This window comes from Microtus pennsylvanicus, chromosome 3 (genome assembly GCF_037038515.1).
Source record: "Microtus pennsylvanicus isolate mMicPen1 chromosome 3, mMicPen1.hap1, whole genome shotgun sequence".
In the NCBI taxonomy this organism is placed as follows: Eukaryota; Metazoa; Chordata; class Mammalia; order Rodentia; family Cricetidae; genus Microtus; species Microtus pennsylvanicus.
In genome coordinates this window covers 53,410,476-53,481,859 of record NC_134581.1, presented here as the reverse complement: position 1 = coordinate 53,481,859, position 71,384 = coordinate 53,410,476, and the positions used below count along the sequence as shown (strand labels likewise).

The 71,384-nt window shown below is 47.0% G+C and overlaps 1 protein-coding gene across 22 annotated transcripts; it reads right to left on the bottom strand.

Annotated features, from left to right (window-relative positions):
- Positions 1-16,138: 16,138 nt before the first annotated feature.
- Tpm1 (tropomyosin 1) lies at positions 16,139-43,738 on the bottom strand. Of its 22 annotated transcripts, none has more exons than XM_075965397.1 (10): positions 43,403-43,635; positions 42,420-42,545; positions 42,092-42,217; positions 30,163-30,296; positions 27,435-27,552; positions 26,276-26,346; positions 25,430-25,505; positions 24,911-24,973; positions 24,567-24,636; positions 16,782-16,984 (listed from the first exon to the last, which is right to left on the bottom strand). In XM_075965397.1, the coding sequence occupies exons 1-10, from the start codon at positions 43,514-43,516 to the stop codon at positions 16,902-16,904; spliced, it is 981 nt and encodes a 326-aa protein (XP_075821512.1). In that variant the 5' UTR covers positions 43,517-43,635; the 3' UTR covers positions 16,782-16,901. The 22 variants fall into 22 exon arrangements, with proteins under 22 accessions (XP_075821501.1, XP_075821511.1, XP_075821509.1 ...); XM_075965381.1 differs by lacking the exons at positions 16,782-16,984; positions 42,420-42,545 and adding exons at positions 21,421-21,612; positions 23,084-23,162 and having other exon boundaries at positions 43,403-43,738; XM_075965384.1 differs by lacking the exons at positions 16,782-16,984; positions 25,430-25,505; positions 42,420-42,545 and adding exons at positions 21,421-21,612; positions 23,084-23,162; positions 25,949-26,024 and having other exon boundaries at positions 43,403-43,631.
- Between the last annotated feature and the right edge of the window lie 27,646 nt (positions 43,739-71,384).

Sequence of the window (71,384 nt, the reverse complement as noted above, 5' to 3'; positions counted from 1 at the left end):
AAAGTGGAGAGAAACTGAAAGAAACACCTGACATTGACCTCTACATACACCTGTATATACATACACACACACATGTGAACACACATACCACACATACATACACACCACACACACACATAAACACACACACACACGTGAACACACATACCACACATACATACACACCACACACACACATACACACACATACACACACACATACACACACATACACACATACCACCCATACACACACCACACACACACATACACACACATACACACACACATACACACACATACACACATTCCACACATACACACACCACACACACACATACACACACATACCACACATACACACACACCACACACATGCACACACCACACACACACATACACACACATACACACATACCACACATACACACACCACACACACACATACACACATACCACACATACACACACACCACACACACATACACACACCACACACACACATACACCACACACACACACACACACACACACACACACATACACCACACACACACACTTAGTCATTCAGAATGAAGCCGGAAGCCTTGTATACTTCTCCTCTCTTGGGAAGTCTCAGACCTTCTTGCTCTGGGGACACTCCAAGTGAGAAAAAAGTCAGAGCTTTAGGGCTCGCTTCAGTGAGACCAACACAATCCCTCTGGTAAATCTGGGAAAATCCGGAATTCCAGAGAGCCACAGGGGGTCTCACTCATGGACTCCTGGACTCCCTCAGCTTCCTCCACTGAGGGGTAACATCCGACTTGAACATCCTTGTGGTGGCAACTAGAACCTGGTTCACTCTCTGTGAAGTCGCCCGGCAGCAAGTGTTTGCGGTGTGAGTTCTCACAGAGACCTGGAGACTAAGAAGACAGCAATCTATCGCGTCGGAGACGGGGGGGGGGGGGGGGGGGGGGGGGGGGGGGGGGGGGGAATGAGAGAATTCCCCTTCCGGGATCGCTGCTTCCCCCGACTCCCAACTCGGTGTCGCCCTCCCCCCTTACAGTATGGAAACCATTTAGTGGAAACAGATGATTTCCTAGGCCTGGTACTGGGATTACCTGGAGTAAATCACTTCCTCCACGACCCCTGGAGGAATCTGTCTGTTGCGCTGGTCATAATTCAAACATTCTGCCGCCACTGAGTTGAGACACGGGGATTAAGGACGGAGTGTGCCTGGGCCGATGGGATCGAGCCCCAAGAGTTATGAGCAGAGAACAGACCGGATGAAGAGGTACCTGCAGTGACATAATCCTCATCTCCAACAAGCCTGTCCCTGGGACTCAGAGAGAGTATTTTCTCACTTCTCTAAACCTAAAGAATGATCTAAACCACAAGTATAAAAATATCAAAAATAGTACTCGATTGCTGAGACTTCTGTTCACATGTAACTTTCTGGGAGTCTATCTTCTGAGTGAGAGTCTTAGTTATTTTGTAACAAAGACTGGGATGTGTCGTTCAGATACACCCAAATGTACAAACAACCTCTCTTGGGAGTCAAGCAAACTTGAAAAGAATTAAAGATTTTTTAAAAAGTAATGTAGGCAGGCAGTGATCACCCAGGCCTTTAATCCCAGCACTCGGGAGGCAGAGGCAGGCGGATCTCTGCGAGTTCAAGACCAGCCTGGTCTACAGAACAAGTTCCAGGATAGGCTCCAAAGTTACACAGAAGCCTTCTTTTGAAAAACAAAACAAAAACAAAGACAAAAAAGTTATGTGTCTGTGTGTGTGCCCGCATGACTTCATGTGGACCACATGTATGCAGGTGCCTACAGAAGCTGGCGTGGTCAGGGAGAGGACTCAGTCCCTGAGCTGGAGTTACAGGTGGTTGGGGGCTATAATCAGGTGCTGGGAACCGAACTCGGATCGTCTGAGAAAGCAACGTTCATTCTTAACCACTGAATTGTCTCTTTAGCCTACAGCCAACTTTACCTTTGGAACACCAGGTAGTAAATAGTTTTGGCTTTGTGAGTACTGAGGTGTCGGTGCTCACAGCTCTGTCTGCAAAGCTTTAGGGCAGCTAGAGCATTTAATAAAAATGAAGGCGTTGCCATAAAAATTAAAAAAAAATTTGTCTTTCTTCTTATTTTTACATACCAATTCAATGTTTCCTCTCTTCCCCTCCTCCTGCTTCCTCCCTCCTCCCAAACACTTTACTTTTAAAGGCTGAAACTAGCATAATTTTATATATCATAAATGATTATGGGGGGGGTTGAGACAGGGTTTATCTGTGTAACAGTCTTAGCTGTCCTGGAACTCGCTTTGTAGACCAGGCTGACCTCAAACTCATTAAGATCCACCTGCTTCTGCCTCCCAAGTGCTGGGATTAAAGGTGTGCACCACCACCACCTAGCATAAATGATTATTCTTACTGTGAATGCAGTCCCCCCCTCGTGCACACACATATATAGGCTGGAGGAAGACAATTGCTGTCTTTCTCTATGCTTCTTCTTAGTGCCTAGAGACAAGGTCTCACCGGAACAGGAAGCTGACTTTTCAGCTAGGCTAACTGTTCAGCAAACTCCCAGGATCCACCCATGGCTCTGTCCTACAGTGCTAGGGTTACAGGTACATGCAGCCATGCCTGGCCTTTTTTTACACAGGAGCTCTGGATTCAAACTCAGGTCCCAGCTGGGTGGAGGTAGTGCATGCCTTTAATCCCAGCACTCAGGAGGCAGCCAGAGGCAGGCAGATCTCTGTGAGTTCAAGGCCAGCCTGGTCTACAGAGCAAGTTCCAGGACAGCCAGAGATACACAGAGAAACTCTGTTTTGAAAAAAACCAAACCAAACCAAACCAAACCTCAGGTCCTCACCCACGCAGGCACAGCAGGCGCTCTTACCCATGGAACCATCTCTTCACCCCATGAACTATTATTCTCATTTGAGTCAATCTCCCCAACCCCCCCCCACACACTTTCCCACCCCCACAGCCCTTTAAACATTTCAAAGCCATTCTTTGCTTTTCGATTGTACAAAAATAGGTGACAGGCTGAATTATCCCGTAGGCCACAGTCTGTCAGGCTTTGGTTTAGATGGTTTCCTGAGGAAAGAGTATAAAAAGGTAACATTCAGTTTCTTATAAGTATAGCCTTTCCCTGGTAACACTGGCAAATTAATAAGACAGATAGGTAAGGCAAATGAAAGCCAAAGGAACAAATGATTAATAAAATCACCTCGAGATTGAGGGGAGCTAATGAGAGATAGTTCAGTGGACAAAGGTACCTGAGAGCCTTCTCCAGGACCAGTTTCAGCAAACTGTCCTCTAACCTCTAGATACATATTGGGCACATGCACACATGGGGGGGGGGAGGTGGGAGGGAGGAAGGGGGTGAGAGCATCAAATAAATATAATTTTAAAACTTTTTAAAAAGGAAAGTAAGGCCTGTTTGTGGTGATGCATGCCTTTAATCTCAGCACTTGGGAAGTAGAGGGAGGCAGATCTTGGTGAGTTCAAGGCTAACCTGGTCTACAAAGAGAGTTCCAGAACAGCCAGGACTATTAAACAGGGAGACCCTGTCTTGGGAAAAAAAGACTAAAGAAAAACTATATTTCTTCCTTTCTTTCCTTTCTCTTTCTCTCTCTTGCTTTTCTTTGTCTTTTCCCTCAAGACAGAGTTTCTCTGCATAGCTCTGGCTGTCCTGGAACTTACTCTGAAGACCAGGCCGGACTCAAACTCACAGAGATCTACCTGCCTCTGCTTCTTAAGTGCTGGGATAAAGGTGTGCACCACCGCTGCCCAGCTATTATTTGGTATGTCATAAACTATCACTAACTTCTTTTTTAGGTAGGGGACAATCCATTTGTAACAAACTGAACAGACTTCCACTGGTTCTGATTACACTTCAGGGATACATGAGTTCACAGATAACAAAATACCAGCTCCTGCCCTCAGAGAGGGGAAACTGTTATAATGAAACCGTCCTGTGGTAGCCAGCTTCCTTTTGCTATATGACAAAGAGATGAAGGTAATCACGTAAGTTATAAATAGCAAAGGTTCATTTGGGCTCAAAATTTTAGACATTTTCTGTCCTCGACTGGCTGTTCTTGTTCCTCTCAGGTCTGGGGTAAGGTAGTAACACCATGGTGGAAGCAGATGGCAGAATAAAATCTTAGCATCAGGAAGCAAAAGAAGGAACAAGAAGGAGCCTGGGTCTCAATGAGGGTATCTAGGCTCCATCCCCTAAACAGTCTACTATCTCTCAATGGTGCCACTCCAAGGACCACATCTGTAACATGCGCCTTTGGAGGACACGCAAGATCCAGATAGTGGCTGGCCCTTTTCATGTAATAATGGGATTCTCCAGTTCACTAAACAAGCCATTTCTGAAGGATGTACTAGGCACTGGGTTAGAAGGGCTGCATTCTAAGGTCATTGAATTCTAAACATTCTGAGGTAACTGGTGTCTAAAAGTTAGGTTAGCAAGCTCTCTATTACTTTGCTCTGATCTTATTTGCTAACACAGAAGCACAGACAGTATGGGTGAATGATCAGATGACCAAAGCATGGCTACAATCAGAGGAGGAAGCAAAAAGTCCCCCAGTACCGGGATTACATGTGTATATCGCCATGCCTAGCTTCGTTTGTTTATTTTTTTTTACGTGGGTTCTGGAGATCAAACTCAGGTCCTCATGCTTGAACGACAGGCACTTTCCTGAGTCACCCTCCTATCTCACCATCTGGTTTTCTTCTTTTTGCTCATTGCTTGAGACATTCTTTTCTGCCACTGTACTCGCTACAAAGCCATATAAAATAATTCGGCTGTGGGGTGGCGAATGGCTCTCTTGTTCCCTTTCATGTCAGCTGAACCTGAGGTCTGTTCCCCTGGCTCTCTGGAAATGGCAACACCCTGGTTTGCTTTCTGTTACTGCGACAGAACACTGACCCAAAGCAGTTTGCGGAGGAAATCATTTATTTGGCTTTCGTTTATTGGCCCCCATCAAGAGAATCCAGGGCAGGTGCTCAAAGAACGGAAGCAGGAACCATGGAGGAAGGCTGCTTCCTGGCTCACTTCCCACCGTCGGCTCAGTTTGCTTTCTTGTACAACCCATGACCACTTGCCCAGGGGTGGTATTGTGCACAGTGCACTGGGCCCTCCCACAGTCACCAGAAATCCAGCAAATTCCCCACAGACATGCCCTCAGGGCAAGCTGCTAGAGACCCTGCCTCAACCGAGGCTCTCCCTTCCCAGGTGACTTTAGTTTATCAAATCGACAGAAACAAATGAACCAGCACAGGCAGCGACCTCCACGTAGGCAGCCAAGGGTGTGCAGCATCGTCAGAACAGGCGAGAGGCTGCACACTTAGGCAGTTATTGTGTTAAGGTTTCTAAAGCTCCCACTCTCCATGCTCGGGCTCTTAGTCAAGAATGTAATTGAAGACCTAGGACAATAGAGTGTGAAAGGAAAGATGTCCCCTGGTGTCGAATAGCCTGGTCAGACAGACCAAAAAGGACAATGCAGACACTTGGCTTTAAGCCTTGTGCTAGCCAGAGGGGGTTGCTAGGTGGGGCATAGCAGAAATATTTTACAGGCAAAGAAAGCCACAGCTAGCTACGAAGCTTAAGGTCCTGCCTGAATACAACCTGCTCAGACTGAGAACAGCCTGTTTCCTCCTGCTAACAGCACTGTTTACAGGCTAAAGACATAAAGGTGGAAGCTGCAGCCAGACACGGAACCATCAGGAAGCTCAGGCAACCGAGGGGTTCAGCAAAGGAGCACAGGGTAGCATTATCTTCAGTCAGCATTCTAGTGCCTCAGGTAAACTCCTAGTATCTGGGTAAGCAGGAGAGCTGGGTTTTTCCAGTGTCATTACAAAGTTGCAAGGAAACCTAACTCTGAAGGCAAACCCCCATTATGCCCTGGGAGAGACACTGGAGCTAGGAACTGTCTTTTGGATGCTGCAGGGGGAGGTGGCTCTTTGGAGAGCTGCTGACAGTCCAGTCACTTGTGGGGGTCCCTCCTCTCCTGTAGTGGGCTGTCTGTGCTGTTCACTAACACTGGCCTTCAGCGGGGCAGAGAAGCCCTGTTTCCTCGTGAGTTTAGGGGGAAGATCAAAACTGGCTACAGGGCTGACGGGCCTCTGCCCTGACACAACCTGACGGGTGGCCTCGAAGCAATGAGCATCACTGGCGGCTGTGCAGGTGAGTAGGGACAAGGTGAGGAACAGCTTTTTCTCTGAGGCCCCGGCAGGATGATTTTAATGATTGCCGGGATGCAAACGTGATGATGTTTCTGTTACAGCCCGGAAAGCTATCCGTCATTGAGCTGGCTGTGTTTGGCATTTATTCAACCGTGTCCAGAATTTTATCCTACAGGTATTATTATTATATTATTATTATTATTCTCACCCATTTTGCAGGTGGGGAAATAACTAGGGAAGTCGCTTACTGAAGGCCCCACAGTGAGCGGCAGAGGCGACTCAAATTCTGGTCTTACATCAAGATCTTGTTTTTCGCTTAGTCTGTGCTGTCTTTTGGGGAGTATGGTTTGCATTTCCTTGTGGCTCCTTCCTCCCTCTGTCTCTATTTATTCTCTAGTAATAAGGGTCCTCCCTGCCCCCCCCCAAAGGCCCTTGTCTGAGCCCTGTATGGTTGTCTATCAGCTCTGGGTATAGACAAGAGATACAGGATAGAATGGGTGGATTCAGTGGACATATGACTTAAAAATCAAGTTGTGTTGGGCATGGAGCAGAGGAGACAAGGAGAGAAATGGAAAGAACGTACATGGGCGGCTATAGATCTTTTTAAAGAATTTGGTCATTTTTATAAAATTGGTTTTTTTCTCATTCTGCATTGAAAGTTCATGTATAGTGGATATGAACCCTTCTTTTCTTTCTCTTCTTTCTATCTCCCCCCCCCCCCCAGTACTGGGCTCAAAATTCAGGGCCTTGGGCAAGCCAGGCAAGAGCTCTGTCCACATTTCCAGTCTGCAGAACTACACTTCTCCGAGGCCTCTAGCCCAACAAGTTTGTATAAAGTGCTTTGTTTCTTTTGTAAGACCCAAAGCTTGGAAGTAAAAATTGTGTTGCTCAGTCGAGATTGGAGCAGGAATCATCATATAGTCAACAAAATTGCTTAATGCCATGTTGTGGCTGTGCCCACACTAAAAAGTAATAATGTTTCTCTTTCCTTTGTGTGTGCGTGCGCATGCATGCGTGAGTACCTGCAGCATGTGTGCACACAGATTCAGTACAGAGGCCTGTGTTGTTAGTTTCCGTGTGTGCACACAGATTCAGTACAGAGGCCTGTGTTGTTAGTTTCCGTGTGTGCACACAGACTCAGTACAGAGGCCTGTGTTGTTAGTTTCCATGTGTGCACACAGATTCAGTACAGAGGCCTGTGTTGTTAGTTTCCGTGTGTGCACACAGACTCAGTACAGAGGCCTGTGTTGTTAGTTTCCGTGTGTGCACACAGATTCAGTACAGTGGCCCGTGTTGTTAGTTTCCATGTGTGCACACAGATTCAGTACAGAGGCCTGTGTTGTTAGTTTCCGTGTGTGCACACAGACTCAGTACAGAGGCCTGTGTTGTTAGTTTCCATGTGTGCACACAGATTCAGTACAGAGGCCTGTGTTGTTAGTTTCCGTGTGTGCACACAGATTCAGTACAGAGGCCTGTGTTGTTAGTTTCTGTGTGTGTACACAGACTCAGTACAGAGGCCTGTGTTGTTAGTTTCCGTGTGTGCACACAGACTCAGTACAGAGGCCTGTGTTGTTAGTTTCCGTGTGTGCACACAGATTCAGTACAGAGGCCTGTGTTGTTAGTTTCCGTGTGTGCACACAGACTCAGTACAGAGGCCTGTGTTGTTAGTTTCCATGTGTGCACACAGATTCAGTACAGAGGCCTGTGTTGTTAGTTTCTGTGTGTGCACACAGATTCAGTACAGAGGCCTGTGTTGTTAGTTTCCGTGTGTGCACACAGATTCAGTACAGAGGCCTGTGTTGTTAGTTTCTGTGTGTGCACACAGATTCAGTACAGAGGCCTGTGTTGTTAGTTTCTGTGTGTGCACACAGACTCAGTACAGAGGCCTGTGTTGTTAGTTTCCGTGTGTGCACACAGATTCAGTACAGAGGCCTGTGTTGTTAGTTTCCGTGTGTGCACACAGATTCAGTACAGAGGCCTGTGTTGTTAGTTTCTGTGTGTGTACACAGACTCAGTACAGAGGCCTGTGTTGTTAGTTTCCGTGTGTGCACACAGACTCAGTACAGAGGCCTGTGTTGTTAGTTTCCGTGTGTGCACACTGATTCAGTACAGAGGCCTGTGTTGTTAGTTTCTGTGTGTGCACACAGACTCAGTACAGAGGTCCGCCATATGGCCTGTGTTGTTAGCGTCCTTGCTTTGGGCATGCTCCTTATTCCTTTTTCAAGGTTTGGGTTTGGGAATCTGAAGTTGGGTCCTCACAACTGTGTGGCAAAGGCTCTAACAGTGGAGCCACTTCCCAGCCTCACTTTTTCCTCTTTTTCTTTTCTTTTTTCATTTTTTTCACCTTTCACAAGTTAAATAATGTTTACATTACAAAGAATCTCCAATCAATCCTAGTTGAGAGCAAAACACAAAAAGCAAGCACAAGGAGGTAGAAGCAGGAGGGTGAAGAGTTCACACTCGTCTGTGGCTACAGAGCCAAGTCCGAAGGGTGGCTTATGCTAGGCAGAGGCACAGGCAGACCTTCAAGTCCAGCATCTGGGAGGGGAGGCAGGTAGGTCCCTGTGGTCTACATAGAGTTCCAGGGTGAGATGCAACCCCCCCCCCCTTACACACACACACAGACACAGACACACGGGTTGAGATTATAGACAGACATTTCTTCCTGTATAGATTTTTCTCAGTTGATTTATAATGCTTTGTAATGAAAATAAAAAGAACAAGAGAAAAAGAAAGAAAATCAGGGGACTATAATTAAATGATGGGTTTTGCTTTGAGTGCACATTTGGTTTATTTACCTGGCAACCCCGTGGCAAACAACTTTATATTTGCACTAGCAAATTGCTGCCTGAAATTTGCATATCTCCTTACATATGCAATACACATCTATTGCTGCTATTTAAATTGGAACTAATTCTTCAGGTTGAGGTCTTTTCCATCTAACATCAATTATCCGTGCACATCAGTAATCCTCCCCTCCCCCCCCTTGGGCAGGAATCAAAACTGAAAAAGTGAAGGGCAAACTCTTGCCCCAGCCCAGTGGCTCACACTAACACAGGAACGAAGTGCAGTTCTCTCTTGCACACTGACCTACTTCTCCTCTCTTGGGGAAGGGTGGAAAGTGGATGATCTGGAGACGCCCAAATCTGCTGACCTGTCAGGGAGGTGCTGGGCTTGGCTGAGGAAATACAAGCATAACAAGTGACTGAATTCTCTCCTATGAGACTCAGCGGTGGGCAGGGTGGTGGACCATTGGCAGCGTTCCCAGACACATGAATGCGAATGGACATTCTCAACCATTCACCTTTCCCTGGTTCCTTCCATAACTTCCTACGTATCAGAATCCTGACCTCACAGTCCCTAAAGATTTCAGGGTCTTATGTGTCCTAGGCTGGTCTTGAACTCCCTATACTGTAGACAGATTTTTTTTCTTTGGGCCACCAGTTCACAAATACCAATATGGAGACTTATTAATAATTATGAAAGCTTGGCCTTAGCTTAAGTTTGTTCCTAACTATTTCTTATAACAAATGAACCGATATCGATATTTTTAAGTCTATGTTCCTTGGTGTGGATCAATAACTCATCTCTTGGTACGGCCCATCCTGCTTCCCCTGTGCTGGCCGGTGACTCTGCATTTCCTTTTCCTAGAGACCTTTCTCTCTGCCCGGAATTCCCGCATATACTCACCTGCCTAGTTATTGACCATCCAGCTTTTTATTACACCAATCACAGCAACACGTCTTCACACAATGTACAAATATCACACAACACTACACAATTGAGGATGCTCTCGAACTCAGGATCTTCCTGTTTCTACCTCCAGGTGCTGTGATTACAGAAGGATGTCTCCCTATCTAGGTTATATGATGCCGAAGCTTGAACCCGGGGCTTTGCACATGCTAGCCTAACACTCTCGGAACTGATCCACATCCTCAGCCTCAAGTTTATGTAACTGTTATTTTTAAATTTCTTTTTACACTTGTTTATTTGTTTGCCTGCATGAATGTGTATGAGTGTGGTCATGTGGATGTCACGGCGCACAGGTGGAGTTCGGAGGACAACTTTCAGGAATTGGTTTTCTTCCACTGCTTGGCTCCAGGGATTAAACCCGTGTCCTTAGGCTTGGTAGCAAGTGCCTTGACCTCCTGAGCCGTCTCGCCTGGCCCCAAGTTTTCTTGTTTGTTATTTATGCTAGACTCTTTCCTTTAATAAGAGAATAAGAGAAGTCTTAAAGGTGTGGTAAGATCGCGTTAGAAAATGGTCAATGTCACAAAGCAAGAAATGCGAGGTGATTGAGAGGAAACTTTTAAGTGAGTCTGGTAGGGGAAAAAGGCCACAGAAATGACAAAGCAACAACAACAACAACAACAACATACCCCTGTGGACAGTGCAAATAGTAAAACTGCATTTATGAGCCGAAAATCTCTTACTTCTAAGGTTTGGGAAGCAAGGGTGAGTCCTGACCTGCCCATGGCCTGAGTACCATTGAGAAAATTATACAGCATGATCAAGAAAGCCCTTTTTACTGCTTTCAGGTGGGCAAACTCTTCCTGGAAGGGGGCATGCCTGCCTTTGATGTATGCCTATATCATTCCCTCTCAATTGCTGTGTAATCAGATCTCCCCGTGTGTGCATCATCATCATCAGTGGCTTCCTCTGTGTTACTTAGGCTCCCAGAGGGCAGAAGTCCATCTCAGACTTTTTCTGCATCGTCTGCATCGTCTGTTTTGTGGGGTAGGGTTTGAGACAGGGTTTCCCTGTGTAGCCCTGGCGGTCTTGGAACTTGCTCTGTAGATCAAGCTGACAAATCCACCCGAGTGGATCCTCCCGAGTGCTGGGATTAAAGGTGTGCACCACTCTCGTCCAGTCTGTTTCTGCATCATCTTATAACTTCCAGCCTAACATGATGCATGCCATTCTTTAAACGGGAACAAGACTGGATTCTTAGCTGTTTAGGTCAAATTATGAAGCTTCATTCCAATATATACTCACTGTCTAAAACAGACAACATTGGAGCCCTTTCTATGCCTATGTGAGCAGAACAAGAGATTAGAGTAACAAAGGTATGTGTGTGTGCGCACACACGTGCAAACACATGTGCACACATGGATGCCCTCTCTCACACTCCATCTTTACTTTTATGAGACAGGCTCTGCCACTGAACTTGGAGCTCACCGATTTAGCTAGACTGGCTGGTTAGCGAGCTCCGTGGATCCTGCATTCTCCTCCCTCGTGCTGGGATGACAGGCACACTCTACACCTTGCTCTTTACCTGGGTGCTGAGGACCCAGACTCAGGGCCTCAGGCTTGTGTGGCAAGCACCTCATCCACTGGCCGTCTCCCCTGCAGCTTCTTGACACTTATTATATTCCTGTTTCTGGTCAGCCTATCCTTGGGTTCTTTTGAATTTCGTGTGAAGGGGCTAGGCTGACAGCAGTGGGTGTTCTGGGAAGAAATGTCCATGTAACTCTCTGGAAAGGAACACAATGGTGGGCTTCATGCAGATCGTGCCAGTCATTAGCTAGATGTGGCTGACTTGGGGTTCTCAGGATGCAGGCCTTTTAGCTCCCAGTGGAGCCAGCCTGCTCCTCGGAACAAAACTCCTGCCTCCTGGGTACCGATTTCTGATTTCCACATCTGTGAAGGTCACTGGACTTTCAGCAACAGGCTGAAGTGATTCTTTTAAGCCCAGTATTGGGCTCACTTTGAGTAATGATGTCCTTAGTAACTCCTTAGCGGTTATTTTACTGTGAACTATAGTTTTCATAGAGGAAGTAAGCTTGGGATGAAGCTGGTGTGGGATGTGGTCAGCACATCAAAGCGAGGCTCCCTGGGAGGTGGAAGGGCTCTTATTACTCTATTGTAGGCACAAGGGACTTTAATCCTTGATCTAAGACTCTAAACAAGAATCCCACTGGGAGGGTAGCATCCCAAATCAACACCAAGTTGAAAATAAAGTGGAAGCCATCACCATGGGCTACTCTTCTGCCAAAAAAAGCAGCGGCACAGGAGGGGCGGGGTGTTTCTTACCTGTCATCAGCTTGCCTCTGGATCTAGGGGACCAGGGGATTCCGCATCCATCTTGCTTTACAGCTCCTGGAGGGTCAATGAGGGCTGAATGCTCCCGTGGATACCCTCTGCTGGGCCTACACTGTCTGAGTTCGTTTCCCTGTTGCTGTGATAAACACTGACCAAAAGCAACCTGGGTCCTCTCAGCTTGACTTGGCTTCCACACTTGAGCCATGGCCATCACTGAGGGAAGCCCAGGCAGGACCTCAAGGCTGAAACGTGGTTGGTCGAAACAGAAGCAGAGACCAAGGAGCTTCCAGGCTCACCATTCGGCTACTTCTGTGGCCCAGACACGCTGGCAACATCCACAGGTGGCTGGGCCATCCTACACTCAAGTGCCCCCAGCAGATATGCCCATAGGCCAGTATAATGGAGGAAATTCCTCAGCTGAGACTCTCGTTTCCCACGTGTGTCACCTTGGCAACAAGGCTTAGCTAGCCTACGCAGCGCTGAGAATTCTGCCTGCCTGCACTTAGCAGCTGCTCCACACACGGATAGAGGCCCAGCGTCCTGTTTTCAAAGGCCAAGTGCTTTACTTAAAAGTGAACTCCGAATGTTCATTAGAGAATCCATCTCTGGTTGTGTTTCATTCTGGGTCATTGGTCTCACCAACGACTGAATTCTATCTTTTGTGGGGCACTGTAGCCGTACACATGGTGGTAGCCACAGCGGCACTACTGACTCTTGTTTCTTGCACGTGTGTGCAGGTGCACGTGACAAGTGCAGGTGTGTGGAGGCCAGGAATGATCTCATCTGTCATTCCTCAGCCACTGTCCTCTCTGCGCTTTGAGATGGGATTATTCACTGACCTCGTTCTTGCCAAATAGGCTAGGCTGGTTGACCGGCCAGCAGTTTCCAGGGCTCTGCCAGGCGTGGCTGGTTGTTGACTGGCCAGCAGTTTTCAGGGCTCTGCCAGGCTTCACCTCCCAGTGCTGTGATTCCAAGTGTCTACCACTGTGCCCAGCTTATTAATTTTTTTAATATGTAGGAGTGCGATGTTTGCATGTATGTCTGTGCCCCACTTGTGTGTGTGGTACTCACAGAGGCCAGAAGATGGCATTGAATCTCATGGAACTGAAGTTCTAGATGGTTGTGAGCTGTCACGTGGGTGCTGAGAATAAAATAGGAGACCCCTGGAGGACGGAGAGACATCGCTCCTTCTCCTTCCTGTCCCTTCTTTAAAGTGGGTTCTGGAGATGGCCCTCAAACCCTGTGCTGACGATCTCCTCAGCTGCAGACTTCTATTTAAGAAGAGTGGCCTTGGCATTTCCATTAGGGCTCAATACAGGTGTGAGGCTGAGGAACAGCCAAGAGACTGAGAGGGTGGCATTGATACTCACTACGTCATTGTGCGCTGAGTCCTGAGGAAGTTCACGGTCACATCCTTTAAGGATGAAGACATATAATGGTCACATTAACCAGGTCTCACTGTGATGTGAGGAACAGGAGCAGCCAGGTCCTCGGCTGAGCGGAAGTAAACTGGCCAAGTGGCCTTGAACGAGGACCAAGCCTCAGAGGAGGCCATTCCCAGTCTGAGCATCTGTGTACTAGGGACCAGCCTTGGCAGGCTCCGATAAGGCCCTGACTTGACTCTTTGTTCTCCCAGGCTTGGCAGCAGATGGGAAGTGAACGCTCACAGGCAGCAAGAACCAGCCTTATCCTTTGGGTCTGTGCCCATCTGTCAGACATTTGACAAAGTCATGTTCTTACTAGGAAACGCTCAATACGGCCCCACTCACTGGGTGACACAGAAAACTGATGTCACCTCTTGGAGGAGTATAGCTCTGAAAACCCTCAGTGTCAGAAGCGTATGTGACAGTAGGGGACACTTCGTATGTTACCTGGAGTCACACATTACTTTCCAAACCAATCCATAATTCTGGAAAGGACAGCTCCCCAAATCTACTGGTGTTTTCTGTCTTGGTTGGAGAATTTATATTTTTTTCCTCATGTACATTTGACTGTAGCAGAAAATACATCTAAAAAAGCGTTGACAGGCTGAGACAACTTAACACACTCACATATTGGTTCAAGTAAAAAATATTTTCGTGGAGAAAAGTGAAGCAAAACCAGGCTCCACGAAGACAACATACCAGCATTGATGGCAGCACACTGGTATTCATGGCGAGCAGATCTTGTTTTTCTTGAATAGTCCCCAGGAGCGGTCAGGGGAGGCAGTGTTCTATACACGGCCAGCTTTTAAGTTCAGAGTGGACCTATGATGTGCTTTTTTTCCCTTCCCCCTGAGGATGCTGGATCTCATGTGAGTTTGTCTTGGAGGTGTTTATATTCTCGCCCATCTTCTTCCTCTGAGGAGTTCACAGTTAACCCTGAACTACCCAGCCCTCCTTCTGTTTGCAGTCTCAGCAATGGCATTCACATCGTGAATCTTCAATCCTCTCCTCACCGTCTCTGTCGGCTTCCAGCCTGGCTTTGCCCTGTCACCGTCCTAATCTCTTCACCCTGACTGCACTGGGCGGCCTGCCCAGAGGCTATCACACAGAGTCAGACAAGAGGCATGTGCCAGGCATGGCTGCTCTGTTAATCTGATAGATGTGGAAATTGTTAAATGGCATGATGCTGCACAGAGAATTGATCTCAGGGACCCCGGAGAGGTCTGATGCTAAGCCACACCCTCGTGGTTATGCCTGCAGCTAACTGGTAGGCCACACCTACATCTTCCAGGGCTCCTCTCCTGCAACTCTCCCCAATTTTCTGTTGCTGTGACAGGTGCAAAAGTATAAGAATCCAAATTGAGTTTTGGTGTCTGTCTCCAAGCCAAACCATCACATGTGAGCTGTGGAGTTACGCATACCTGACTTGTTCTTTTACTGTTTGTAAGGTGAACAGACTATAGCACATAAAAAAAAATGCTATCCAAGAAGAGTAACAGTTACCCTTATCCAGGGCAAAGGGAGGGTTCATTTAGCTTCACAGAGGTGGTCTTCTGGACACGTGACAGACTGAGGACAGCAGCGGTGGTATAGAACATGCTTAAGTGTCTAGCCTGGGTTCCAGTCAGTCACCACAGTAGACCTGTGCTCACCTCATCTGTGTGTGACACCTCAGGCTGAGGCCCTTCACAGCAACTCCTGATGGGAAGCCGGATCTGAAGGGACAGCCCTGTGCTTAGGGGAAGACTCCCATGACTATACTGAAGGAGCTGGGGATGGCGCACAGGGGAAGGTGGAAACTCCCAGCACTTATTTACTTAGGGTAAAGGAACAGTTTTCTACAGATAGGACAGCCAGGTCTGCAGGATCCTGCTTAGGATCTTAGTCATACAACCAGAACAGTTAATGCTTGTGAACCCAAACGTTATTTGCGCATGAAGGGAGCTTTCGCTTTATACCCCACTGTTTGCTTTTGGTGAGAACTGCCCCCAGCCCCTTTAAATCTTGCTGTACTAAGACCAAAGCCAACTGACACTGTCTATAGTCTGTTTAGCGTCTTCAAGAGCTAGGAAACAACAGTCTCAGTTTCTAGCTCTGAGAAATAAAAGATGGAGTGAACTGGAGAACTTGCGTGAACTTGAAAGTGGATAATCACAAAGCTCCACCAGAGATTCGGTACTTCAACCCACCACTGGCTGAACTGAAATGTGGGCACACCACTGTTTGAGACTTAGCTACAATTTGAGGGAAACATCCGGAGCAGTAAGCTCACTGCAAAGGGTCTCTTAGTCTACGGGGCTAGGCCAGGAACACGGAAAATGACTTTTAGGAAGGGCTTTCCATGACCGCTGCCACCTCAGCACACTTAAATCACGGCTGAGAGGGTAGCCAGGGGATCTGGCTTGGAACATCACTGCAAACAACCAGGCATGTCAACCAGTCTAAAATTCATGAAGTTAAACAAACAAACAAACAAACAAACAAACAAACAAAAAAACCAGACAGGACCACCAGATTTAGAAAATGTCCTACAATGTGCATTTTATTCCATATCATTATACAATGTTTACATATAGTTAGAACTCTTCAGAAAATGCCGTCTCTTTACCAATTATGTATGTAGTGCCTAGATCTTTCACCCTGACATGGAGAACTGCAAAGAGGGGCACTCCCCATGGAATGCTCTCCCTGCTGAGCTGGAAGGGACTGCAGGTGTGTCAGTTGGGAAGGAAAGGGACTCTTAAAAGACCAGTGCGGCTTCCAGACCCTTGACTTTAATGAAGACAGGCATAAGAAACCCATCGTCTTGTCTTGCAGTGAAACTGAAAATAAATTAGTGTTGGACGGAGGTCTAAGTTGTATAATATCGAACAAAAGACCCTCAGGGGTCCTTCTGCTTAAAGTAGCACCAATCCGCACCCGATTGTCTCCAACATCAGTCTTCTTGGTGACTCTACTTGGCACTCTGGCTGGAAATCTTTCTGGCTCTGTGAGGCTTCCTACCCTGGCTAAGCGAACCGCATGCCTAAAACGCTAAGAAGTGTGGCAACATCATCCTGGGTAATGGCACGTTTAAGTGATAAGGGCCCCGACCCGGCCTTGCCTCTCTGTGTGTCTTTCCCCACCCCCTGCCCTAGCTGGCTCTTTGCAGATGTTTCGGTGACAGTGGATAAAAGTATATAAAAATGCGTCGAAGGAGTTTCCTGAAGCGGGTGTTTGAAAACGAAAGAAAACAATGACAGGGGAATGAAGGGGTGTGGCCGCGGCTAAGGAGGCTCTCACATGTTGTTTAGCTCCAGTAAGGTCTGGTCCAGCATCTGGTGCATACTAAGGTTCTCTTCTTTGGCATGAGCCACTTTCTCTGTGATGGGATTAGAAAATGAAGTCATGAATAGCTGCGCACCAGACGTGATAGTGGTTTGCACGCGTAGTAAGCAAACATCAGTCGCACACACAGAAGAGGAGCTGCATTCTACATGCTCAAGACAGCACGCGTTTCCAGACAAGGCCTGGGGTGAACCTACACCATCCATCCACCCTGACGGCAGGGGCAGGGTGTGTTCGGTGAAGGCTCACCCACAGGGTGCTGCGGGGAACAAGGGAGGGGCAAAAACCCAAATACAGGTAGAGAGCATTGTTACACAAACTGAAGTTAATACCAGCAGAGGATTCTAGGTTACAGGCAGTTAAAGATCTGGTAGCTGTGTGAGAGAGCACACAACCTTACAGAAACAAAGATGACATAAATAGGTTTCTAACCACTTTTTAAACAGTTTATTTCTACTGCTCACAAATGGTTATGGACACACCTCATGCACACTTCATTAGGACAGTCTCTTAGTATTTTTTAGGTATTCTACTTATTAGAATGACACCCATCAGAATCCAACACCGTTGAGCTAAACGAAGCATACCTTTCAACCAGGGACTTCTGATACGAGCTCCTGCCTTCAAAAGCTATTTGCCCAAGCATAGGTACATTGAATCACAGTTCAAACACTATACATGTTACGAAGATGTTAGGGACACACATTTGTAATAGATATTTAAAGCAGGACTCACAGCTGATTAAGAGGAAATAGCAAAACTTTTTTGGTAGGGAAAGGCCCTCATTATCAGTCAGTTCAAAGTGGACCTGTTGATGTGGGAAGGGCAGGATTGGTATAAATATTTTCACGTATACGTAATATATCATAAAAACGTTGGGGGGGGGTTAATGAGGATTTAACTGAGACATACAGAGGAAAACAAGGCAAGACTGGTCTTCCAACTAATGCCTTTCCTTCCCATTTCTGCAGAAAGCGATCGTTTTCAATCCCATGAGTCATAGATTTCCTGAACAGGGGCTCCATTCCTAGAACTTGGCCCAAGTTTCTCCACACAAATTTTTAATCCTCATTCAGGGCCAGCTTTAGCTCGTTAGTTAGGCGGCGGTTTTGCTCGAGTTGATGGTAGAGCTGGTCTGGACAGGTCAGCAAGGGTTAGCAGAAAAGAGGAGACAGAAGGAAGAGGTTAGCTCGAGTCAGCGAGAGGCAGTTAACAGACTGGAAAACACGGATACACAGGACAGCAGTGGTGTACCCTGACCCAAAGTCCTGTACCCTGTGCCCTGAGACGGTGTATGGCAAGGCCTGGGAGAATGGAGAAAGGGCTGGAACCTTGATGGAGATGTAGAACAGAAGGAAGGAGGTGCAGGATGCGGGAAGGAACCAATGTTCCTTCTGCACCTCATTAAAACCATCCTGTGACCTGAGATATGTGCAGTTTGGGACAACAGATTTGGGGACTAAGGCCAGGCTGGAGCCCAGGTCCTGCCACTTATGCCTTGTTAGAGCTCTGCAGAGATTCTAGGTGAGCCCCTGACCAGTCTACTTCTGTCCACTCTTCTTGAACCCCATCCCCACTGCTCAGGTGCAGGGTCGTGCTGAGCTAGTACTACCATTTCCGCCACAAGGACATGTTTTGAAAGACTCCCCTCTAGACACAGGGGCACATACAAAGTCTGAACTCTCCTCTGACCTCAGTGGCATGTCACCCACAGCAAACAAGTGTTTATCTCCACTCCACCTGATTCAGAACTTATCTGTGTGCTTCAAGAAGATGAGATTCATGCTGGGTGTCGACGGCATGCATAAAATAAATAAAACTGGGCCAGGGAGATGACTCAGCGGGTAAAGGTGCTTGCGGCAGAGCCTGATGACAGTTGGGTCCCCCAGGTTCTACACAGTGGAAGGAAAAAACCAACTTGGACGAGCTGTCCCCTGACTTCCGGATGTACACTGTGGTATGCGTGCCCTCTTAAATAAACCTTCTCAAACATCTATACTTGCCCAGTGTGATAGAAGCTTTAGGTACTGCCTTGTAGTCCACTGAGGTGGCAAAGCAGCCCACCACAGAACTCAGCCCGTGTCTGATGATCCAGGGGACACCTGGTGACAAAGAAGCTAGCTAGCACCTACTAGGAAAAGTGGGGTGCGTGTGGTTGCTTTGAATGACGGTGACTCCGTGGACCTGGACATTCTACTTGATGATCTCGGAGAGCTAAGAATCCTACTGCCTAGTGAGCAAGCACGGCTCTCACTGCTGGGCACGGAGCGATTCTGTCAACTTTCTCCCATAAACGGTGGGAAGTGGGGGAAGTTGCTACACTCCTGATGTCTGTTGCGGACGTACTATGAAGAACTATGTTCAACCCATGCCTTTTCCTCTTATCTAAATTTTCTGAATATCCAAAACTCCAGTCAGCTGTCACCTCCTCCAGGTAGCACCCAGTGAGATTTTCTGTTCTGTTGGCTCCAAACACACAATGTCTGCCAGTGTAGACTCTCTTCCAACATGGCCAGCTTTTAAGAGCACACCTAGATCAGCTCTTCTATCCTGCTGCCTTCCAGTGTCTCCCACACTTAGAAGTTGCAAACCAGAAACCCCGTTACTACCATTACTACATCCACAGTAACGTCATGGGAACCAGCACCTTGAGCGGTGGGCAGGACTCTCCCATTTGCTGAGCCCACATGCTTGGCTATCTAGAAGAGGAAAGCACTGGGGAAACCTAGGGAATCCAGAGGCCAACTAGGAATTTGGATTAAATGGCGGTGCTCCCCATATCAACCCACTTTGGGCCTTGCTCCTTCTAGCTGCAAGGGAGCTGGAGACTGAGACGACCTCAAGGCGGGGACCAGACACATTTGTAAGGGCTTTCTCTCTTGTTCTGTACAGACCCCAGTTGTCTTGAGGCCTCTGGTCTCAGAGCTGGCAATGCTATTGGTTTGGTTCAACTAACGCTCTTGAAAGAGTTGCTGATACAGTCTGGCCCTTGCTCAACTAGAAGCCCACTAAACAGGTTCTCGATAAACTCAAAATTTGCTGTCTATGCTCCTGATGTACACACCTTAAGCAATCTGGGATTGGCCTTCATGATCCATTTGTTCCTATTTCCCCCACAGCGAATGCTCATAGAAGTGAGAAATCTCGGGGAAAGTCAAGAAATTTGTATCCCAAGATGCTTTAATGTCTGCTTGGCAGAACTCCAAGAGTCTTGTTTCCTCTGTGACAGAACGCTCTGAGAAAGGGCATTACTATTATTCTGACCTTTAAAGAGAACAAGGTTCCAAAATCATTGAGAAGTGGGCCCAAGGAGCCTCAGGGAAAGAAAAACAAACACAAAACAAAACAACAACTCCCCCCCCCCAAAAAAAAACAGAAAACTGCAGAAGCCTTTGCACTCTTTGGTGAAGAGACATTGCCTGGATCCTAAAATTAGAGTCAACCATATCATTAATTAAAATATTTTAATCCAGACCCTCTGTTAAAAAAAAAAAAAACTTCGCTCTGCTCTGAAGAGTTCAGAGTAAATGGCTATTTTCCGAGTTTGCCCAAACTGACTTGAGGAGAGTGGTATGCCAGTCTTATTAGGCTAACAAGTACCACGCATGAGCCAGAGGAGGGTTACTCATGCTTAAGACCCAGGAACGGAGCAAAGGTTGATGTTAAGAGCTAAGATGCTAGAGGTCACATTGTTTTAAAGTCTTAATTCTCAAATAAAGGCTACTTAGCTGTTTGTGAGTGATATCAAGCATCGCTTCTTGGGCTGGGTGGGTTGTGAATCAGCTGCAATGGTTTAGAAGTGAAGGGGTTAAACTCACCTTACATAAGCACACCTTCTGTAGAATATATGTTGTGCTTCAGATCCCAAAAATAAACCACTGCCCAAATGCAGCTAATATTTAGAAATCCTATAATGTGATGTTGTGTTCACAATGAATGTATCTGGGTAATGAACGTATTTAAAGACAAATGCTCTTACTCATCTCTGTGCAATAGGACAATATAACAGCCATGACTTACAATGCTGGAATCCCAGTTCTTCACAATATGCAAACTCCCTAGCTACCGAGTACAGGATGGCCACACAGACTTCCATTACTGAACCCAGATGGAGCCATCTCCGTACCAGCACAGAGAGGGTGCCACACCCCAAACTAAACTTTTGGCAGGGAAGACATTGCTCAAGCCAGAATTTGATTCCCACTATCTACTGTGTGGTGGTTCTGAACCCAAACTGTCAGAACTATCACAATTCCTAAAACCATAGATGGCTGGGCCCTTACTCCAGGATCTCAAAACCAGGTATTACTGTAAAAGTTGCACAAGGAACTACCACTTAAAAACTCCTGATGCTAGCATACAGTGTTCAGAAGAAAAATGTACCCTGGGATGCAGGAAGCCGAACTGCAGCTTTATTCGGTGTTGAGACGAAAGCGTCAATAAATAAGAGTAAAAGAATAGCAGACGGGAATAGCTTACAGTGTTTATTTTACACTGGGTGGATAGCTCCTGTACACAGACGGCACGGTATGTGCCCGGCCCGAAGCTGGGCGCTAAAGGGAAACCTGGGTCAGCTGGAGAACAGACAGATGCAGAGCTCAGAGAGGTGGGACGTCCAGCCTGACGAAGGAGTCTTGGAAGGAGTGAAGCAAAGAAACTTATCTGTGTGAAACAAAAGGTGAGAGAGAGAAACAGTGGTGCAATGGAAAAGGAAAAAGGAAGACGGAAAACCACACGGGTGAATGCAGTATGTGAAATGCAAGCGAGTATTAAGGCGTGTAAATCCACTGCCAGCTGCACCTGGGGGAGGTCATCTGTGCCAACTAGTGTCTGGACCCAAGGCTGTCATGGGCCAACCTCAAGGAAGATCTTACAAACTTTAAGAACAGAACTTAAAAACAAACCTTAAACTAAGCCTTCCTTTTGGGACTTTCGTCATACTCAAGAGTTTCCCCCACAGAGCATCACATCTGAGCACTGGGGTGGACCAGGCTACAGATGACCTGGTTCCGGAAGAGGCATGCCCTTGTTTCTATGGTGATAGCCAGGTCTCTAAAGGATATTCTGGAACCTCCAAGTCAGCAGGCTCATGGCATGCCCCTGAGGCTATTATATTTCTGAATGGTTAGAGAAACGCCATTCTCAGCTTTGATGGAACCCAGCGGTATTAGAACCTCTGTGAAACACTCCAGGGGTTAGAATCCCAAGGGGCACAAGTGTGGTTAGTAATATGTAAATTAGCTGTGTATGTCTGAGGGTCCTCAAACAAGGCCAACTATTACTCACATGAGTGAAATATGAACATTAACTTACAAATTCATATTGTGTAAATGTTTTATTTCTTGTTTCTCTGATGTCAGTGGCAAGCATTTACTGTGGGTATTTTAATTCCATTCAATATAATAAACACAGCAAATAAAAGACTTGGTTCCTCAGGAAACCATTCATTTTTGATCTAGAATTCTCTCTCTCTCTTTCTCTCTTTTTATAGACAGGGTCCCATTATATAGCCCTGGCTGGTCTGGAACTTGTTATAGATCAGGCTGGCCTCAAACTCAGAGATACACCTGCCTCTTCCTCCCATGTACTGAGATAAAAGTCAGGTACTACCAAGGCTGGTCATACTCTGTAATTCGTTACAGGAAGCAGAGATATGTACTTGGTCATGCCCATTTCCTTTTCCTCAGATTTTTTTTAATAATCTGAATACTTTAAACTTAACAGTGTTAAGTGAAAACGACCATATTGTACTTCACAGAATCCCAGGAAACAACCTGGTATTTCTTCCTAGCTTCCTGCATCACTGCAACACGGCCTTCTAGTTTTATTTGAGTCTGGTTTAAGGTTTTAAAAGGATAGTACTCAGGGCCATGCAGAGTCCAGTTCATCTCTCAGTGGAAAGAAGCCAGATTTGCATTTGTGAAATAAAAGGACCCTGGAATGTTTTGCGTGGACTGGATCTATTTGGTCTTTGTTAGCACACTGTGAAAAAGACCGTGGCTACGTAGGCTATGCAAGAGAGCCAACAAAAGGTGCAAAAATGGAGAGCGGAGGCTGAGAAGGGAGCCATGGTGAGTTCATCGCACAAGCATGAGGGTGAGGATGCGAGCGGGCAGGGTGCATGAGCATTTACATGGAGGTCATATCGTTGAGAGCGTGGTCCAGCTCCTCGCTGATGGCTTTGTACTTCAGTTTCTGAGCGTACAGCTCATCTATGAGCAGGAAGTGGAAGGCAGAGGTGCAAGGACATGGAGAATGGTCAAGAGATGGAGGGTGAGCAAGAGTGGCGTGGGCGCCATCCCGACACGTCAGCAAGGAAAGGGCAATGCATGAAGGGGTTGGTGCCGCAGCAGATGGCCAATGCAGGAGGCGTGCGATTTGTTTTTTAAAGGAATCGAAACAAAAACAAAGAGAACAAAAACCCATTAGAAAATGAAATGAGAAAGACCCGATATGAAAAACACAACACCAAGGGTAGGTAATACCAATGAACTGTTAAATCCTAGACACCCACAGAAGACTGTCTCCCCTGGTGGGCAATGGAACTTCTTTTCACAGAGCTGTCTGCTTACTCTGGAATAGTCAGCAACCTGCAGCTATAAGCTGTGTGCGTGTGTGTGTGTGTGGGGGGGGGTATATTCAAAGGCAGCAAGCTCAGTTTTCAATGACAATCTGCAATGCTACCTTCAAACCACTCGCCTTCTTCCCCAAAACCATGGGATTTTGATTTTTTGGCGGTTCTTAAATTATTACCATGGTTCTCTCTCTTGAGGTGCCTGTTGCTAGCACCAGAAGTTTGAAAGGAAAAGGAAGCCACAGTTTGGGGCTTGTCTGCAGTTTAATTTTTGTAATGGCTGTGGGTTTGTATTTGCCACACACCAGCAGGCTTGTACCCACATCCCATTCCCTCTTCATTTTTCTTATTGTTATTTGTTAGTTTGTTTGTTTTTCTATTTCTTTTTCTAGTCTCCATAGCTAGGTTGGGACTTGCTGTATATCTCAGAGTAGCCTCAAACTCAGAAATCCCCCTGCCTTTGCCTCCTGAGTGTTGGGATCAAAGGTGAGTGCTACCACGCCTGGCTGCTGTCTTGGTAATTAAACACTCTTCAAGCCCTCCTTTAACCCCTTCTCTCTGTGATGTATGGTTGGGTTTTTTTTCTTTAAGAATGTGTAAGTGTAATCTTGAGACTTCCTGCTCTATTGATTGCTAATGAATGGCTTAAAAAAGAAAAGAAAACCAAGGCCTTCTTCTGGGCACACACTTGGAAGATGGGCGTGTCTAAAACACACCCACACTGTTCTGACAGTTAGGAAATATCACCAGAGACACAGAATAAAGCAGAGTCACGTCCATCTATACTTATTCCCTCAGTGAAAAACAGCCCAGACCCACTTCTGAAGTCCAAGAAATTAGAGTAAGCTGTCTGGTTCTGACAAACCACTCCAAAGGGGTCTGAGAGTTTCAGTGTCACAGGTGAAAACCCCAGAGGAGAGCCAAGCCAGACAGGAAGTGAGAGAGCAAGACGGAGAGTCAGGGTGGAAGCCCTCGGATGGCATGACTGCTTAATCAAGACATTCAACAACAAGGTCCGACTTTCAGATGTTAACGACCTTACCTTCTAAGTCGTCGATGCTCTTCTCCAATTTAGTTACTGATCTCTCTGCAAACTCAGCCCGGGTCTCAGCCTGTAAGGATTTAATTCACTTGAGTGAAGATCAGGGAGATTCCGACCAGTCGCTACAGATACAGGGAAAACCAGAGGACGGACCTCAGGTGTTTATCACCCGGGAGAGTCAGGTTCAGTCCCTACTGTGAGTGACGGCAGCTAGCTAACACGGTACATAGAAAACCTCTCAACATGCCTGACTTGGACCGTTTGATTCGAAAGGACGGTGCCTTGACCCACTCCACAGAACCTTAACCACCATCCAGACAGCCTCTTCCAGGTTCTCGCATTACCTCCTTCAGCTTGTCGGAAAGGACCTTGATCTCCTCCTCGTACTTGTCTTCCTTCTGCGAGTACTGTAATTAGAAAGAGCCGTCCAGATGTCAGGCCGTGGCTCTCACACTCAGGCCTTCTCACACAGGGAACGTGCCAGCCCAACCAACAGATGTTGGGGATCCCCTAGCAGGTAACAGGACCTCAGGTATCACATGGCACACTACAATACAGTCTCTGCTTTCTTGCCTATTACTTTACATGGGATGAGAGAGAGATAACTCATCCATTTGGCGTTTGGTTTAAATTGAATTGATGATTTGCCTAACATAAGATACATTCTCTGTTAATCTTTTTTGTTTAAGGAAACCAACCAAACAAAAAAAAAAAACCATCCTACCATCCAAGAACCATTAGGAAATTGTCTCAAAATGCTGCCCCTTGCTAAAATGCCTCCTGCGCCATTAGTTTCACCAGCAGGGCTTCTTGGGAGCAGCCCTTTAAAAAGGTGTCGTCCCCAATCCCTGCTCCTGGCCTACCTTCTCAGCCTGAGCCTCCAGTGACTTCAAGTTGTTCGTCACCGTTTTCAACTCTTCTTCAAGCTCGGCACATTTGCTAATGTTTTCGATCAGAAGCAGAAAGGGTGGGAGACAAGCCCAAGGAGCGAGGAGAGAAAAAAAAGGAGAGGGATGGGAAAAAATGAAAACTGAGTTCTAGAGACGGGGTTGGGGGCTGCCTTAAGTAGCCAGACCACAAGGCACAAAGCTTGGTTTTGCCATGGGCTCTGCCTTCCGCCGCAACAGTGGAAGGACAGAGGGACAAAATCCAGCATCTCCACGCTGTGATCGTTTGGCTTCTTATTGGCCACCCCTCAGAGTATTTATGAAGGGAAAAACAAAGAGCATAAAGGACCAAGAGAAAGCACTTGAAGCAAGATATAAATAGCAGAGGGTGTAGTGAAGGTACAGTCATTACAGCAAACCAACCAGTAGGCATTGGAAGCTCAAAGCTGTCTGGGATGCAGTTAAACCTAAAAACCATACGTGAGCCGTCAGTACCTTATCCTCTGCAGCCATTAATGCTTTCAAGGTCTGATCCATTATTCTTAATTGTTCTTCCAGCTGTCGGACTTGGCTGTTAGTGGACACAGGAAATGCACAAGGCCATTCACAAAATCAGTGCAGGTAAGGCATGCAGTGCCACACGCATTCACAGACACCCCACATGGTTCCTCCATGGTCCGCGCTCATGGCTCATCCGCAGCACATGGAGCACGCGAGGAGCCTGGAGCCGAGGTGGGCGAAGGTGCAGCTGCTAGAAGGTCATGCTGTTTTTAGTCACTGCTCTGCAGCATCCCCACATGTGGTGGCAATGGGCCCGCTTACCCTTCTGAGAGCTCAGCCCGCTCCTCTGCACGTTCCAGGTCACTTTCAATGATGACCAGCTTACGGGCCACCTGCAGCAGGGCAAACACAGCATACACACTGAGGTCTTGCGTACGTGGTGTAGGGGGTGGTTATAGGGTAGCGGTCGCGTCCACCGGCCCTAGGGGTTCTAGTCCACTACAAATGGACCGCTCTTCTTTCCGCAGACTAGGGACAGGCAGCGCCCCCTCAGCAGAGACCAGGGCCCCTGCTCAGAGACTGGAATGGTTAGCTCCAGGTGGAGTCTAGATAATTACACAGCACCCACAGCAATTCTCGGAATGAGAGGAATATGAAATCTGCAATCTTAAAAATAGCAGGACGATGAGACATGAGGAGGCATTTTAGACTGAAAAGGAAGGGGGCTGTCGAGAGAGCACCAAAAATAAACCCAGAGACTACACCACACGGAGATCTGCACAGAAGGCCAGATCCAGTGAGAAACGCCCAGTCCAGAGGAAAGGTTCCTCCGAGGCAGCTCCAAGCCCCGGGCAGTTTCAGACAATCATGATGAAATGCAGAAAGAGAAACCGGAACCTAAGTCACTCTTGTGGTCACCATCACGCGTTGTTCCATAGGGGACTATCGAAGCATTTCTCTTTGTTTTTGTAACAGTTCTGGCTGTCCTGGAACTCACTCTGTAGACCAGGCTGGCCTCGAACTCAGAGATCTGCCTGCCTCTGCCCCCTGAGCGCTGGGATTAAAGACATGCGCCACCACTGCCCGGATAATGAAGGATTTCTACCACCCTGGAGAGGCCTCTATGAAATCTCCCAGTGAGCTCTGGGGTCCATGTTCTCTACAGTACCTGAACTGAAACATCTGGATCATGACAGCAGGCCAGCTTCCTTTCCTAAGGGCCTGGCTCTCCCTCTTTCTGGCTTAAGATGTTTTTGTCCCAGCCTTTAGGGTATGGGGAGGTATTGGTCTCTCCTCCCAGTGCAGGTGACTGTGCTGGCTTCATCACAATAAGAAGCAGTTTCTGCAGGTAAAGGAATCCTGCTTCCCAGAACCATCCACTTCTATGAGGGAAGCTGACTGCTAGACCCAGGGACCCAGACAGTATCCTATTCCGGGTCACAGCTGTGAGTCTGTAAGGCTCTGAGCCCCAGAAACTGACCTCTTCATATTTGCGGTCAGCATCTTCAGCAATGTGCTTGGCCTCTTTCAGCTGGATCTCCTGAATTTCCATCTTTTCTTCATCCTTTTGGGCTCGGCTTTCAATGACTTTCATGCCTCTGGAAAGACAAACAAGGGGGCAGACCAGAGACGGAGAGATGACCACTGCTGCTGTGGGACATGGGGCTCCATACACAGCGCTCACCAAAGTTGAACAGAGAGCCATTCATTTTCCAAAGCACAGAGCAAGACTGCAGAAAAGACACATATTTCTCTCTGCTCACTGTGAATGAGATCTTTGGGTGCACTCTGGGAAAGATTCATGGCCGTGGGACACAGACACGCCATGCGGAGAGAGTTTGGGTACAGAGTTTATTTAATGCCTAAGGGGATTATGGAGTAAAGAGATAAAGACAAAGGTGGGGGAAGGGGAGAGGCAATAGTTACTATCTTCAGAAGAGGGACCAACAGAGAGAGGGGATGAAGTGAGGTTTGAAATCAGTTTGCCTCATCAGGAAGGGTGGGGGCACGATTGGGGGTGGGCAGAGCTTGTCTCTTAAAGGGACAGGATACCCAGGTGTCAGGGAAGGTCAGCAAAATGATAACATTTTGGGTACTGGTGAAACTCCTAAGTTACCTATTTTTTTTAAAAAAAACAACTTTCTTTTAGATTTATTTATTATGTATACAGTGTTCTGCCTACATGCATGTTTGCACACCAGAAGAGGGCACCAGATCTCATTATAGATGGCTGTGAACCACCATGTGGTTGCTGGAAACTGAACTCAGGACCTCTGGAAGAACAGCCAGTGCTCTTAACCTCTGAGTCATCTCTCCAGCCCCTAAGTTACCTGTTCTTAAGTGGGAAGGAGCTATGTCAGGACTATCTGAGTCCGGGAAGCATGGGAACAAGGAAAGCTACCATGCTTTGTTTGTTAATGCAGAGATCATGCCCCTTCTCCCTTTTCCTAAGGGAAGCCTCAGATTGAAAATGGATGAACAGCCAGGTGTGGTGGCCCATGCCATTAATTCCTGCCCTCAGGAGGCAGAGGCAGGTGGATCTCTGAGTTAGAGGCTGCCCTTGCCTACATAGAGAGTTCCAGGTATCCAGGGGGTGAGAGAAAGAGAGAAAATGGATGACTAGGTGTTGGGAGGCAAGACTTTGGCACCGGATATAGTAGCATGGTGTTACAGTTCAGGAAATGTTAGCTGATCTAGATTTTACAGATTTGTGGCATAAGCAAACCATAAATGGATTTCACTTAGCAAAACTTAAGTAAGCAGTTTTAATAAAGCATTATTCTTTAAAGGGCATTGATTTTTATTTCCTGTCTGTGAATGTTTGTCTACGTGTTTGCATAGGCGCCACGTGTGTGCAATGCCCTCAGACGCCAGAACAGATCATCAAAATAAACGAGTTCTACATCCCCTCTCCTCCAGTCTTGTTCTGCCAGATTGCCTTCAAAGTGTACTACCGGGAGGGAGTTATGCGCAAGACTACTCTTGACCAGCAAAGAAAACTAAGCCATAGTAAAGAACAAGAGGAAATCTTTAGCTAACAAGGTTCCTTAGCCCTAAAGTCTGCAGGGACTGTTTGTATCTAGTGCCAGAGGGCAGAGGTTCACCGCAGGGGTAAGGCATTCCTGCACTGTTCTAAGCTCACACTGCTATGCCACCCCTCGACCAACAGAATGCCAATAGCCTCATGAAGTACTCGTCTCACACTTTGTGGCTCGCACAGCGAAGTACAGATTTAACAAGCCTTTCAGATTGCATGAGGTCAGTGTGTGGTGGGATGGTTAAAATGGACTGTTAACTTGGCAGGTTCTAGAATCACCCGGTTAACAAACCTCTGGGCATGCCCGTGAGGGAGTTTATAGACGGGGCTTGTAAGGGTGGGGAGACCCACTCTAAATGTGGGAAGCACCATTCCACAGGCGAGAGTCCCTGATGACGTAAGAAGGAGAAGCTAACCAAGCACTGGCATTCATTGCTGTCTGCTTCCAGACTGTGGACCCAGTGTGTGAGCAGCTGCCTCATGTTCCTGTCACCATAACTTGCCCACCAGGATGGGCTGCGTCCCTCTGAACCATGAGCCAAAATAAATCCTTCTTTTCATAAGTTGCTTCTTGCCAGGTGTTCCATCCTACTGGTAAGAAAGAAATCAATAAAGCTGGCCTGCAAGAACCATGGTTCCCTTTACTATGACAAGGCTGGGTCTTTAAAGTCAGGTTACAGTAGAAGTAGGTGCAAAACACAGAAGCCCCTGACTGTGTCTGTGTGTACATATGTATTCAATCCAGAACATTTCAATTCTGCAGAGCCTCTAGGTCGGATCTGGTTTATCTATGCTTTCTCTTCTACCTATTTGGTTACCATAGCTCCTTTCTCTAGATCTGAGACTTCTTGGGCTATATTATTTTACTTTTTTATGTATCTGGGTATCTTGCTTGCAGGTACGTCTGTGCATCATATGCATGCCCGGTGCCTGCAGAGGCCAGAAGGGAGCATCAGATGCACTAGACTAGAGTTACAGACCTTTGTGAACTGCCATGTGGGTGCTGGGACTCAGACCACGGTCCTCAAAAGAGCAGTCAGTGCTGTCAAGTGCTAAGCCATCTCTCCCTCTCAGTGTGTGTGTGTGTGTGTGTGTGTGTGTGTGTGTGTGTGTGTGTGTGTGTGTTGGGCAGTGTGCAGACACACTCAGGAGCTGGATGGTGTAGTCTCACCTCTCACTCTCATCTGCGGCCTTCTCAGCCTCCTCCAGCTTCTGCAGAGCTGTGGCCAGACGCTCCTGAGCACGATCCAACTCCTCCTCAACCAGCTGGATGCGTCTATTCAGAGAAGCTACATCAGCTTCAGCCTAGGCAGAAAGTGAGACACTTCAGAGCTGGGAGAAAGCCAGGGTGGTACCTTCAGAAACTGGCCAGGACTAAGGAGGTGCTGGTTCCAGACAGGAAGTCTGGGGCCTGGTATAAGCTATCTTCCAGTGTATTGCAAGTCCTGACCAGCTGAAGTCCTCACTCATGAGCGTCACACTTGGAAAGACACAAACCTAGAAACAACTCTCAGCAGAGAGTGGGCCATCAGCAACACACACGCGCTCACACGCGCGCGCGCGCGCGCACACACACACACACATACACACACACACACACACACACACACACACGCTCACACAGCTCTGTCCTGCCCTAGTCTCCATGCCTTGCCTTTCACCCGCTGCTTGAAGGAAAGCTTCCTCACAGCTCCCTGCGGGCTGGAAAGGGAGACACTAGGCCCTATCCAGGCCTGGCTGCAGAGTCCCCAGCAGTAGGATCGGAAGTCAGAATACCACGTTTCGTCCAACTATTCTTTCTCTAGGCGACTTCTCAAAGGAGCCTTACAATGAGACTGAATATTTTAAAATCCAGTGGTTTTAAAAACACATACCAGGAAAATTAAAAAAACAAAAACCCAAAACCAAAACAACAAACCATACCATATGGAGATCTAATACCATCTAGAAACTTCCCCCTTGCCCCACCTTTTCGGTAACCTCTTTAGAATAACTGACCTTCCTGGAACAAGACCAAGATAAATTGCCCCAAGGTTTTTTTTTCCCCTAAGCTTATTGGAGTTTCTTAAAAGTCAAGGCTGTTACAAGAAATTTCACAAGTCTAAGGGGAAAAGCAACATAGATACTGTTTTATTTTAATCTTCGTTTTTTGTTTGTTTTTCGAGACAGGGTTTCTCTGTGGCTTTTGGTTCCTGTCCTGGAACTAGCTCTGTAGACCAGGCTGGTCTCAAACTCACAGAGATCTGCCTGCCTCTGCCTCCCGAGTGCTGGGATTAAAGGAGTGCGCCACCATCGCCTGGTTTTATTTTAATCTTTTAATTAAAAAAGCTTTGAATTAAAGTGTTTTTCTCGTGGGCAGGCAATGACTGCTTCCTGCGGTAAGTACTTTTGCTCTGAGTCCTAGTCTCTCTGTGACCAGAGCCCAGAGCCTAGACTGCCTAGAAGGGAAGATGGGCCTTGCTAACTAGGTAGCATTATTTATCCTCAGCCTTTCCCAACCAGTGTTCACCAAAGGCCAATGAGCCCTTAGGAACCATTTTTCTCGCTTCAGAGCTCTTGCTACAGCTTTCTGCTTACGCACCTGCCTTTAAGCTCAAGGCCACTCTCCACAGAGCTTGGGCTCCATAAATGTCTACTGAACTGAGCAAGTGAAAGCACCCTAATTTAAACAACGGCAGCTTCCAAAGCTCCTGAGGGAACTAGAAAATCGTGTGCAGTTAGAGAGAGGCCGCAATCATGGCCTTGAGTCACAGGAACTGAGACCCTGCAGCTCTGCGCTCATCTAGATCTGCCTAGGTCTTATCGGAGCAATGGCAGTGAACAGGGACTCTCCCACCACCTTGAATGGCTGCAGTCTTTTTTTAAAAAATATGTATATGTATGTATGTATGTATATATATATATATATATATATATATATATATATATATATACACACACAAACATTTTAGACACACTTATCTCAAAGAAAAAAGCTACTATGTAGTAACTGCTGCCCGAGGCAGGAAGCAGGGCCAGTGTGGAATGAATGGGAGGAGCAGTTAGGACTGAACCAGCTCACAAGGTCAATCATTATCGGAGAACAGCTTGGAACTGGGCCAAGCTGGAATGTCCTGGATGACTGAGTTTTTCCTCGAAGAGTGGAGGGATTGGAGTAACCAATTTCTCAACTACAGAGACCTGCCTTTTTTTTTTTTTGCGAGACAGGGTTTCTCTGCGGCTTTGGAGCCTGTCCTGGAACTAGCTCTGTAGACCAGGCTGGTCTTGAACTCACTGAGAGCCGCCACCACCGCGCGGCTTGAGACCTGCTTTGAACGACCGTTCCTTTATCTTCTTGTTTTACGTGTACTAGTGTTTTCCCTACACGTGTGCATTCTACCACACGTGTGCTTGCAGTCAGTCCCAGAACACCTGGAACTGGAGCCAGGAGTTACAGAGGGTTGTGAGCTGCCACATGGGTACTGGGAACAGAACCCAGGTTCTCTACAAGAGCAGCAAGTGCTTTTAATCTCTGGGCCATCTCCCTCAGTCTCTTTAATTGGAAATATATACATATTAAGGTCATAGCTTTGGGTCGGATTAAATTTCTTCCTCTTACATGTATTTCATTTCTAGAAAAAAAATCTATTCCTTTTACAAACAGGATGGTGGGGTGGAGACAGAAAACAGAAACAGAAAGTCAATTGGGATCGGTGGTTTCAAGACCCCTGGGCTACCTCTGAACACCCAGTACCCCAGGTAGTCTAATCCTGACCAGCATTAGTTGCTACAAAAATATTAGTTATTACAATATTAGTTACTATAAGACTATCAGCCATTAGACAAGTCAAATAAATCTTTTTTTTTTAAAGGCCAAGAAGGGCTGGTATGGATTTCTCTAGAGTGCCTAGGTCATGTTCAAAAGACCCTTTCTTACTATAGTGTTACATAATAAAATCATTATCATTTAAGATAAAAGCAAGTGCCCTCACTATACCTGCTGCTGGTGAATCCGATATACATGGGCAGGATTTTAAAAGCACTTCTGCGCATGAAATCCTGAGTTCCCTACAGTGGAACCAAACCTCGAGGACCCGACTGGCTCACAGGATGACTGCTGATGTGCAGAGGTGGAAATGAACGGGGGTGGGGGGGTGGGGGGGTGGGGGGGTGGGAGGGACACACAGCACCAGAAGCCATGGCAGCCCATATCCGTTCCTGCCTCTCTGCACACAAGGGCCCACCACATTCGATCTGCGCTTCCTTCTCTTTGCTCCCACCCCCTCTACACACTTCCTCTGGCTCTTGATGCAGCTCAGTTGAGTACTGTTTTGTAAATATCCCCCCCACATCCTTCCCCCAGCACGGTTTTTACAACTCTAAACTCCCTGACACTCAGGTTATTTAACAACCTCCAAGAAGATCAGCTAAGGGGTTCACACAGGTGCCTATGCAGTGGCTGGACTTAGGACTGGTTCCTTTGGGCCAGTTTTGGCAGAGGATAAGGCCAAGCTATAGAGACCGTATCTGGAGGAGACACTCTTAAGTATATGTAATGAAGCTTCATTGTTTGAACTGGATTAGAACCTGAACATCACACAGGGGCCACCACTAGCTGGACAGACGACCCCACTGGGGTTCCAGGCCTAGAGATTGAGAGGTCAGTGCAAAGGGGACCCACAATGTAAATGGCAAGCCCTTCTCTTCTATCACCACCCAAGGAAGCTGGGAAGGATTACAGGAGCTGGCCAGCAAACTCTCTACTAAGACCAAGGGAAGGACCTCTAACCCAGAGGGCTAAGGCAAGCTCGGGAGAGCTCCATCAGGGCAATGTGAGGCAGGACTGAAACCCAAGCCCTTTGGCTTCTTAAATATGAGTTTATGGATGCTTTGGGATTGGTGGTTCTCACCCCTGGAGTCTCTCCCAGACACCAGAGTGGAAGGTTCCCTACCATCCCCTGACCTGCAGTACTCCAAGTACGTTAAGAGACTGTCTGGATAGATCCTGGCTAACATTAGCAAAGCAGTTACTGCAAGAAAATCAGCAAGAAAATCAATCGATTCTTTTTTAGAGTGGCCAGGAGCTCACACAAGGACACTGCCCTCTAACTCTCAAGAATGAGAGCTTGAGACTGGTACCTGGGCTCACTGACAAACCACCTTCCAGGGGGGAACCTTGCATTCTGCTCCAAGGGTTCTCTTATGCTGGCCTAACAGTTTTGAAGATCTCCTCAGACCCCAAGACAAGTTTAATTTCCTAATAAAAGTCCCGTCTCTTATTCTCCTACCCTCATTTTGAGACTCTGATGTCTAGGCTGGCTGGCAATGCTTCTGCCTCGGCCATCTCAAGCGCGGAGACGACATGCATGAGTTACCCTGATTTACTATGTGCTGTGCTCCATAGGCCCACACCTGTCACCTTCACCAGCTTATTTCCGGTTTGGTTTTCTCCTCAGGGTTGAAGCTTTGCTAGATATTTCCTGAGGGTCTCGGCATCACAGCACCCAGGTCGTCTTAAGTATTTGTTGCTGCCATCTGTCAGAACGGACCTACTGCCCCGTGCCTATCAATCAAAAGCACATAGAAATAAAGTATTTGGGGAGGGTCGAGACCCCAGATGCAAACTATTCCTGGGCATGTAGATCACTCTTAGTGCACTGAGTTAGGTTTCTTCTCACAGTGGCCCCGTCTGTCAACACTGCCAGCAAAGCCTTTCCAGTTGAGTTGCTGGTTTCTTTTATTTCAAAAGTGCTCCTGGAACTTAACATGTAGTGAGCTACTCAGAAAGAGACTGTTATAGCGGGGCAATTATGAGCCCTGGTTAAACCTCCACCCAGTGCTCACACGTGTGAGAACCTCAGTGCCGTACATTTCCCTGACCTGTAAGTACTCCCACCAAGGAAGTCCTGCCAGCTCACCGTTCCTATCCCTTGCCCTGCCCCCAAACAAGGAAGTGGCTACCTTTAGAGAAAACAGGCGCTCGCTATCGCCCGACCCAACAAGGGACTACGTTTGTAGAAAGCCGTGTTTCCACTTCAGCACTGCAAAATGCTATTCCAAACCAGACCTGAATAAAATCAGAGACTGACATGAAAGTCCCCGTGTGTGAGCCAGCACAGACAGAAGAAAACCCTTTCACCCTGAAAGCCAGGGATCTGGAATATATTCTCAAAGTCCTGGCTGAATCTGAGCGGAGCCTGAAACGATCAAAGGTCAGGTCTTTTATTTCATGTAAGCTGTAGTTACACAGAGAGGGTTTCACCCAGTCCGCTGTGCAAGACCAAAGTGACTAGAGCCAAGCAAAACTTCTGCCCTTATATGGTCAATAAAGGGAAAACACACACACACACACACACACACACACACGGATGGACGGACATTAGGGGCACTCCCATGGAGAACAGATAAACACAGCCTCCTCTATCTGGGTCGAAGCCTGTAATTTGGGAGGCATGCTGGCGTAGCAACAGGGAAGAGAGTGAGGTCCTGAGGGGCCTTGCTGTGACTGCATGGGAAAGTGGGAACCCGGAGTCCCGTCAGTCACAGCCACCCTGGAAATGGCAGGGCAAGCAGAGTACATTGTTTCCTGGTTCCAGAAGAAGCTGCCAATGCTCAAGAGTCAGGAAAGGGCTGGGGAGTTTTGGAAATCGGTTCTTTCCCATGATTAATAAAGTTTGCCATCGAGAACCTGCCTGCACTTCTAAGTCTCCTCATCTGCCAGGTTCTACCCAGAAAGCTGGAGAGAGAAGTGGTTTTTTTCTACTTGAAACACACGTCTCACCACCCTACAAAACCCTTAGGACACAAGACCTAGAGTCCAGCATTCCATCAAGGAAAGTAACTTCATTCCAAGATTCTGAAGGGCCCACACACCTTGGGAAAACAAACAAGGAGGAAGTAAGCAATACCAGCTTTTTCCAAGGTACATACCAGTTTAAGAGGGCCCCTTAGGTCTGCCTGAACCTCGGAGTACCTGAACGGGAGCCAACTCTACACTGAAATAGTTTCTGCAGTGGCTCAGGGCTTTGTCACCAAACCTTAATCTTTGCTGCCAAGAGAAACTGCTAGCTTCACTCATAGCCTAAGCTATGCCTAATAACGACTTAAATTAGCTCCATCCGTACGTGAGCTCCAGCCTAAGAGTCAGGAGTAACCAGCAGTTCGCATTGGTCTCACTGGTCACACTAAGCCTCTGTTGTGAATCCTGACCAAGCACCCTGCCAGAGGAGTCCTGAAAAATGGCCTTAAATTTTCTTTAAAAAAGATTTAAATTGCTCTAAATAAAGGCATAAAGTTTTGAAATGAATGAAAGCTCTGTCCTTAGCAAACTAGCCTGCAAAGGCTATTACCAAAAACAAAACAAAAACAAACCAAAACAAGGTACAAGACAGCAGGTGTGTCTTCTGTGTGTGCCACCAATCACTAGGCCAGGAGTCCAGTGAGGGTCCATCACTAATGCCTTTACAACCCACGGTCCTTCCAGCCTGCCCAATTCCCCTCCTAAAATTGAGAAAAATAATTGGTGACTAAAAGCCTTAAATTGGGGGATTTTATGGGTAATGAAGTGAGTCGGGCCATTTTTAGGAGCCATTGCCAAGCCATTACTGTAAAGAATGCTGGGCAGGGCAAGGCTGGACATTGCTAAGAAAGGGCAGTGTAAATAGCACTACCTCTGTCTGCTAAGCCCGGCTGTGATCTCTTTACATACTAGCCACATTAGACTCAGAGGAAACCAAAGCACTAACAATTGTCCCCAGCCAGAGAGGAGATGGGCCAGGATTCAAATACTGCCAGACTGGGCCCAGTGCTCAGCACCCTGCTTTTCAGCTCACTGATTCACAGTGGTTAGCCAGGCATGGCTCCCCATTAATGGATCCCCAGCCACCTGGAGTCCTCTACAGTGGGACTTTTGCTAACTAGTCCTCTCAAGCTAATACTGCTATCTTTTATCTATTGATTTTTTTTAAATCTTTATCTGTATTTTTATCTTAAACTTCCTCTAGTTGGGCCTTCCTCTTAGGAAGACTCCCATGGTTCTCTGTATTTTATACAAAACATGTTGTGAAGTTTCTGCAAGCCATGCAACCATTACAAACACTCAGCCTGGAGGAATGACTCGGTTTGGAATAGTCCGGTGTATATTAAGCACAGCTGGACACCACATCATAGTTTGTCATAAAATTCTCAAGGTGTTTGAATACCTTGATTTAAGACACAGGCATGTGTGAATGCTCACACACACCTGATAAATTCTAATACCTAACCTCCCTTTGAAACCTTGTTTCTGTTTGCTGGATACATTTGCTTTACTAAGAAAGGAAGCCAGGTACTACATTAGACAAAGAGGAAGGGTAGCCGGCAAGAGATATAACCAGTAACCATTGACATCTGGCCAACTTTCTCCAAAACTCGCAACAAAAGGATATCTATTGTAGAGGGATATCTACTTGGAAGATGGGAAGACTGAGAAACCTAACGCTACAAGGGATGCAAGCTCTGCAAGTTCTAGTTCTTCCCTCAGAACCTGGTACTGTCAATGTCTTTAACCTTCATAGAGAAATAGCTTTTAGGAATCACAGGATCGACACAGACAAAAGTCCAGCATCTGAAGGCCCCGAAGTCCCACAGTGCTTCTCCCCAGAGACTGATCTTTAAAAGGAGGGACTCCTCCTTCCAACCCCAGTTTGAGTAAATAAATGCCAGTAGCGCAAAGTGCACATCCCTGGGACACAATTCATGATCGCCCCCCGAAATGCAGTCCTCTTAGGGGAAAAATACTGCTCCCTGAACCTTCTCAACAGCACTCCTGCTACCCCGCAGAGGTTTTTTGACTTTAGACTAGACATACAAAGGCATGACCGAGCAGCAGGGTTCTAGTTGGCCTAGGTGCGCCAGGTGCGGCCTGGGGCCTTGGGGTGATGGGTGGGTCCCTTACGGTCTCCCGCAGCTTCCGCTCCTGGTCCAGCTCGCGCTGCAGGCTGCCCGCACGCTCCTCCGCGGCGTCCGCCTGTTCTTGCAGGCTCCGGATCTTTCTCCGCACCGCCTCCAGCGAGCTGCTACCCGCCATGGCCAGGCGGTGGCTGAGGCTGCACTCTGTCTCAGAGCTCTGTAGCTGCTACTGCTGCTTCTGCTGCTGCAGCTACCGAGCCCAAGTCCGGCGCGTTCCGCCCAGGCCGGCTTGGCAATGCCGGCGCCCCCTGTGGCCCAGAAGCAGCCCGGAAGTCACGGCCTCGGGGCCGCAGAGAGCCGCGGGCGGGTGCGCTAGAGCAGAGGACGGGCGCGGCTGGTAGGCGGGCGGGGTACCGCGGACCCCGGGAAACAGGCAGCCGGTGGAACCACTGCGCGTGCGCGCGGGGACGGCCGGCTCTGGGCTGCTTCGCCTGGAGCGAGGCCACCGCAGGAGGGCGTTTGCTTCCACTCCGCCGCCGGGCCTGGGTGGCCCCAAGTAGAGGACCTAGACACTAAAGCCTATGGCGACTCCTGCTGGCCGCTTGGAGCGCTCCGGAATCCCGATTACTCTGAAGCTGAGCCAGGGTAGGAGCCTTCCAAAACCTGACTGCTCCCTAAAGGAAGTGTTCTGGTCATAAAGAGCGCCATCATTCCGAATGCTAAAGGCCATGGCTACTCCTGTTGGCAGTCCGGAGCGCTCTGTAATCCCGACTTCCCAGAATCCCAACAAGGAACTTGGAGCCTATGGTATGAATACCTCAGGGAAACCGGTTCTTGTAAAGAATCCCAGAACACAAGCTCCTGACTACAAGAACCCCAACACCTGAGTTATCTCGCCAAGTGTAAATTCCTATCTGACAGTGCGGAGTGGTTAGACTGTTCTAAATACAGCAGTTCTAGATTTGAATCTGGCTCTTAGGTCTCCGCTGGTTGTGTAGGTTTGGACAAATGCCTTCTCAGGGCTTCATCTCTTAAAAACAAGGATAATAGCACAGAGCTCTTCGCGGGGCTGTTGAGAATTATCAGATACTATAAAACGCTGAACAATGCCTTACATACAGTTAAGACTCAAACGATATAATTAAACAATCACAGGCACTGCCTTTAGAGTTTGGCTGGGCCCCTTGTTCAGTTGTGCAATTTCAGACAAGGCAAGCATCCTAAACTTTCCTGGTTTTAATTCAGTCTGATACTGGGAATCCGATGAACCCCAGGTACAAGACTACAGAAGCCTGTGACAGAGCCTCTGGTTACCAGCTGCAAAGTCACACAGATACAATCTCTAAGAAGCCATCTCCTCGGCCATTCCCTCCTGTGCTGTGTTTTTAAAAGCCTGTCAAGTCTCTGGGCTTTATATCCTCCTGTATCTTGGTCAAAGAGAGCTGTTAAAGTCAGTCCTTGTTTGTGTGTGTGTGCACGTGCGTGCATACGTGCGAGTGTGTGTGTGTGTGTGTGTGTGTGTGTGTGTGTTATAAACAAAGGTAGAAAAAGAAAACACTCCTGCCAAGGCTGTCTGCCAAAACCAGAACACCTCTGGAATTCCTAGTCCCCTCTGGTCTCTGCTGCAGAAAGCAAGCCTACAACCTCCAGCTAGGGCCTCAATCAAGTCCTGTAGGTGGAGACTCTTGCTTGGTTTCCAAGCTGTTGGTTCGCTGAGCAGCGGTGGGTACAGCTCCTCCCCAAAGCTTCCAGACCATCTGCCTCCAAACTTGAGGATACCCAGACAGGGCATTTGCACCCTCCAAGGGCAGCCAGGGGAAATGCTGGCCACTTGCCAGTGCAGTAAGCAGCCACCCTAGTGATTTAATGTCTTGCTTTTCAAACACTAAGAGTTTATTTTCAAGCTGATGTCACTACTGAAGAGCTATGGGCAGTTAGTTGTTAGGTTTAGCTATGGGATGGAAATACTGTGGCTGGGTCCCACCCCAAAAGATCCCAGGGGAAAACCGGAGTTTGGTTAAGCCTGAGTCACTACATCAGGAAGGAGACCTAGAGGGATACAGACTCATATCCTGCAAATATCAGCTCCATCAGTTACCGGGGGAAAGAAGCCAAGATAACGGAGTCTTAACAGGACTGTAGGTGGAAAAACCAGTAAAAATCCAAAACAGATTGCTAGGGATGCCAGCTCCTGAGTGACAGCCTTTTAAACTGGGAAAAAACCATTTCTGGAAGACTATAGCTTGTAAAGTAGCTTGGGTAAAAGGGGAAAATGATTTTAGTAATAATAATCAAAAATGTACTTTTTTTTAACAGTAGAGAGTAAAACGTCCTCACTGCAACTCTCCAGAAGGATGACTTCACTTCCACCTCTCCCCTCTAGCGACACCTGTCTTTTCCTCCTCAAGTCTTAGCTATTTTAAGTGAGTCAAGATGGCTCTAAATATAACGTCACAAACTCCCTTCAACATTCCTAGTCTCCAAAGAGCCAACGGTGTTTTACAGAGGTAGATGAGAAATACACTAACCAAAAGAAACGGAGAAGTGCACACTCTCACCATATTTAGAGACAGTTTTCCAGCACATAGAGAAAACCAAAACTGGTATTAGGAACCTCCCTCTCCTCCTGGTCCCGCCCCACAGCTGACTTTAAATAGCCTCTTTTCTGCTTCTGCCCCACCCCATTCCAGTACCCCCCTCCACAATTTCTCACTGAAGACAAGATTACCACTCCATAGTTACAACAATTATTATCCCCCCCCACCTTAAGAATTATAGTAACTTTTTTTTTCCTGCTTTCTTTCACACTGGGCTATTTGCAAATTCTCTGAATTCCTTTCCTTATAAGGAATATCTCCCCTAGATCTATCAGCGGCTCTTTTGAAAAACCTAAATGTCCTGCAGGAGGATTTGGGGGAGATGGGCATCCTCCATTTAGCACAGACAAAGCAGACATCTGATTCACATTATACAAACTGGCGGAGGCTGGTTTTTTTTTTTTCTAAAGTCAGGTAGGTTTTAGCATGAGTTTTCACACTAAACCATGCTTCCCCAAGCCTCCTTTCCAAGGAACTTAACTGTCACTGAAAGTTTTCTTTTTGTCTGATCCCAGTTGTTGGTTCTGTAGACCACTCAGTTACCAAGAACACTAGATAAATCTCAAGCCTTTCGTGATACAAAAGGCCTTGCCAGTTTCAAAACCCTTGGATAATCTGCACTACACATTATCCAAAAACACAAAACTCAAAACGTACAAACTGCTGTCAGACTTGGGGGTTCAACTTTCGGGTGTAGCTTTGTCTGCTACTCACACATTCTTGGAATTGTTATCATCTTCTCAAGGAATTCTTTTCTAATTGGGCCTCTAGGCTTAACTGGCTTCTCCAGGGGAATGTGGGGGTGAAAAGAAGTCAGTCCATTGGAAAACTGACCCTCAGCTTGACTTTCTAGATAGAAGAGGCTAGCTCTGTAGTTAAGATTCCGAAGGGCAGTGGAGAGGGTGATAGCCGAGCTGGAGCTGTGTCTATCACCCCCTGGAGTACCCAGTGGTTGTCAGAGGGCTGACAGGTGGGGGTGGGGCGGGCGGGGGGCAGCCAGCTCTCTATGCCTTATAAAGCACTGAGCTATATATAACTCCCTGCGTCCTTTCTGGATCTCGTGCCTCAGACTGCAGACCCAAGCAAGTATCATCTTCCCTGGGCAGGTCTTAAGGTTTGCCTAGTGAGAAAGAGCGCCTCAAAGTGTCCCCTGTAGCCTGCAAGATTAGCCTTTGAAGTAAGAGTGTGAGTACATTTTAAGACCAGGCTCTCTGTGTCCAGACTAGGCTCATCAATGGAGGCCACTGAGAGTGGCAAACAAGAAAACTCTGTCTTGCACAAACCTTGGTGATGACACACACTTCAGAGGTTTTATACCAGCAGGAGGCGAAGTTCCCCTCCACAAGTTCCCAATTCGGAGGCTGTGTTCTCTTAGCTTCTCACCCACCCACCTCCGACCAAAGGGGAGGAGGTAAAGAAGAGGAAAAAGAGAAAAAGGAATGCACAGAGTATAAACGGATGTGCGCAGCGGCAGTCAGAGGCGTCATCCAGTGCTCTGGGCCACAGCCAGGCTGTGTGCAGGTGTCCCGGCAGGAGGAGATTTACCCCCCTTCCTTTGCTCTGCAGTACCTGTGGTGACCCCCAGAATGGTCACGCGGACAGGAGGTGAGGGAGGCAGTGTGAGCGTGCACTTACATCTGTGGCCTTTTTCTCAGCCAGCTCCAGCTTCTCCTGGGCATCTTTGAGAGCCTCAGAGTATTTGTCCAGTTCATCTTCAGTGCCCTTGAGTTTCTTTTGCAGTGACACCAGCTCATCTTCCAGCTGAGAGTTGGCGGTGGAGTACGGGGGGAGGGGGGAGGGTGTGGGGTGCGGCAGGCAGCGTGATCCCGCAAGTCGCGGGGTGAGGGTGCACAGACGGTAAAGGACAGGGACAGCGGGAGAGAGAGACAGGGAAAGACAGGGAGGGAGAGAGAAAGAGAAAGTTAGCCATTCGTGTGCCGTGCCACTCCGCGCGCCCGGGTACCTTGGCGGCGGTCTCGTCTGCAGCCAGGAGGCTGTCCTCCGCCTTGTGCAGCTCCTCTAGCACCCGGTCCCGCTCATCCTCCGACGCCCGCAGCAGCTTCTCTTTCGCTGCGATGTCCTCCTCGAGCTGGGGGCAGCGGCAAGCGGGCGCGGGCGGCCGGCATGGACCGGGTGTGAGACACACAACAAACGGGTGCCAGGTTGGCTGGGGCCCTGGGGCTGAGGGATCGCTGCTTTGGGGCTTAAGGGACCCTAGGTAATCTCTCTCCCAGAGCTGGAACCGCTCAGTGAATCTCTCAACACCCCCCCCCCACCTCCGGGAACCACACTCTCTTGCGGAGAGCTTAGAGGGTTCAGGTCCCCGACTTGAAGGGTTACAGAAACACGCCCCTGTTTGGCTAGCTTTCCATTTGTGTCTTCTAATCTGTCCCATCTTTGTTCTTAGGAAATAATTGAGTCCCCCTCTTCCCTCCAAAGTCTCCATCTCTTATCCAGGGGCTCTTTCTCCCCAACCAAAAAGTTCAAAGAACTTCGGACGCTTTAGGACTGGAGCCTTGCTGCCGGACTCCCCCACCCTTCCCTTCAGTCACATCGAGAATTGGTATCCTTTCTCCCTTCCCCTTTCAAAACTGGATCCCAATCCCGAGGGTTAAGAGCCTCTCTAGGGAGTTTACGGACCTCGCGGACTCTGGAAGGGCCACCAGCATCTTCGGCGGACAAGACAGAAAAGTTAGAATCAGCCAATCAACCTAACTCCTTTCTTTCTTTCTTTCTTTCTTTCTTTCTTTCTTTCTTTCTTTCTTTCTTTCTTTCTTTCTTTCTTTCTTCCTTCCTTCCTTCCTTCCTTCCTTCCTTCCTTCCTTCCTATTTTTTTTTAAGATGCGCGCCCCTGGACACCCTGGACTTGGGATGGGATGGGGAAAGGGTGCCCGCTGGGGTCCCGGGGGCTGAGTCGGGGCGGTGGGGGGCGGGGTAGACGCAGACCTGCTTGCTCCGGTCTTCCGCCGCCTTCTTGTCAGCCTCCGCCTGCTCAGCTCGATCCAAGGCGTTCTCTTTGTCGAGCTTCAGCATCTGCATCTTCTTCTTGATGGCGTCCATGGTGGCAGTGGCGAGGGGCCCTTAGGCAGCGTCGGGAGCAAAGACACGAGCGCGGTGGGGTGGCTGAGACGGAGTGCGAGCGCGGAGCTGCCTGCTGCTCTCTGATATGTACTTTCCCAGGGGGGCGACCGCATTCCTTAGGACAGCCAATACTTTTTTGGAAAAGCTTGTTCCTCCTGCCCCCTTTCCCAGTCTCCTGCCTCCGCCCCATGCCCCCTCCTCGCTCCTCCCGCGGGGCCCGCACGCCCATTCGCTGCCTCCTGCCGGCCTCCCAGTTGACGGTGGATATGACTATATATGGGGACCCGAGCCTCCGAGGCGGCGGCCAGGGAAGGCCGTCCTATTTCTAAACCTGTGCGCCTGGGAAAGAGCGCCCAGACCTCGCTGGAGCAGAGCCCGGCGCTGAGCGAGTCTCTAGCCACCTCCCAGAGCCATAGCCTGGCCATCAGGATCCCCAGGAGAGCCCGCCCGGAACCACCCGGGATCCTGGGAACAGGGCAGGTGGCGCGTGTGCACTGGTCTCACTTGGCATCTAGATTCTGGGGTGCCTAGCCTAAAGACTGGGGGCCGCCTGTCACAGTCTCTGCACCCCACATCTGGACCTGGGAGCTCTCAGTACCCAGCTGCGCTCTTCTGGCAGCTCGTGGCCTACCAGGTGTAGACCAGGGCTCTTACGTTCTGGAAAGTTCAACCAGAGCAGAGAAATGGAGCTGGAGGAAGGTGTGAGGATAATTCCTGAGTTCTCTTGAGACTTTTCACCAAAATGGGGTGGGTAATAAAATACTTTAGGGCCTTAGGGCCCAGCTGACTGAGTTATGCGCGTGTGTGGTGCTTTGGGAAGGGTGAGGGAGTGTGTTAGTATATAGAGGTCTGGGTTTTTTTTTCCCCCTGTGGGAGTTGCGCGCCGCTGGGGGGGTTGGGGTGGTGTTGAGTTTAGACTAGGGCATCTTGGCGTCTGATCTTTAGCCCTCATCTACTGTGTAGCTGTGATTAGAACAACCCCAATTCTGTAGCTCCCTCTATTTGTTTATGTATTTGAATATTTGATTATTTTCATTTACTCATGGTGGAGGGAGATCACAGAGGCGCACTGGTGCCCTGGTGGACTGTGACAGTCAGGACAACTTTCCACCCTGTGGGTCTTGGGATCCAACACAGGTCTTCAGGGTTGTCAGCCGGCTCCTTTACCTGCTGCGCCATCTTGCCGGTCGGGTTTCCTCAGAGGGTAGAGGATCCCTAAAGTCCCTTCAGACCTCACTTTTCATCTTTTCCTCGCACTGATCCACACACAGAGTCCATCTCTCCTTTAAGCATTTGGTTGCGGGGGTGCTGAAAACATGGTACAAATGAGACTAACGGGGCTCTATTCACAGCCTGAACTCTGCAGAGGCAAGGGGCCAGCTCTGCTCTGTGGGTGGGGCTAGAAGGCGGCAGGATTTCCCCCTCTGTTTAAACATAACTCGGTTCACCCCCACCCCCAAGGAGGAGAAGCCCGATCTTTTCAGTTTCAATGAGTCTTCAGGGGAGGGGGTCTGTCCCCAAACCTTACCGATGACCAGCTGAGACAGGGTTGCTAGGGTCTTGTGAACAGTCCCTACAGAATAATTTACACCCTGTACCACATGGATATCAAATATTCCCCAGACGGTGTCCGAGCAGATTAGGCAGGCCAAATGACTTGTTAAGTCCTCCAAGAGAGAATGATCAAATTCCTCTTCAGGATTTTCTCAGGTTTCTGACTGCCCAGGAGGGAAAGCAAACCCCCTTGTAAAGACCGGAACACCAGAGTGGGATGCACTGGATTGGGATGCACAGGGACTTTGTGGCACAGTAAATTCACCAGAGCCTTCCCTTGCCACGTGCCAAATGGCTCAGAACATTAACACACTGGGCATAGACCCTGGGCAGTATTCAGATGTGTGGGCTATAGGGAACTGACTCTTCAGCCTGGGGTTTAACAGGGGGGACGAACAGAGACTCGGGAGTTAGAAGTTGAGATCCAAATGGATGTGGCCACTTCTTCTTAATATAGCCTTAGCTATGGTAAAGCTTCCACAATTCTCTCTTATATTAATAGGGTGCTGAAGTGGATACTGACTTTCTCAGCATGCTAGGCAGAGCTGAAAAACTCACTAAAGCCTTTTGAAGTGAACTAAAGCTACAGTTCAGTAAACATAGCACAGCTGGATACCTGCTATACACACTACAGGCAGTACTAGACTCTGAACTCAAAATTGGGGGACATTTGTCTTTCTCATCTGGATGTTGAGAACGAGCAGAGGTGCAAGACCTCAGAAAGGAAGACCCGGGAAGAACCAGGTCAGAGCAGACAGAAGAGCCTGCTTTGGGACGCTTTTAAACAGATTTTGGAGGAGAGTAGCAGAGGGAGCCAGAAGCCATTGACAGTGGATGGGCAGCAGGTTTTTTTGGACGTTAGGCTGGAAAGGCAGGGTGATGTGGATTCTAGGCTGTCCTTGAGCTCCTGTCCTCTTTCCTCTGCCCCATGAGTCCTGGGGTTACATAGTCCATGGCTCTTGTGTGGATAGAAACTACATGTTTCTTTCCACCTCTCCTTAGCTCTGGAGCTCTCACCTACAAAGGCTGGACCAGTGGAGCTCAAGCATAGAAATGGAGTTACAACGAGGTAACTCTGTGTGCATGTGTGTGTTGAGTGTGCGCGTGTGCGCATGTGAGCGCACGTGTGTGAGTGCGTGCATGCATGTGTGTGTGCATGCGTGTGTGTGTGTGTGTGGTCAGCTTTGGGTGCTGCTCCTCAGGATGCCATCTGCTTTGGTTTTAATACAATGGCCTGGAGCTTGCCACATAGGCTAAGCTTGTCAGGTAGAGATCCCCAGGGATCCCCTGCTCTAGCTCTGGGATGTCAGGTGTGTACCAACACACCTGGATTTTCACCGTATATTCTGGGAAGTCAAGTGCTCACTAAGCTGGCTCCCTAGCCCCAGAGCTACCATGTTGTCACCACTGGTGGGTTGACATGGTGGGTTCCTAAATTGTAATTCAGTCATTACCATCTCACCCCTGTTGACTTCCGTTCTCTGAATGGCCTGACAGCTGGCCACATACCACCCAGCTTCATGGACTGTCCTACCCATGACCTTTCTTCCATCAAGGGATATGACAAGCCAAATGTCATGATTTCAACAACAAATTCTGTACTGGACAGGTTTTCTTTTCTTTTCTTTTCTTTTTTTTTTTTTTTTTGGTTTTTTTCGAGACAGGGTTTCTCTGTGGTTTTGGAGCCTGTCCTGGAACTAGCTCTTGTAGACCAGGCTGGTCTTGAACTCACAGAGATCTGCCTGCCTCTGCCTCCCGAGTGCTGGGATTAAAGGCGTGTGCCACCACCGCCCGGCTTGGACAGGTTTTCTGATCCTCGAAGTGGGCCATGAAGAGATGGCTGGATAGCCACTTGCTGTATGGTATATCTCTGTGCCCCAGTGATTGGCCATTAGTAAGGCCAGGTACAAAGACGAGCCAACAGCTAGTGTGGCCTGTGAGGCCAAGGTGAACTGGGCCACTCAGCTTCTCTCCCAATATAGCTCACACTAAAGAACACAGAAAACAGGAATTATTAACTGATGAAATGAAAAGGATTTGGAACTTGAACTGGAGGGGCCATGTGCAAAAGTGATTTCGGTTATTTATGGACGCTTGGGCTCCCTCTTGCCAGCCAGTGCCTCGACAGGATTATATATCCTCACCAAAGTACACTAGGTGCTTGTTTCAGTCAAGGCAGTGCGAGCATATGTGACGAGCTAGCCTATGCCTCACACGGGTGGACACTTGAAGAGCTAGCCTGTGCCTCACAGGGGTGGACACTTGACGAGCTAGCCTACGCCTCACAGGGGTAGACACTTGAAGAGCTAGCCTACGCCTCACAGGGGTGGACACTTGACGAGCTAGCCTACGCCTCACAGGGGTAGACACTTGAAGAGCTAGCCTACGCCTCACAGGGGTGGACACTTGAAGAGCTAGCCTACGCCTCACAGGGGTGGACACTTGAAGAGCTAGCCTACGCCTCACAGGGGTGGACACTTGAAGAGCTAGCCTACGCCTCACAGGATTTATCTTTGAAGATTGCCATTTCTCTGCCATTCTGGGTTCCCACGTGACCCGTCCCCCCTCCCCATGACCAACTCTTGGTGGACATGTAACAAGACCAAGACCTTTGGGTTTATATTTTGTGATTTTAGGTCCCTGAAGTCTGGGACTTGTTTGATACAGTTAGCTGTATGTGACGAATCTACCACTCTAGACTGTTTCAGTAGCAAGAAGCAGAGAACTCTGACCATAGGGTAGAAGGATGTGGCAGCTGTGTTGAAAATGAACAGAAATACAGTTCAGAGAAAGACCAAAGACCTACGTTTCTCATTTCCCAAGGGCGGGTGAGAAGTCCCGGGCTTCTTGATCGTAAAATAAACAAACAAACAAACAAACAAAAAACCCTGACTTTTTTAAAATTAAGAAAAAAAAACAAAAACAAACAAACAACAACAACAAAAAAAAAACAGCCCGGTGCTGGTGACACACGTCTTTAATCCCAGCACTTGGGAGGCAGAGGACAGGTGGATCTCTGTGAGTTTGAGGCCAGCCTGGTCTACAGAGCTAGTTCCATGACAGGCTCCAAAGCTACACAGTGAAACCTTGTCTCAACACCCCTGACCAAAAAAAAAAAAAAAAAAAAAAAAAAAAAAAAAAAAAAAAAAAAAAAAAGAAAGAAAGAAAGAAAGAAAAGAACAAAACAAAAACAAAAAACAAGTCACCAAGCAATGGTGTGGGAACACAAACACAAACAACACCCTTGGCTCAGAGGTTCTGTGTGAACACTGAATGTCCATACTTCATCCAGACCTGGCGTTCAGACATTTTCTCACAAGTATTTGTTGAATAGCTTTTTAATTGCAGTCATGGAGAACTAGTGTCTGGGGAGACGTATTAGTGGCTTTTTTCATGGCTGTGACCAGACACCTGACAAGGAGCACCCTTGAGGAAGAGAGCTTTATTTTGGCTCACAGTGTGAGGGGATTGGTCCATCGTGGAGGGAAAGGCATGGCAGTAGGAATTTGAGGCTCTGGTCACATGTCCACAACCAGTAGACAAAACACGAGGAACGCCTGTGCTCAACTTTCCTTCTCCTGTTTGTGCAGTCTAGCACCCAAGTTCATGGAATGGTGTCCCCCTACACTCAGGGTGAGTCTTCACCCCTCAGTTAACGTTATCTAGATATTGCCTCATTTGCAGGCCCAGAGATTTTTTCCCATGGCGATTATAAATGCCAGCCAGTCGGCAGTCAACGTAAAAATGAGGTATCGAAACAGCTTTCAAAAGATCACATTTCCACCCAAGATAGGAACATCTATTTTTTTTAACTTTCTTTTTATTTATTCTTTGTGTCTTTCACATCATGCCTCCCAATCCCATCTATCTCTCCCTCGACCCCCAAAGAAAACAAAATAAAATTTAAGAGAAAAAAAAAGAAAAAAAGGGGGAGAAAGGGAAAATCGCGTCCTGGAAGCTACAGTGTGACACAGTGAGTCACGCAGTAAACCCCCTTTATCCACACATTTTTACACGCGGGCATTCATTGCAAAGAATCACTGGTCTGGTTCGAGGCCCCTGGTCTCAGCTACACCATTAATGCTGGGCCCTCACTGGGACTCTTCCTGGACATGCTGCTGCTGTTTTCAGAAGGAATACAAGAGGTTTACTAAGGCCTCACACATGTGTCGGGAACATTAGGCACCTTAAAAATAAAATCAGTGGTGAGAATCCAACTTTCGACCTTGTATGTGCTTCATGAGTGTGCTACCACTGGGTTATGCCCCCGCCCCCTTTAGTTTTGAGATAAAATTTCATTCTGTGGTCCAGGCTGGACTCAAACTCATGGCAGTCCTCCTACCTCAGTGTCCTAGGTGCTGAAATTACAGGCTTGAGCCACCAAGTCTATTTTTGGTACTTTAATGTGCAAAATATTTAGGGCTTTTGGCACCGAGGGACAGGGCAAGGAGATAGGCTGGCTAGTTTCCATCACTGACCCAAAACGCCGGAGACAGTCAATTATACACAAGGAGCAAAGACTGATTTCTTGAGGTGTTAGTCCGTGGTTAGTTGGCTGTTGCTTTTTTTGTTGCGGGAAAGTGGGGAAGTGAGCTGGAAGAGGGCTGGTCTCCATGCAGCCAGAAAGCGAAGCGGTGGGAAGGAGCCACCATCCCGACATCCCCTTCAAGGGTGTGTTCTATGTCGCACCTTCCTTCCAACTTCACCAACTAAAGGGTTCTCCATTTCCAAATGGCCACTAAGTCTTCACCGCATGGTTTTGGGGGACATCCAAAGTCCATGCTACGTGAGTATTTTCCTCTAGGAAAAATACCTCTGTGTAATGCTGGGTAAAACTCTCCCTTTGATACATTCATTTCCAGTTTTGTTACCATTGCCCCAGATGACTGTTTGAGATCTCTTCCAGTCCAGAGACTAACATGGGTAGGCCAGTTTTCCCCTTTCTTCCCTTCTCCCCTCCCCTATCTCTCCCTTCTCTCCCCTTCCTTTTTCTCCCACCCTGTCCTCCTTTCCCTCCTTCCTCCCTTCACTTCTATCCCACCTTTCTGAACCAGGGACTTCCTAAATTGTCTAAGCTAAACTTGGGCCCTAAGCTAAGTTTAGGCCCTAAACTTGATATGTAGTGTATATAGGCCATCCCCCTGTCTCAGCCTCCCCAAATACAGAGATTGCAGGCCTGTCCTGGCACACCCGGCTGGTTCAGTTTTCCTAAGAGAGTTCGCCTAGTAACCACACTGCCCCTTTCCCTCCGGGAAAGCACCTGTACTTACCATACTGCATTCCCAATATTTAAATACAAAAGAGAGTGCACACGAGCAGAGCTTCCTAGCTGACACCCTCAACAGGAATGCTTGCTTGAATGTGTGAGGCACTGCTTGTTTTAAAGAGCAACAAAACCAAACAAAACTCTCGTTACCCGCTAGTCACACCGTGTTGAACAGCAAGAGCTACCTGTGCCCTGTGACTCCCCCAGAGTCCGCTGTGCTGACTCACACAATGAAGAGAAAGTGAAGAATCTGTAATTAAATCCAGAAACAATACACCTTCCACTAGGCTTTGGAATGCAGTGTGTTATACTCATGGTTCCCTGTCCTCCGGGACAAGATACAGCACGTTCTCACCATACACTGGAGCCTGTTGTTTCCCAAGGGTCATCAGGGGCCATGAAAACAGCATCTGCCGGGAGCAGGGGCAAGGGTGGAGCCTTGAGAACACTTTGGAGTCTTTGGGCCATCATGGCTGCCTGTCTTCATTGGTTAGTGACCACAGATGGCCTTGACGCTGCTGAGACCCCGGAGTGTTGTTACCCTCTGGAAAGAGAACATGGGCAAAACCATTTTCCTAATACATTAAAGAAGAAAAAGAGGAAGAAGAAGAAGAAGAAGAAGAAGAAGAAGAAGAAGAAGAAGAAGAAGAAGAAGAAGAAGAAGAAGAAGAAGAGCACAAGGATTTTCCCGCATTGTGTTTTCTCTTGTGCCTCTTGACAGAAGTATCAATGTGTGGGATTAATTCGGTTAACCAAGTCCCAATTAGTGATGAAATTTAGCCATCTCAAGAATGATTGTTTTCAAAAACTTTATTTTATGTATGTGTATGCATGCATGTGTGTACAGTGAGTTTCCGCAGAAGCCGGAAGAGAGCACTGGATTCCCTGAAGCTGGAGTTACAGGTAGTTGAGAGATGCCACTGTGGGTGCTGGAACTTCACTTGGGTCTCTGGAAGAGCAGCGAGAGCTCTTACCTGTTGCACCATCTGTCCAGCGCCCCCTCTATGATGTAAAGTGTTAGAAAGCACTCTCAACTTCATTCCCTGCTTACAGCCTCTTCTGACAACTTTAGGGTGAGTGTTGTCATCGTCTCTGCCCTGCAGAAAACCAAGGGCAGTGAGCTGTCTGCATCCACCTCCCTGGGAGGTGACAGTTCAGGGAAAAGAACACAAAAGTCTCTGCTCCAACAGCAATGCTTCTCTGTGTTCATTTCTAAGGCATTTTAGTCCTCATATTTTATTTCATGTTTTAAACCACTGTAAGGTAAAGATCAAAAGAGAAGGAACCACCAGAGAGGTTTTTTGTTTTTGTTTTGCTTTTCTTCTTCCCACTGTCACCAAATATTTAACCAAAGCCCCTGGGGGGGGGATGAGAGGTTTGTTTGGGTTCACAGTTTCAGAGGATTCAGTCCATCTTGGCTGGGAAGGTGCAGTGGAGCAGAGCAGCTCCCATCATGGCTAGGAAGCAAAGGGAGAGGAAACGCCAGCCGGCACTCTCTGCTGGCTTTTGCATGGCCCCAGCCCCAGCTCATGGGATGCCAGTGCTCCCATTCAGAATCACCTTCTGCTATCAGTTAATCCTCCTGGAAAGGCCTTCCCAGTACACCCAGAAGTGAGCTTCACCATCTCCTAATGGGTTTAAGTCAGTCACGTTGTCTTTGAAGATTAAGCATCCAAGTAATGTGTGTGGGGAGGGGAATGAAAAACCTACGGTGAGGGACAGCATTCAGGACTTCTTCAAGAGAGACCCATTAGGAAATGAAAGCGCCTCTAGACCTTGTAGAGCAGAGACTCCAGCCAGCTGCAGGGCTCACATCTGAGCTTGGATGGCTTTAATCACTACTTACCAGTGAGCTCGGCATTCTTTTCATATCGAAAGCCACCTGCTCATTCATATATTTCTATACTCGGTTCTCAAGTTTCCACTGATGTACTTAACAGTAACACATGTGGAAGTGACCGCTGCAGAGCTCAAATCTTACTCTGCAGAGAATAAAACCCAGGGCAAAATGACCTTGGATGGCAGGAAATGTGGCTCAGTTGGTAAAGTGCTCAGGTTGAGTCCCCAGCACAGCATAAACTGGGTGTGTCCACGGGCTTGGAATCCCTGTGCTCAGGAGGTAGAAGCAGAAAAATTAGAAGTGCAAGATGATACTTAGCTACATAGTAAATTCAAGGCCAGCTTGGCATGCATGAAACCCTGTCTCAAACAGGGGAAGAAGGAGATGGAAAGATGGTTCCATCGGTAAAGCACTTGCCTTGCAAGGATGAGGACCTGGGTTCAGTTCTCGGAACCCGTGTTTTAAAATGCTGGTGTGATGTCATATGCTTGTAATCCCAGTGCTGGGGCGATGCAGACGGGTAGATTCCTGCAGTTTGCTGGCCAGCCTGCCCAGAAGAAAGGTCCAGGTCAGTAGGAGATTACTCCTATCCCCCCTTTTTTGAGACAGGGTTTCACTTTGTAGACCAGGCTGGCCCCAAACTCATAGAGATCTACCTGTCTTTGCCTTACAGCTGCTGAGAATAAAGGTGTGTGCCCCTTCCCAATCCTGGCTTAATAAAACTATCTGATGAACAACTCCACACATGTGTGTGAGTGCACACACACACACACACACACACTAATACCAGGGTGGCTGTCTCACACACTATACTAGTCATCCAACTACAGCTCAGATAGGTGGAGGAGGGCACAGCAGGTATCTGTTGAGGGACTGTATGATAGCTCACCCTCCAACTGAGGCTCAAGGAGGGCCTCCATGTTTGAGGCAGACAAGCTCAGGAAGCAGCTGAGAAACCTGGGACTCTACCTGTCTGGGTTACGCACACACTCCTGTTTCTAATATTACACTTGGCAGTTCGTCTCCTTCGCCTGCACGGACTGTGCACACACACCCCTCTCTGAACCCCACACCAGGCAACCTTGGACCCCCACCTGGGTGAACTACACATACGGCTCTTTCTGAAAAGTGAAATAGTTTTCTCCTCCCCAAACAACAATCAAATGTAACAGTTTCTGTTCCAACCTGTTTCACATGTCCAGCTATGAAGAATGGGGAGGGTAATTCAAGCTGAACTGGCTTCAAATGCATGTGCGCAACTCAGTTCTTCAAGTCAATTTCTTGGGAGAATCCCCGATTTACCATCATTTTTTTTTAATTTTTAAAATTTTAATATTTTACATGTATGAGCCTTTTGACTGGATGTATGTTTCTGAATCATATATGTGCCTGGCGTCCATGAAGGCCGAAAGAGGGCATCAGGTTCCCTAGGACTGGAGTTGCAGGTAGTTGTGAGCCACCACGTGGGTATTGGGAATCAAACCTGGGTCCTCTGCAAGAGCAGCAAGTATTCTCAATGGCTGTGTCAATTCTCCAACCCCACTATGTACTGTCTTATGCCTATGTCCAATTGAGTGTGTGTACAGCTAGAATCAAATGCATTATGGAAAGGGACCTGTTTAGTAGGAAGAAATGATTTTATGACCTGATCTGCCAATCAGAATAGAGAAGCACCTAAGCCACATCCCTTAGTAAAGCACATCTTCCTTTCCTTGACCCTCACAAGAAGAGGTGCCATGTAGTAACCTCATCTCCTGTTCGCTCTGTGGCCCACTGTTCTCCTGAAGTGTGTTTACTTCTAGTGTGTATTCGATTCCGTTGCTTTGTTTTAAATTCACGTTCCTTGTTACTTTGCAAATCTATATGGACTTTTATTTTAGTTCCCCGAATAAGAAGCCAAGAATCTAGAAGCTCCCAATCTTGACCTGGACCAAGTATCAAGTTCAAATTCAGATGTCTGGCATCCTGTTTCTGGGTCTCTGTCAGACTCAGGGCCAGCAGGTTATTTTTTCAGCAGCGGTGGTTTGGTAGGAACTGGAAAGCTGAAAGTGAGTAGTGCCGTTGATTTCTGCTTTTGTAAAGATTTCTTTCTGGTGATAGGGAAGACCTTTTCCCTAAGACTTTCACGGGGCTCCTGTGTTTTCCTTACAAGTGCCTGTGATTTTGTTTGTTGCTTTCATGGGCCTTGCTCCAGAGAAATGCCTCCTTCAGAGTTTTCTCCTAAGAACTTGTTTCACCTTGGCAATTCTAGCAAGAGAGGGGGTCAGACCTTTCTTAGGGCTTGAGGCAGAGGAAACTGACTGTTCCTTTTCTGGGGTCCCGTAGCTGGAGGAGGGAACTTCCCTCTCTGGGCTGTTGGTAGGCAGAGTTCCAGAAGAGGCTGGTATTTTTAGCATGGCCTTCTTCTCTTCCCAGCACCTGCCATGCTGTGTAACCCAAGGGGCTGCTTAAATGCCAGGGAGATGACTGAGGACAAGGCAGCCTGAGCTAATGTCCTAAAATACCACCACTCAAGAGACAGTTTTCTAACGGGAGCCATTTCGTGTTCATTTCTTCCTAAACTACAGGGCCATCACAGCTCCTGGTTGGGAATAGCAGCTAGATGAGCCACCATTTGCTTCTCACTTCAATTTTCTTCTCCAGTGTTCACATCAACATAGAGTATCTGAATATTTCCCCAAAGCAAAGTCCTTTTCGATAGCCCTGAAAATGAGACAAGGCTCAACGGCAAAGGGCACAAACCTCCTTCCCATGGCAGGTTTAATTCATTGCCTTCTAAAGATGGTACAAGCTGGAATTGGGAGCATGTTCTCATGAAGCCCAGGACATTTGTGGAGGACAGATGTGTCGCGGGTTACGCAGGATAACGAGTGTCTCGGCATAGCTCTAATCTTGGCGGTTGACATCAGCCCATACCATCCAGAGCATTCCTTGGTGTCACAGTCAGTACAATGCGGGATGATGAATTCTCGGGCTGACCCAGCGTGGACCTGTGTAGACCAGACTAGTCTCAACTCACTATGTGGCTAGGGATGGTTTTTAACCTCTGATGTTCCCCTGCTCCCACCTCCTAAATTCTAGGATTACAAGGTACATGCCATCACCACACCTGCTAGGGATCGAAGCCATGCTTCAGACTCACTCCACCAACTGAACTACAACCATACGGCTCTTCTCTGGCTCTTTTCAGTGCTTCCAAATGCTAGCATATAAAATGCCACTAGAATTAAGTTGAGAACTTGTTTTTGTTGTTGTTATTTTCCCCAAGACAGAGTTTCTCGGCCTAATCCTGGTTGCCCTGGAACTTGCAGTGTAGACCAGGGCTGGCCTCTAACTCAGGGATCCTCCTGCCTCTGCCTCCGGGATGCTAGAAATAAGGTGTGCACCACTGTGCCCAGATTTTCTTTCTTTCTTTCTTTCTTTCTTTCTTTCTTTCTTTCTTTCTTTCTTCCTTCCTTCCTTTCATTAAAAGAAGTGAACCCAAACTGAAATACTGACTGAAACGGGCTCATCCCCTTTCAAGTTGTTAGCTCCATTTTGGTGCATGAAAAATGTAATCAACAAATCATACACACATTGGTAAAATTTAGTCTAAAATAGTGTACATGATGGACATGCAATGTGCTTCACACATGCGCATGATTCTATACCACACAGAATCAAAACATGTTTGGAAGTTTGCAGAAGGATATGGTGACTAAATTCACTTCTCGTGGGAAGGAAGAAGGCAGAGGGAGGGCGGTGATGAGAATCAGGTAGGAAATCAGTGATCAAAAGGGTATGAAACAATATCCTTAAAGTTTAAATGTTTTGGGTTTTTGCTGTTTTTTTTTTTAATTTTTTATTGTTTTTTATTGAGCTATATATTTTCTCCACTCCCCTCCCTTCCTTTCCCCTCCCTTGTTTTGTTTTTTGAAACAGGGTCTCACTATGTAGCGGCTGCTCTCTGTCCTGGGTCAGAGCTCATCTGTGAGCTCCTGGTGGGTTTTCTCTATGGTATAATCATTGCTTGCTAAGCTGCTGAATTTTACCCCCTTGCAAGGACCAGTGACAAGCAGAAGAGACATCAAGAGCCCTGTTCCTGGGCACACCTGACCTAATGCTGGACCAACTTATACGAAAGCCCTTCTAGGTCAATCTGTCTGCCATAGAGGACAGTTCAGGGGTTAGTTTGGGGACATAGATGACATTTGGAGTCACCTAGGCAAGAGTTTGATGAGGGCCGGGCAATGGTGGTGCACGCCTTTAATCCCAGCATTCGGGAGGCAGAGGCAGGCGGATCTCGTGAGTTCGAGACCAGCCTGGTCTACAAGAGCTAGTTCCAGGACAGACTCCAAAACCACAAAGAAACCCTGTCTCGAAAAACCAAAATAAATAAATAAATAAAGAGTCTGATGAGGGATTTCAAATGTTCCCCAACCTAGTATCTCCTGAATCTACAGATAAGAATACATTTTGTATAAAATTGTGTGCTGTATTAAGCATGGTCTAGAACCCACATCTGCAGTTTCCCCTCCATTGTTCATACATGGGAAAGTGATCAGCAGATTGATTCTTTTAAGTAAACAGGCTCACTTGTCTTGACACAATGTTTCTGCAGCTAAAACCACATGTTAACAAAACCAAACGTTTCCTGCTTTACCCTTCACACAGAGGACTCAAGGGCAAACACCTTTGTACCTTTTTGAAGTGTTAGATTTGACGACTTATTAGCTGTGCGACATTGGTCAAGCCACTAAGTCTCTCAGAGCATCTGCTTCCTCACCTGAAAAATGGAGATAACACTAACATCCACACCACTGTGCTATTGTGATGTATCTGCAGATTCCTGCTTTTCTTTGTCTGCTGATTTTATTGATTGTTTGGGGGACAGAACTTGGGATCTTGTGGATCTTAGACAAGCATTCTAGTAATGAACTATATCCCCAGGGTAATTTTGGTCATTTATTTGAATCAGATATATCTGCATGTGGAGGTTAGGGATGTGAAATAGCTAATTTCTTCTAGGACAGTGTCAGGTGGTTTATGAACACCTGATTTACTGGTTTACTTTTGAACCTTAAGAATGGTTTTGTTTGTTTGTCTATTTATTTATTTTTTTTAAACCAGGCATGGTCTCACACAATTCTAACCCCAGGACTTGAGAGGCAGAAGCAGGAAGATCTCTGTGAGTTAGAGGCCAGTCTTGTCTACAGAGTGAGTTCCAGGACAGCCAGCGCTGCACAGAGAAACCCTCTCTGGAAAAACAAGAAAACAACAAAAAAGAAAACAGATTTTTAATATTGTGTGTGCGTGTGTGTATGTGTGCAGGGATGTGCACGTGAGTCAGGTACCTGTGAAGGCCAGAGGAGGGTGTCTGATCACTTGGAGCTAGAGTTTTGAGCCACCTGACGTGGATGCTGAGATTGGAACTCAGGTACTCTGCAACAGCAGGACATGCTCTCCAGCCTCGTACTTTTGAATCTTTTGTGAACATAAAGCATACACAAGAAACATGCACCAAATACTTGTAGATCATTGAATCTCTAGATCTCAATTTACTAGACTCAACAGATTAAGTAAAATTAGCTCCCAGATGAAGAACCAGAACATTCCAGAAGCTCTCCTCATTCTATCTCTGCTAGAAGTGACCATTACTCCAAACAGCTTTTTCCTGTGTTTGAACTGAACGAAGTCTTACGCTTGGTTTTGAGCAGTTAAACAGCTATGCTTTTCTCTCTAAAATGCACCTTTGGTTAAGTCTCTGTCTGTCCTGGACAACCAGTTTAAGTATCAAGAAACTCACTCATGGTGCCAGGCACCATGCAATGAGGCAAAAGAAAGTCGGTGTCTTTTGTGGGATGTTATCTGTTTGTGGTTTTTTTCCCCATGTGCCCCCTTGACCTGTGTCTCTATGAAACAAGATGGAAATTTCCAGACTCCTCTCTTTTCTGTCTAGGATTTCATCCTATCTCTGAAAGTGGGACTTACTGGGTAAAGATCACAACAGAGGCCAGTGTTTCCTATGTCCAGTTCCAAAACTCCAGGAGAGAGTTCACAGGCCTGGCTTACTTCACCCTTCGGCACTGTCTGTGACTCAAGGGTTTGTACGTGTGATGTGGAAAGGCCCAGAGACCTATGCCTGGAATGAAGGAAAGCTGCTAAGAAAGGGGAAAGATGCGGATTAAAGATTCTCAGGAGGAACTTGAGCCTGTGTGGGTTCCTTCCTTGGGTGGTTTATGGTGTCTTTGTCATTTCAATTGCAGATTCCCAAGCCAACAGCTCAGCCCACTTAGGGATCAGAACCAGAGTATTTGATCCCGAGCAATCAGATAACAGGGGTCCTGGAGGCCTAGGGCTGCTGCATCCCATGCTGCCTTTGTGACCACCTTCAGGTCTGTAGCAACAGCAGCTGTGGCGTTTTCTTTCACTTATGGGAATTAGCTGCAATTTTTTTAAGTCACATGCTTTGCAGCCTCTCTCCCCCTGCTCCGTCACAGCACAGACCTGGGCCCCGAAAACCAATTTCCTGCACACAGAGACTCCAACTGCTTATGATGATGATGATGATTATTATTGCAGAGCAAGGGAATTTCTGCCCAGGTTCCAGAAGCCGCACCCGCGGAGGACAGTTTGCAGCCGCATTTAAAGCCTGTGCAAGGCCAGGGCCAGAGAGAAGACTAGACCACTCGTCCAGTTCAGGTGCTGTTTATTTTTGTCTTTGTTTCTGAGCCTCAAGGTGCCCAGGGTAGCCTTAAACTTGCTATGAAGCCTAAGATGCCTGTAGACTTCTGATCCTCCTGCCTCCACCTCTGAACTGCTGGGATTATAGTCGTGCCCCACTGCGACAGGTTTATGTGGTGCTAGGGACGAAACCCAGGGCTTGGGACATGCTAGGGAAGCCCTTTACCAACTGAGCCACACCTCCAGCCCCGGACTCTGTGTATGTGTGGGGCCAGAGATGGGTGAGGGAGGGGGCTTAGTGGCATGTGCACACGAGCCCACTGAATCTTCGTGGCTAATCCAAGGGGAAGAACTCACCGCCTTACTATGTGGTCATTTTATGCACACCATATATGGTGTTCAAGCCGAGGCAGAGAGAGGGCCAGCGTCGCATAAATCAAGCTGGCTCTTTCCTCTCTGTTATCTCATTCCACCCTCATGAAACTGTTTTCACAGATGATTTTCTTGTGCCTCGCATTCCCAGTTTTTCCAGAGATGAGACACGGACTCAACTTTCTGACTCCTAACTTCTAAGGCCCAATTGTGAACAACAGGTAGAAGCAAAGAATGGTAAACACTGTTAGACGAACAGGCGAGATTCTGTGGCGTTTCAGAGAAAGCTGAGGCCATACACTCAGGAGAAAAACGGAGAAAGGCGTGAAGGAGTAATTGGACAAATAAGGAAGAACATTCCAGGTGGGAGAACAACATGACCCCGAAACTGGGAGACGGTGGATCTTGGGGAAGTAGTCAAAGGTCATTTGATACACTGAAGAGACTCACAGACAGAATGGAAGATGAGTTTGAAAAGACCCTGGACATTTCCATGGGCTACAGCAACTTCCTCCTACGCAGTTAGGGCAGGTGGATGATAGGTTAACAACCCACGGTAGAAGCCGGGCGGTGGTGGCGCACGCCTTTAATCCCAGCACTCGGGAGGCAGAGGCAGGCGGATCTCTGTGAGTTCGAGGCCAGCCTGGTCTACAAGAGCTAGTGCCAGGACAGGCTCCAAAGCTACAGAGAAACCCTGTCTCAAAAAACTAAAAAACAAACAAACAAAAAAACAACCCACGGTAGAGAGGCCTGTGACTGGAGGAGAAGGGGTACCTACGGTCAGGAAAGGTGGAGGCAACAGCCAAAGCCATATTCTTTATGAGAACTGGGGAGATCTAGCAAGCTTCTAAAAGAAGGAACAATAAAACCTTTATAGACCATAAAGAGTTAGGAGTCCTACTAACATAGGGTCAGATTTCACACATTCGAATGTGTGTATGTCCATCTGCCCATCCACCTGTGCTATGGTCTTTGCAGGTCAGGAAGAGTAGAAATGAGTCAGCCAGTGGGTGACAACTGAGCAAGAATGTCTCTGACCCCAGGTTGTTTTCTCACTTCCAGAGGCAAGGCTTGTCAGAGACTAGCTTCCCTTTGCTGGAGCCTCAGTTTCCTCATTTATCGAATGGGAGATCATAAGATCTGCCACCCCAGATTTTTTAAGAGTGCACCCCGCACGTTGGGACATCAGAACACAATGACTGTAGAATGTCATTATTCTCTCGTGGACCACAAAGGCCTTGACAACTGGGGACACACACACACACACACCATGGACTTCTTGCTGAGCCAGGTGAATAGGGAATCTGCAGCCCGGCTTGATTTAATTGAGAAATGTTCACAGTGCTAACTATGCTTATAGCTCAAGTGAAATGGGGAGAGTCACGCCAGTGCTGTGGAGATGCTATGCTAGGGTTAGGTTTTGGATAGCTTGAGTGGTTTAAGAGGATCATTGGCATTGAGGAGTTTATTAAAAGAGTTGTCAATGCCATAGATAGAGAATCAGAGAGGCAACAGTACGCAGAGGCTCTGGAGGAGAGTTCAGACCCTAGCAGCAAGGATAGACAGCATGCAGCATCTCGGAGGGGCCTCTGTGGCAGGAGATGGAGATTTTTCTTACGCATTTGAGGGCGGGAGATGTCCACAGCAAGAGCCTGCGGCCAGGCAGGAAGTAGAGAGCAGGATGTGACGTCCCGTTGATGCAAACTCACTTCCCAGCTGAGAGATGTCATGGCATCAGCTGGTCTGATGGCTTGGGAGTCACAGACATAATGACCTTGTTGGGTGCCTGTCAGTTTCTGTGGGAGGAGGACCGAGGTTCTAACATTACATTCTTATGCCTAGTACCCGAACAATGCGTGGTGAGACTCAGAAGGTGGAGGTTGTTGGGGAGCCATCAGGGCCAGTTTGCATGATCTTTAGTTGAGTGACTTTTTCTTGGAGAATTTACTTTTGGAATGAATGTCTGGGAAATCGAGGTCTTTGATTTATTTTTAAAATCAGATAATTCAGGGCTGGAGAGATGGCTCAGTAGTTAAGAGCACTGGCTACTCTTCCAGAGGACCAGGATTTAATTGCCAGCACCCACACGGTAGCTCACAGCCATTGGTAACTGTAGCTCCAGGGTATCCAGCTTAGCCTTTGTGAGCACACATATACACACGTAGGCAACACACACACACACACACACACACACACAGTTAGTACAAGCCTACAGGTAGTCTGCCCTGTTAGGAAGGAGCTTATTTCTTCCTGTGAGAGTATTTAGCTTTTGCAGGAGGTGAGGGTGTGTGGGGGCCATTGGGGGCCACGGGGGTCCCATCCTGACTCTTTTATGATCGTTTGATTAGCCCTAGAGCCTCTAAGTTAAGACTATCTTAGTCCAGTGCTGGAACAGTGCCTCGCACATAGCAGCCTAATAAATATTTATAATCAAGTGAACAATATGCTTTCAAGAAGTGTAGTTTTCTATTTGTTTTGGTTTAGTTTTGTTTTTTGTTTTTTGAGACAAGGTTTCTCTTCTTTAACAGCTCTGGCTGTCCTAGAACTTGCTTTGTAGACCAGACTATCCTCGAACTCACAGAGATCTGACTGCCTCTGCCTTCCGAGTGCTGAGATTAAAGGCATGTACCACCACCGCCTGGCCTCAAGAAATGTTTTATGTTATTTAAGCTTCTGTAAGGTTTCTGCCTTACAGAAAATCAATACCTACTTAGAGCACTCTTTTATTTTTTATGTCATTTATTTATTTGTTAACTTATTTTGAAGACAGGGTCTCACTATGTAGCTCTGGCTGGTCTGGAACTCATCATGTAGACCAAGCTGGCCTCGAACTTACAGAGATTCACCTGCCTCTACCTCCAGAGGGCTGGAATTTAAAGGCTTACTTCCATTCCCAGTCCAACTCAATTCAGAGTATTCCTTAAACAGCAAAGACACACGTCTTCAGCAAAGCCCGGCTCACGGTCACACAACCCACCCCTGACATCTTTACTTTGGGCATTATTTATCACGTAATCACGCCTGGGCCTCGTTTCACAAGCTGTTGTCTACATTCATTAGCGGAGCATCGGCTCTCTGGAAGGGATGCTTGGGAGGCTGAGCCAACCCTCTCGCACAGTTTACAGGCCAGACTATTATGAACCCCCAGGCCTTCCAGAGAAATTCCTTATTATTTATTGATTTATTGATTGACAAGTTCTCATGTAGCCCAGAATAGCCACAATTCATTATGTAGTAAAGAATGAACTTCTGATCCTTCTGCCTCTACCTCCCCAGTTCTGAGATTACAGGCCTGTGTACAGTGCTGGGGTTTGACTCTACCAACCGAATTACATCTACAGCCCAATTCCTAACTTTTTGTGCCAAGTGAAACCACCTGTGTGTGGCTTCACCCATCTGAGAGAATCAAGTTCTAGAACCATATGCTTCTGGCTAGCATCCACAGCTGCTCAGGGCGGTGCAGTTGCAGTTTGCAGGCATCCCTTCAAGGCAGCACGGGCTCTAGAAAGGTGAGCCCTAGACCTGCAGCTGGCTCCCTTCAGCGCAAAAGAAGAAAGTGGCGTGATAACCGCGGATATTTTCAGGTTACTTTGTTTTTAAGTTTGCCTCATGGGTGAATACTATAAATATTATTACTAAGGTAGTCAAAATTTTTAATTACATTTATTTGTGTGTATGGTGTGTGTGTGTGTGCGTGTATGGGGTGTGTGTATGGAGTGTGTGTATGGTGTGTGTGTCTGTGTGTGGGGTGTGTATGGTGTGTGTGTATGGGGTGTATATGTGTGTGAGGTGTGTGTATAGGGTGTGTATGGGGTGAATGGGATATGTGGGGGAGTGTGTATATATGGTGGTGTGTATGGGGTGTGTGTGTATGGGGTGTGTGTGTATGGAGTGTGTGTGTATGGAGTGTGTGTGTATGGTGTGTGTGTGGGGGTGTGTGTGTATGGGGTGTATATGTGTGTGGGGTGTGTATGGTGTGTGTGTATGGGGTGTATATGTGTGTGGGGTGTGTATGGTGTGTGTGTATGGGGTGTATATGTGTGTGGGGTGTGTATGGTGTGTGTGTATGGGGTGTATGTGTGTGGGGGGTGTGTATGGTGTGTGTGTATGGGGTGTATGTGTGTGTGGGGTGTGTATGGGGTGTGTGTATGGGGTGTGTATGTGTATGGAGTGTGCATGTGTATGGGGGTGTATGGGGTGTGTGTGGAGGTCAGAGGATCATTTTCAGGAGTCGGTTCTCTCCTTTTATCAGGTCATCAGGCTTGAACTCTCTCTCTGGCTCTAACTGGAAACATTTTAGCTCCAGAACTAAGTGAAAATTCAGATAAAAAGTTCATACATTAAGAATGGATGAAATCTACAAATTATTATTATTATTTGAAACATGAAGTCTATGAAGCTCTGGCTGGCCTCTAACTCATAGGAATCCTTCCACCTCTGCCTTTCAAGTACTGACATTAAAACCATGTACCACCATGCCTAGCTAACAAATTATTTTGAAATCAAGAAACAGTTGCAACAGAAGAAATGTCAGTGCCAGGAAGCTTCCATTCATTAAGACAAAGGTGCATTTCGAAGATTAGAAACAGGGTCAGTCTGCCACTGACGTCGTCGCTAGGAGAAGTATCTCTGAGACAAGGCTTCCACTAGAAGACAAACGTCCCCTCAGAACAGGGCCTGTGGTGCAGGGCTCTCAGCAGCTTAGCAGAGCAGGGAGGGGACCCAGGGAGTTGGAGCTGTTCCTGCAGGCTCAAGGCCACCCAGCACCACAAAGGCCCCAGATCACCCAGCCCCACCCCATGCAGGTAGGAGTTCTTAGGCACGAGCAAACAGAATGAGACATTCGGTGTTTATTTAAGATCAGCGGCCGTTCTCCCGCCCGCCCACCCGCCCACCCTTCTATCTGTCTTCTGCTTCAGAAAAGCCTTTGTCTTTGGATTAGCCCAGCTGAAGTTATTTTTCTTACCATCTGTATGGGGGGATTTCTCCCACTTTTTCAACAAGAAAATAGCTCATGGGCCAAAGGAACCATGAAAATGTTTAGTCTCCAGAAAGGCATGCAGACGCAGGCAGCGGCAGCCCTGTGGCTCAACTTTACATAGGAAACATTCTCTCTTGCTTTTCCCTGTCACACCAGCGCTCGGTGTGTGACCCCGTAATTCATGACAAATGTTCTGTGGGATGCTCAGAGACACTTACTGGGGTGGGACGCTGCAGCGAATGCCATGCAGGTGTCCCACTGGGTGATGTGGAACCGGAGGCCTGCAGCTTGACTCTCTTTTCTTGCCTGCTGATGTAGGTCACTCATCTGCTTTCTGCTTTCATTTGCCTCAGTTTCCCTAGTTGTCAAAAGAACGTATCGAACTAGATAATCTCCTTTCCAGATTAAAATTTTTTTCAATCCCATCCTACCTATTTATTTTGTGTGCATATATGTTCTACATGTGTATAGATACACATGCCTCAGGGTGTGTGGAGATCAGAGGAAAACTTGCAGGACTTGGTGCTTCTTACCACACGGCTTTCAGGGATTTAACTCAGACGTTCAGCTTTGTTAGCAAAAGCCTTTATCTGCTGAGCCAACTTGTTTGCCCCTCCTTTCTAGTTTAATGATTTACATGTTACCCTGAAATGAAGGGCGAGCTTATTGCATTAGTTTTAACTTTTTTTTTTTTTTTTTTTTTTTTTTTTTTTTTTTTTTTTTAGACAGGGTTTCTCTGTGTGGCCCTGGGCTGTCCTGAAACTCACTATGTAGACCAGGCTGGCCTCTAAGTCACAGAGATCTCCTTGCTTCTGCCTCCCAAGTGCTGGGATTAAAGCAGTGGTTCTCAACCTTCCTAATGCTGTGACCCTTTTGTCCATACAACTCATCATGTTGTGGTGACCCCCAACCAAAAAAGTATCTTTGTTGCCACGTCATAGCTATAATTTTGCTACTGTTATGAATTATAATGTAAACACCCTATTTGCAACCCTAGGGGTGGGACCACCAGGTTGAGAACCTCTGTATTAAAGGCATGTGCCACCACTGCCAGCCTTGTTAACTGCTGTGACAAAGGACCTAATGACAGTCACATCAGAAAAGAGTGGTTTCTTTTGACTGACAGGTTGGGATGTACTCACTCCCTGGTTGGGAAGGCATGCCAGCATGGGAGTGGGAGCAGGGCTGAACCCAAAGCAGTAAGTAGTCTGTGCTAAGGAAGGAGAGATAATGATTTCTCTTTTATGTACTTGGGTGTTCCAGCCCAGTGTGGTTTTGCCACCCACAGTTAGAGTGGGTCTACCCCAACTTGTTTAACCCTGTCTAGAAATTCCCTCATAGATATGCTCAATGGTCTGTTCCTAAATTATCCTACATCCTGTCAAGTTGATGGTCATGATTAGCCATTATGTGCCTAATAAAACTATTATGATATATATTATATTATAAAATATGAAATGAGTGAGGAAGGCCAGTCTGTATTTTTGGGGAGAGGTAGGGCACAGGGTTGATTTTAGTGGGTGCCGGGGATTGAATTCTGGTCTTGTGCAATGCCATTAACACTCTTTTGATGGAGGAAGGTCATTGGTTAATTAATAAAGAAACTGCTTGGCCTCATAGGTTAAAACATAGGTGGGAGGAGTAAACAGAACAGAATGCTGGGCGGAAGAGGAAGTGAGCTCAGAGGCCATGCTCCCCTCTCCCGGGCAGACGCCATGAAGCAAGCTGTCAGGTCAGACATGCTGAATCTTTCTCAGTAAGACTGATGCTACACAGATTATTAGAGATGGGTTGATCGGGATATGAGAATTAGCCTGTAAGGGCTAGAGTTAATGGGCCAAGCCAGTGTTTAAAAGAATACAGTGTCTGTGTAATTATTTCGGGGCATAAGCTAGCAGGCGGCCAGGGTGCTGGGGACTCAGCCCCGCTGCTCATACTACAACACTCTTTAACACCAAGCTACTACTCCAGTCAAGCCTTGGTCTTTGAAGAACATTCATAATTGGGAAACCAAGGCAGCCAGGCCAATGGCCATCATGAGATGTTTGGTGGAAAGTTAGCAGTGATAACCTAAGAAGGTTGGCAATGGCCTGACCCAGGAGGACAGTGATTGATGCAAGTCAAGGCAGACCAGGAACAGAATAGTTAGAAACTAGTAAAAAGGCCAAGGTCAAAATAAGAAACAGTGAATGTAGCATGATTAAAGGCACTCACCTCTACTGCCTGGTTCCTATGGCAAACTAGTGTGTCTACTGGGATTAAAGGTGTGTGTCACCACTGCCTGGTGTGTAAAGCTGACCAGTGGGGCTGTTTTACTCTCTGATCTTCAGGCAAGCTTTATTTGTTAAAATATAAATGAAATATTACTATATTTCCCCTTTTTGTCTAAAATAAAAAAGAAGGATATAACTAATATAAGAAAACTATATACAATAAGTACAATGACTATACACTATATACAGACAATAAATACATCAACAATGTCTAGTCCATTTGTATTTGACAAATTCAGAGAAAATACTCCATATCTATTCTATCTCGGGAGTTCAAAGTCTTGTACCTAATTTACTTTCTATCAAAACTTGCTTTTTGCATCAGGTAAACAAGGATAACTATCTAGTCTTTGACTCCCTCAGAGACCCAAGAAAGAAATAATATTAGCTGAGTAAGCAGGAAATGTGAGCAAGTGACTTCCACAAAAATGTGAGAAATGTTGGCTGCCTGGACAGTCACCCAAAGTTCCTCTCAATGTTGGGGCATCTATTTTCAGCCTACAGGCCTAGCATATCTGATAGACTGTTTTGTGAAGCAGGGTATTTTAAAGGGTTATCCTTCCTTGTCTTGACAATGTTTGGCAGTTACTTTCTTTTGTGTCCTGCTTGTCCAGTTAAGACAGCATACTGTCAGTGGTCAAGGCAAGAGCATATTCTTGCCCAGTGGTTTACTTTTGGCACAAAGAAAGTAAACTCTGTGTGAAGTTTTTTGATGCCCATTATCTTCTCTGAAGTAGATTGGTGCTGCCAGTAGCAGACATGTCTCATTGCTATAAATAAAAGAGTCTATATTAATAAAATATCTTAAATGCCATATTCTGTAGATCTCTGAAGTGTTTGAAGATGACTTGTCTATCTAAAATATATCTTTGTTTGACCTTGAAAGCATACCTAATGGGACTACAAGTTCTATTATAATAGGTGACTAACCTGCATTTTCTTATTATCCTAAATAGTTGGTAATAATAACTTTCCAAGACTAGAAATTTGCATTACATTGTTATTAAATGAGCTGTATAGGTACAATACCTTGAACAAGATTAGAAACCTATGTTCAGTATGTTTTAATGTAGTACAATTAATAAAAACCCAGAGACAGATATTGGAGCTCAACCTGAAGGTCAGAAAAGCAAAACATCCAGCCACTTGCTCTTACCTCTACCTCAGTTCAAACATGGTGATCCTGCCTCCTCCTCAGAATGAGACTGAGAGCTGTCTTCACCCATATTATATTCTTCGCTAGGGCTGGGATTAAAGGCCACCACTACCACCTGGTTTCTATGGCAAACTAGTGAGGATTAAAGGTGTGTGTTACCACTGCTTGGTTTGTATGGCTGTTTTACTCTCTGATCTTTATGCAAGCTTTATTTATTAAAGGTAAAATTTAATGAAATATCACTACAAGTCAGGGACTGAGCAGTACACACACAGCAACTAAAACAGCAGCTCATCTTCTCTCACCCCAGCCAGGAGGGGATGACTTCTTGCTGAGTGAGGTGCTGGAGATGAAGCTCCATATCCCAGCATTCTACTGTTTGCTGGCCCAGGAAGAATCCTAGAGAGGTGTGTGAATGGAACGGGAATAAGAGTAAATCTGCCTTAGTCTTAGGTTGGTGGCTTCAGCAAAGTCCTGCAGACTCCTGGCTTAAAAACATCAGAAGTTTATTCTCACAAGTCTGGAACCTGAAGTCTGAGATCAGGGTACCTCATGCAAGGGTTCATCAGGGTGCCTCTTGCAAGGGTTTTTCAGGGTGCCTCCATCCAAGGGTTCGTCAGGGTGCCTCATACAAGGGTTCATCAAGTGCCTCATGCAAGAATTTTTCAGGGTGCCTCCATGCAAGCATTCATCAGGATGCCTCATGCAAGGGTCCATGCAGGTTGCAGACCACTGACTTTTGGTTGTATTTTCTTGTTGAAGGAGCTGCGGGCTGTGTTCCTGCTGCCTGGCTCCTGGCCACTGGCTAGCTTTATACCCAAAATAACAACACACAACTTGTATTCTTTTAAACACTGCTTGGCCCATTATATCTAGCCTCTTCTCGGCTAACTCTCACATCTGGACTAGGCCATTTCTAATAATCTGTGTAGCCCACGAGGTGGCTTACCAGGGAAGATCTTAACCTACGTCCATCCTGGGTTGGAGCTTCATCACATCTGCCCGGGAGAGGGGAGCATGGCGTCTGAGCTCACTTCCTCTTCCTCCCAGCATTCTGTTCTATTTACTCCACCCACCTATGTTCTAAGCTATCAGGGCCAAAACAGTTTCTTTATTAATTAACCAATGACCTTCCTCCATCACCTTCTGATGGCAGAAAGAGTAGGGCATGACAGATTCTGCCTTTGATCCCAGAACTCAGGAGGCTGAGGCAAAAGGACTGCAGAAAATTTGAGGCTTGCCTAGGTCACATAGTTCATTCTAGGTTAGCCTGAGTCTTAGTATAAGAGATCCTGTCTCAGAAAAACATTAAAAAAAAAAGTAGTGCTTAACAAAAGCTAGCTAATTCTGCTACTTTCTTATAGGGTACCAGCCCCTTTCACAAGGGCTCTACTTTCCTCCTATAGTCGCTTCTGGGAAGACTGTATTCTGATACCTTTGCACTAGAGTGTCCATATCTGAATTTTGGCCAATCACAAACATTTAAGTTATTGCATCGGCTAATGTTTTCCTGATACAATATTTGACTAAAATGTGCAGAACAATCTGCTGAAATTAAAGGTAAAATATGAATTAAAGCCATATCAAATTTGTTTTTTATTATATATTAATTGGACAAAATAATTGAACTCATAATAACATTTAATACATAAATATCATGTCCTTTGGTTATCTTTGCCCTTCAGCTCATTGCTCTCATGTTTTCATATGGCAATATTTATATGACTAGATATGTAAAACAATCTATTGAAACTTAAAGTTCTAATGTAAATTATAATATATCAAACTTTGAAAATTAACTTAGATAAAAACTACTTAAGTTTTTTTAAATTATAATTAAATATTTAAACTAGTATTAAGAGATTAAAAACTAGCTTTGAACAGCAGCCTACAGAATAGGAAAAGATCTTCACCAACCCCACCTCAGACAGAGGGCTGATCTCTAAAATATATAAAGAACTCAAGAAATTGGTCATCAAAAGAACAAATAATTCAATAAAAAAAATGGGGTACAGACCTAACAGAGAACTCTCAACAGACAAATCTAAAATGGCTGAAGGACATTTAAGGAAATGCTCAACATCAAAACAACTCTGAGATTCCATCTTATATCTGTAAGAATGGCCAAGATCAAAAACAATGATGACAACTTATGCTGGAGAGGTTGTGGAGAAAAGAGAACACTCCTGCATTGCTGGTGGGAGTGCAAACTGGTAGAGCTGCTTTGGAAATCAGTATGGTGATTTCTCTGAAAATTTGGAAACAACTAACCTCAAGACCCAGCAATACTACTTTGGGGTATATACCCAAAGAATGCTTTATCATACCACAAGGACATGTGCTCAACTATGTTCATAGCAGCATTTTTTGTCATAATCAGAACCTGGAAACAATCTAAATGCCCCTCGACCAAAGAATAGAAAAGGAAAATGTGGTACATGTACACAATGGAATACTACACGGCAGAAAAAATTGACATCTTGAAATTTGTGGGCAAATGGATGGATCTGGAAAACATCATGTTGAATGAGGTAACCCAGACCCAGAAAGACAAATATCATATGTACTCACTCATAAGTGGCTTTTACACGTGGAGACCAGAAGAAGGGGCTGCCCTTCTGGATCTGGAGTGACAGATGGCTGTCAGTCGCCCACTGTGGGTGCTGGAAACTGGACCCCAGCCCTCTGGAAGTACGGTTTGAGCTCTTAACTGTTGAGTCATCTCTTCAGGCTCTCTCTACTCAAATGTTATTCAACTTGTGAAGGGGAATCCATCTTTAATATAGCAACATTGCAAACCACAAACTTCTGGGACATTTGGACACATTTCCTTTTGATTCATAGGCACAAGACAAGAGACATGGAGAAGGCTTTCCCTGGGCCCTGACTGTGGCTACTCACAAGGGTGGGTGTTTAACATGACCAGATGCACAGCACTAGTGCCGGGTTCTCATCCTGAGGGCAGGAGTACTCTCCTGATCTTTAGCCCCTTTGTTTATTTTGTGTCTGTGATATATGGATCTGTAAAACACAGGCTCAGAGAAAGGGCCCCTTTGCCGGAGCTCGACCAGACAATGGGTGACTCATTCAAGAGCTGCTAAAGATTGCACACTCAAAATAGAAAAGGAGTTGAGTCACAGATAAAGTTCCAATTGTTGGAGTGTTTCTCCGTGCAGCTGTCTATAATCCTTCCTCCTCCTTTATTGACAGAATTAATTATCATTCTCTGGTCCACTCCTACACACACACACATACCCACATACAGGTGCGTGTGCACACATGCATACACGCACACCCATATTTTAATGTTATTTGTGTGGGTGTTTGTGTGTCTGCTTGTCTACAAACTGCACCATATGGGTGCAAGTGTCTGGAGCCCGTGACCTCTTATCCCCTGGAACAAGAGTTACAGGCAGTTACAGTCACTCACCATAGGTATTGGGGATCAAACCCAGGTCCTCTGCAGGAGCAGCAAGCACCCCTCAGCCCTGAGCCATCTCTCCAGGACTTATCTACCTATTTTCATTATTACTAAAACCACAACATGGGGCTGGAGAGGTGGCTCAGTGGTTAAAGAGCCCTTGTTTTTGTTGAAGGACCTAGATTCAGTTCCTAACACCCAATGACCATTCCACGACCATTTCCAACTCCATTTCCAGGGGATCTGATGCCCTCTTCTGACCTCTGAGGGTACCAGGAATGAGGGTACCGTATACATAAATATATGCAGACAAAACACTCA

What these genes read in the sequence shown, in the direction of transcription:
- Tpm1 (XM_075965398.1), bottom strand. Translation starts at nt 43,516, where the DNA reads ATGGACGCCATCAAGAAGAAGATGCAGATGCTGAAGCTCGACAAAGAG. An exon ending in CTGAGAAAAAGGCCACAGAT is followed by an intron (nt 30,297 to 42,091) that starts GTAAGTGCACGC and finishes CTTTCTGCCTAG; the next exon opens with GCTGAAGCTGATGTAGCTTC. An exon ending in GCCGCAGATGAGAGTGAGAG is followed by an intron (nt 27,553 to 30,162) that starts GTGAGACTACAC and finishes TTGTCTTTCCAG; the next exon opens with AGGCATGAAAGTCATTGAAA.